We start from the raw sequence: 71494 nt of genomic DNA on the forward strand, positions 1-71494 counted from the left end.
CTATAATAATTGTTGCGTATTTTAAGAAATAAGTTCGATTATTAAGAAAAAGAACAAGATATAATAATCTCCAATTCCCAATGCCAAAGCATTTATTTTTAATCACCTTTTAAAAATTCCAAAATTTGAGCTGAAACAGATTCAAACTTCTATCCTTTTAAATTGATTTTATTTAATTTGAAATCTAGAAACCATATTTAAATCATTTTAGGGTGTACCCTGAGCATTCCTATATATATATATATATTTTAGTTAATGTTATATTATTAACATGTGTCTCACTGATATATATTTTAGCATTCCTATATTTTAGATTGAATTTTTTTTTAATATAAAAATGATAGCTAGGCATTGCTAACAAGGTTTTTAAAAAATAAAAAAAGAAAGAATTTAAGTCATATAGGAGTTAATTCATTATAATACAGTTAATTTTATGAATAAAAAAACAATCTATATGATAAATAAAAATATATAATTTTACTTAAAAAATTAAAATGATACATTGTTTTAAAAATTAAGATAACAACTTAGTGGATTGATCCGGGTTAACCTAAGTTAGTATGTCAAATTTATTAGCCGGATCATTTGACCGAGATAACCATATAAAAAGTAAATTGAATCAAATTAGTATGTTAGATCTATTACCCGGATCATGAGATCGAAATAGCCCTATAAAAAATAAATCGAATCAAATTATAAATTTCAATTCTAAATTAAACTAATATTAAATGATAATTTTTTTAAAAAAATCAATTAAAAAAAAATTTGAATTAACTTCAATTAACTAGCTAAATATATAACTGGTATGATTAGACTAAAATACCTTCAACTCGTTTAAGCTTTGTTATTTTCCCCCTATTTTCCTTAATTAAAAGAAGGAAAATTATCTTTAATCAAAATAGAATAACCGAAAGCACAACATGATGTGACAATTATATTAGTTAACTTGTTTATTGATTCGTTAATTAACTAAACCATATGTTTATTTTCACAATGTTAAATAATATGGCTTCCATTTTCAGGAAAAAGGGGCTAATGTGACTTATTTTATACCACAAGATAAATATGTGCATGTGTAAAACAAGTGGGTTTTCAGAAGGAACAAAATCATTCAATATGAGAAATTTTATTGTCTTTTGAGCTTTTGACAAAATGGCAATGGGATGTATTAAAAATTGGTTTTATTTTCAAAGTTAGGTTATACCTTTTTCTTTTTCTTTTTCTTTTTTCTCCTTTTCCTTCATGTTTATCTTTCCTTGAAAATAAAACAAGATAAAGTAAGTGATGATTAATTTTGACCCATCATGGAAAAGTCAATGATTAATTTTGACCAAAAACTCATAATTATGTTTCTCAAAACACAGAAATTAAATTTAAATCCCATAATGATCTCTCTAGCCTTTAAACTTGGAAATATCGTATTCTTTACAAATGCTGGACTTGAAAATATAGGATGACAATGGGATCGGGATTTAATGAATATTCGTTTTATTCGATTATTATTATTATTATTATTTATTAATGTAAGTATTCGGGTCAGTTTGCGCGCACTTTGACTAATCCTATGAGCCCTGAAATTAATGAATATGTAAGTCTCCAGTGACCTTAAGATTTGTGAGACTCGAACTAGTGACCTCTAGAGAGTAAACTTAGAGTCTGACCAGTAAGCTACACACTTATAGTTTATTATAGTTTATTATTATTATTATTATTATTATTATTGAGTCGAGTATATGACTGTGGTTGTATTATTAGCCGAAATCATAGATGCTCACTGCTATCTCTGCTTGAAAGGTATTGCAGACAGACGATCCACGGAGTAGATGTTACATGGGACTTTTTACAGCTTAGGTTGTCGTATGGTTAGATTTGGTAGTTACCGGAACAAAAGAGTCATGCTACCGGGACAAGAACATACCCTTTCTAACACGAGTAGGTTACTTGCGTTTTATCGCGGGCCGAGCTGACTTTTCTATAATGTAGAAAATGATGTTCGAGTGCTACGGGGGAAAACTCCATGTACATTCAATTATATAATAGAAAAGGTAACGACATTAAATAAACTAAATCTTAAAAGAAAAGGTGATAACAATAATAGAAAGAAAAAAAGTGCTTGTCAAAAAAATAAATCATAAAGAATAAAATTAAAAATAAAATAAAAATTAATAAAACAAAGGGCCTCGAGTTAGCACGTAGAACTCGTAACTTAGGTTATGAGGCCAGGCTAATGTTATAAAAAGCAAATTAAAAAAAAAGAGCGATGGCCAATCCCCAAAAATCCAAATGTAAAAGGCTGAAATTGAATAAAAAAAATCAACAAAAAGAAGCCCAAAAAAATAAAACACTTGCAAACTCTAGGTAAGGCTGCTAAACCTCGCGAGCTGGATTATGTGAACGAGATAGCCTAATAGAAGGAAAATAACAAAGCTTAATTATTTTTTTTTAAAAAAAACCCAATTTTGAATGACCAAACCAAAAAAATAATAAAAAAACACAACCCCAAAAATGGTCGGGTTAATCGACTAAACCTGTCGCCCAGGTTACAAGATTCAGATAACCTGATTTAAAGGAAACTAAAGAAAACCATAAAGCTCATTTTTCAAAATAAACAATGTTGAAAGATAAAATTGAAAAAAAAAAATGAAGAAACAAAATATCAACCCGTGTTAACTTATCAAATTCATGACCCAAGTCAATAAGCCGAAAGCACCGAATCTAAAAAAACCAAGAAGCCCAATTCTCAATAAATCAAAAGTCAAAAGAAGAAATTGAAAAAAAATCTATTATACAAAATGACTCAAAACAAAAATTAGCAATTAAGAGAATAAAAATCAAATGTGAAATAAAAATAAATAAGATGATAACTTATAATTTTGTATTGAAGAATGAAATTGAAAATAAAAAAAAATTCAAAAAAAAATTAATTAAGAGAATAAGGACTAAATATAAAATAAAATAAATGAGATGACAACTTTAAAATTTTGAACAAAAGGGTGAAATTGAAAAGAAAAATCAAATTCACAAAACAATCCAAAAAAAATTAAAAGAATGAGGATTAAATTTGAAAAAATTAACAAATCACAATTATGGACTTAAGGATGAAATCGAAAACAATTAAAATATGATAAAAAAAGGCCAAGAACACAAATTAGAAATAAAACAAATGAGGACCAAAGTTGAAATATCAATGAATGAGAGGAAAACTCTAAAATCTTGAAGGGCCGACGTGAATTTCAAGGGGAGGGAGAAAAAAAAAAGAAGAAGAAAAAAGAGATTGTCATTGACAAATCATCGTCTCAACCGCCACACGCGCTGCCTTATATGAAAGGAGGCGTCGCGATGCTTACAACGCCATCATAGAAGATGGCATTCCACCATTGTCACGAAAGAAAGCGTTCCATCGTTGTCACGGGAGACAACGTTCCATCGTTGGACGACGTCTTATACACCATTCGAAAAACATGGAGACGCTTCATGCGAACGCATGCGCTAGCTAGTTTTTTTTATTAATACTGTTATATATTTATCAAAATACTAAAATACCCTTAAGCTAACTTGATTCTAACCCAAAAACATAGATGAAATGACCAAAAAGCCCTGAAAGCAAGATTAATAATTTTTTTCTTCTAAAGGTATTGAAGTCATTTTACTACACTAAAAAGGAAAGTATGAAAATGTCTCTGAATGTAAGTTTAATATTTTTTACTTTTAAGCATAATTAAATCATTTTATTATATTAAAATAATGAGAAAACTGTTTAATCCCTAATTAATAATGACAAATGAACTTTTAAAAAAAATCATTATATATACCTCCAAGACCAAGATTACTTAGTTTTGTTGACAACGGAAAAATAATAGTTTTACTATTCCAATGCATTGTAACTTGAGTCTTTGTGTATAATGAGACCCTAATTCATTCTTTTGTTTTTTTTTTTTTTAATTTTTCTATAGGCCCTTTTTATAATCAAAATAAGGGATTAATTTGTTGGAGATATAGTTGTAAATCCCGACTCTCCCGGTCATAGTTAGGATGGTTGACTCAAATTTTTCTTTTCAAAATCAAAACAATGTTGTTTTGAATAAAAAAATCTTTTTTTTTAAAAAAAAGGAATCAAAGTAGAGGGTAAAGCTTTGACATAACCAATAAGTTAACCTGAATTTTTAATTGGATCAATCAAGTTTTTTTATTATTTTTATTTTTTTAACTTAAACCGGTGGTCACTCAAATCCTACATCAACACGGGGATCCATCTAGGTTTTACTACAATGACGAGAGATTATTAATTGTACATGATCTATAGGACATGATAGGACATGATGTATAGTTATCAATGGCGGATGGGGGAAGTGCTATGGCTATCAAATTGAAAGCACTTCTCACTTCACCTATGAGGAAGGGTGCCCTCTCTGTCTGTCTTACATGCAAATTCGATGATCATATAGTATATGCGTCAATATCTATACATACAGGACTGATGCAAGTTTCAAGCAACGAGGTGATTTTAGCTGATACTTGTCAACTTTCTTCTTTCTTCTTTTTAACTTTCCAGCGTAGAGATGGGATAGATCACCGGAGAGATCAATGTGGATTCGATCCCTACAAAAAGAGAGAAAGGTGGAAAGAAAAGATTTGAAGCTGATTTTGCTAAGAACATCGACAAGTGGTCATGGCATGTGCATGAAAGCAACACGATGCCCCCTCTAGGCTCTAGCTATATTTATTAAGCAAGAGAGATCAAGCAAACAAGGGACAAAAAAGAGGATGCATGGCACTGCCGTTCATTATGACTTATAAGGTTGCTCCTGTGCCTTGCCGTGCCTTTTCCTTAACGTTGGAGCGTTTGAGATTGCGACAATGAAAGTGTTTTTCATTTTATTTTTAATATTATTATATTAAAGTAATTTGAAAATGTATAAAAAAATTAATTTAAAACTAAAAAAAATTCAAAAATCTTAAGAAATCAGTGTCAATGAGACGACGACTAAGGAGTTTATGCCCCCAAGTGGAAGAAAATGCGTCCATCATTAATAAATTATTTATACAAGTTGTCACAAAAACGACAACATCAACTGACTTAGCAAGAATTTATGATCAAGTACACGTGTTATGATTCATGGATATATTATTAAAAAAAAAAAGGAAAAAAAGTTGATTTATATGGAAAGAAGAAAAGGTGTTTCAATAAAAATAATGTATTAAACTGTATTTATTGTAAAAGTACAATTTTTTATATTTCTCATCATCTGCCTACAATCTAGCAGTAACAGCTACTAAAGATTGTGGAGTGATGTTATGAAACCCTACTGGTCACAATTAATACCGAGGAACAGATTATTTTTTTTAAAAAAATATAACAAAAACACACTTGGGTGTAGAGAATTATTTAATATTATTATTAAATTCAATTCAATATTTTAATTTGAAAATTTTTGGCTTCATTCTTGACCTATTTCTATTTAAAAATTAAATTTTATAAAAATTATTTTAATATAATCAGTTTAAAAACAAACTGGTAATTAAAAAATATCTAAAAATAAAATTAGAAAAGAAATAAAATTTATAGGAAAAAACCTCTCAACCCAACATTTTAACTAACTCAAGTTTAAAATTAAATCGTATGAAAGTTGTCTCGATGTGATTTAATTGACTTAAATGGTCAAAAGGTAATCTGAATGACAATTAAAAAAAATAAAATCTGAAGATAACATTTTAAAAAAAAGAGATGCAATTGACTTAAAAAACCTCTCGACTTGACTTCTTACTTAGTATGAGTTTAAAACTAAATCGTGTGGAAGTTATTTTAATATAATTTATTTAATTTGATTAGTTCAAAGATAACCTGAATGATTATTAAAAAAATTTAAGGATGAGATTGAAAAAAAAAAGAGATGAAAATTAAAAAACAAATTCCAAAATTTTTAATATAGCAGGGTAATATGGTTATGAAGTATTTGCTTATATGATTTAATTAGCTTTTCAAATTATTATATTTAAAATAATATTAAATTGTTGTTTTTTATATATATATTTTAATAATTTTGATATTGTGATATAAAAATAAAAAATTTTAAAAAGTATTATTTTAATATATTAAAAAAACCATTTTAAAAAAATAGTATTCACCAAGTTACGTTAAATCATTGTACTTTGTTTTGACGCAGCTTCTAAAGGGGCGGAAAAGACGGGGCAGAGCATGAAAAAAGGTATATTATAAGTTAGTCCCTATGTTTCAAGAAAGAAATTGTTTAGTATTTTTAATTTGAAAAATTATATAAATATTCTTTACATATTTAAATTTATTAATATTGTAATATTAAATCATAAAAAAAGCCTTTGTCTCTTCTTTCCTTCTCTTTACCTTCACTTCTCCCTACTCAGCTACCATATCGATCATCACTTCTCTGCCGCCTCCTCCTCTTGGCCTTTTTATCCTTTCTTCTCTTCCCTCTCCTTATCTCTTCTCCCCTTTTCCCTCTGTAAATTTGACTAGTCTTTTAAATATTTAACGATTTAGGATTAATTAATTAACTTTTAGAACTAAATAAACTATTTAACTCAATTTATAAAACCGCAAGGACAAAACTAAGCAAGCAAGAGGAAGAGCAGAAGCAGAAACAAAAACCAAAACAAAACAAAAACCACTCTTTGGTCGGGCAGAGCTCACCCACTACCTTCGCCTCTCCCACGCCTTCCTTTCTCGGCCTCCATCGAACCAGCCAAAAAAATAGAAGAAAAAAAAAGTATGAGCAGATAATAAGAATCCAAAACCACATTTCCTTTCTTGTCGTCTGTTCTTCTTCATACAGCAAAAGCATACCGTAAGGATTTTGGATCTCCTTGACTGGTACGCCCTCAAGTCTCAGTATTTTCTTGGTTAGGGTTTTGATGTGATAATGGAGACGACGAGAATGAAAAAGTACAACAGGCAACTGAGTCCAGAGAGAGCAAAAGTGTGGACAGAGAGGTCACCAAAGTATCAACAACAGAACCGTAAAGTTGCTGTTGTTTATTACCTCTGTAGAAATCGCCAGCTGGAGCACCCTCATTTCATTGAAGTCCCTCTTGCTTCACCTGATGGTCTCTACCTTAGAGGTATTTTTTGGTGATTTCTTTTTTGGGTTTTGGTTTCGAGAATGAATGTAATTTGATGTGTTGCTGCAGATGTGATTGAGAGGCTTGATGTTTTGAGAGGGAGAGGGATGGCTTCCTTGTATTCTTGGTCTTCAAAGAGGTCAAAGTTACTTTCTTTCTCCTGTTTTTAGTTTCTTGGACTGTTTTGATTTGAAAATCCTGAAAGAATTGAAAAATCTTTGGTAAAGATTCTTTCTTTTTTGCTGAAAAAACTGGGGGTTACTTTTAGTTTATTCTGCTTGTGTTTATTTGTTCTTTTTTGTTTGTGTTATGTATCGCAGAAGCTATAAGAATGGATTTGTATGGCATGATCTCTGTGAGGATGATTTAATTCTTCCTGCTCATGGAAATGAATATGTTCTCAAAGGTTCTGAACTCTTTGAAGAATCTAATTCAGGTGGGCTATGGATGAAATTCAGCTTGATTCATGGTTTACTTGTTGTTTTGTGACATGGATAGGTTTAAGGCCTGACAGCTTTTTAATCTCTACAGATCATTTCGCTCCTGTTGGAACCATAAAAATGCAAAATCTGAAACTATTGCCACAACCAGCTTCTTCTAGAAGTCAAGATGACTCCTCGTCAGCTTCAAGTTTGAATGGAAAGGAAGCAAAGCATTCTCAGGAAGATGAAATCTCCCCTAGACTGCAACATCCTGGCTCCTCTGGCGTGTCTCCAGAGTCTACTGTTGGAAAGAATTCTACGTGGAATGGCTCTCTTAGCTTGACAGAATACAAGGTTTACAAGAGTGATGGATTCGCAAATGCTTCGACTCAGACCGAGGAAAATGGAAGCAGACCTAAATCCCGAGAAACTTGTACAAGGGGCGTCTCGACTGATGATGCTTCTCTGGAACAGGAATGCAAAGAGGATTGTCAAAATCGGCTTCCATGCGTGAAGGAAAATTCTGAGATATGTGAGAATTCAGTTTCCCCTCCCCCGTCTTCCTCTAGCCCATCATCATCGGGCGGGAAGACTGAAACTTTGGAGTCTCTTATTAGAGCTGATGTTAATAAAATCAACAGTTTTAGAATTATTGAAGAGGAAGACATTCGAATGCCAAACAATGCAAGACTCAAGGCCAGTAATATGTTGATGCAATTGATCTCCTGTGGGTCAATTTCAGTGAAAGATCACAGTTTTGGACTGGTTCCAACCTACAGGCCGAGATTTTCTCATTCAAAATTTCCCTCACCGTTGTACTCTACTTCAGTAATGTTAGGAGAGCTTGATTGCTTGTCAGAGAATCCAAGGGTGACGGGTCTCAGATTGGAAGAAAAGGAGTATTTCAGTGGGAGCCTGATCGAGATGAAAATGCTAGAGGGAGGAAACGGGCTTGCTTGTCTGAAGCGTTCTTCTTCGTACAATGCAGACAGGTTAACATTGCTTCAACCCTTGCTTCTCTTTTGTGTTAAATCCTTCGCATATCATTTAAATGTGCTAGCTTCTTCACCTCCCTCAAGGATCTATGGATGCAAGCTGGTTGTTGTAGTACTAAAACCTAATAAGCTAATACATGACGTTTCTACATATTTTGCAATAAGAGCATGCACAATCTAAGGGTTGGCTTGTTGAATGATGACTTGAATTGGGTTATTTAAATTAACAACTAGGCTTGTTAACCAGTTTGCTGATAGTTGGCAATTTACCAGATAGGTGTTCTGAAGAATAGTTACACTTTAGACTTTTTGCCACCACTGGAGACAGGCTAAATTGACAACTTTCATGACCGGTTATTTGAATGTTTTATTAGGTTAATTCACTTGACTGGTTTAGGCTCTGAACCAGGTATTCTTGAGGCATCATCCAAGAATCAACCTTGAGTTTTCAGTTTGGCCATTTGGCTTGGTAAAGAGAATCCACAACGTCAACCAGTGGATTTCCTTACTATTGTTTCAGTTTAATGTGGTTTGGAGGGATCCCATAATGTTGGTAAGGACATAACATGATGGTGTTTACTTGTTGGAGCTTAAATGTTTTCCCTTAAGTGAGACTTGTAACCCCACCCTCTTTAACCTTACTGCTTTCCCTGCACTTTAGTTGTTAATAATGAGGTCACATGCGATGTCCCATCGTATTTAAGTCATCCTAGAGTGCTGGTATTCAAAAGCTCAAAGCTTTTACTGAGCAAAGCACATAGAAAATTTTATAGGCTATAATTGGTCTGCACAACAAAAGGTCATGCCACAAATTGAGTCATTATGGTTGGGTTTTGGAATGATGCACAGGACGGGAGGAACAAGAAAGCAGATAGTATGAGACGAGACACCAGGAACAAGACTAATTTGTGTTTGGTTTGGTAGACAAGATACAATTTTCTGTCCCTGTCTGTCTGATTGATACTATAGGAATAAAATAACATGAAAAAATTATATTTATTTTGAAATCTGATAGTATTGGAGTAAAATTTATAAAAATACATAAAAAATTCTACAATGTTTTATTATGGGCGAAGGTATTATTCAAAGAGGAAGTAGTTCTACATTCTTTCCTTGTTATTTATCAATCCACCTTAATTACAAACATAAATTAAATTTCAGGATGTGTAAACAACCAGATTCAGTTGAAGACAATGGCGAGTCAACCTCTGGACACTCAAAATGCATCTCACAATCAATAAAAGCCTCCCTAAGCAAGCAGCCGCACGGCATATCTTTGCGATCACCTGTTTCTGATAAACCTAGAAACTCCTCTGACGGGGTTGATGGCTCTCAAGTAATACATTATAGCTTATCAAATGGTGGCAGTCAAAGAATCACAGAGCCAGTTCCAGGTAAGAAACAATCAAAGAAGCTCGATTCTTTCAGAGAGGAGGAGAGGGTGATCAAGATCGAAGAAAGTTAAGTGTTGACTCCAATCTGCTTTAAAAGTTGCTGCTAAATTTTATCCTTTTGTTGTCGCATTTTGACATTATTCTGATCTCCTCTCAACAGGCTTGCTTCAGGAGCTCGGGTTATAATCCACTCCAAAGCCCCATGTAACCCTGCTGTTTGCCGCTCGTAGGGCGAAATTTGGAGGCCGATCAATGCTAACAAACAGTCGGTTCCATTTGAAGAGGCTTGTTGATTGTATAAAACTACTAGTTTTCAAATTTGGTTTAAATGTCAACCAATGATCAAAATTATTTGGCGGGTCCATGGAATGATTCTGTAAATAAAAAGAGTTCAAAAAAGTTTAGAGAGGAAAAAGGGAAATGACCCATTTGCAAGGGTGCAAGTTCAGGCAGTGTCCACTGGGTGTCAGCTTTTTTTTTTTTGAAAAAAAATTGAATCGTACCTTTTCGTGTAAACTGTAGTTGCAAAACCATCCTTGGGCAGTAATGCTTTTGCTACAGTAAACTGTCACAGCAACTGCGACCATGTACTATTTTTCATTAACCTTTTTTGGCCTGCGCTATCTTTATCAACAGTAATCACCCGTATATATTGCTAGGGTCCCTCTTCCTTTCCGACAAATTAAAGCCATGCTACTGGAATGGCATTCATCGTCATGGGCTGACGAGAAAAGTTTATGATATTCACGTGCGAAGAGCTTTTTCCCCTGGAATGGTGATTGAGGTTTACCTTTCTCTTGCTCGGTTGCTTGAATCGATAGTAAAGGCATTTTTCAGTCTACAAACAACCAAAGCAACCCACTTGGATTGTCTTCTCCTTTTTTTCCCTTTCCTTGGAGACATCGACCGCGAAGGTAACTCCACGAGAGAGGAAGAGAGGAAAAGCCATTGTTTTATTACTGTGTTTGACATTTTGATAATTTTTAAATTATGATACAGGTTCACTAAACAGTTTTAAATATGCGAGTCGAGATAAAATTCAGACTGTACAACATAAATAAAATCTTCTTGCTCTTGAATGTGTGAGCTACTTACTACTCTGTCCCATTCTTATGACATATACAGCGAATTTGAGGCGTCTCTGCTGTATACTCTAGGGTTATGTGCTCTGCACTATGCACTGCAGGCTTGGCTGGAAGAAAAAACTCACGTGGCATTGTCATTATTTATTAGCTTCTGTGCAGTTGATCAATTTGTATCCACCAAGCAGAAACCAGACAGTCCACCAACCATTGTGGCTTTCGTGTAGGCTGGTGGATAAAACAATACATTGCGAGAGGAGAGAGGTCAAGAGTTTCGAATTCCATGAGTCACTTGTATTTTTCATTTTCTTTTTATTAGATATTTTGTCAACTTTGGTTAGTTGATTAACTTTATTTTAGATGTAAATTACAAGTGTATGTGTGTGGGCCTGTTAATTTTTTCTTTTTTTAACCTTTAGTTTCTTAAAAAAATAATAAATGATGTTTCTTGCTATATGACAGATAATATATTATCCGCCGGGTTGTAGCCCAGATTCCAGTCCTAAAAAGCAATTCATTATTGAACAATTGCATTGAAATGAAGCTTATCATTCCAAGTAGCAGAAAACCAGTTCCAACCAGCGCCACAAACAAATGAAAAAAACTTGATACATTTGAAATTTCTCCATTGTTTTTTCAAGGACTCGCTCTGCAATGATATCCTGTGTGTGCTGTTTGCCTTTTCAATGTCCAATTGGGCCTTTGGATAGAATTTTAGCCATAGTTGCATTCTTAGTTATTATTTTGAGATAAATAAAATGAAGACAATTGAGACAAGAAGAATATATATTTACTTGTTTTTTTTATTTTGAAAAAACATAAATCCATTCTGAAATTATACTTGTTTATGTCTCTGTCTCCTCCTTAATCAAACATAACCGACTTCTTTTTCTCTCGGACGAGTCTGTTTAACTCGGAGGGTTTTCCTGTGCCGAATCCAAGGATTCGAGCATTCTCCTTATTTCTGGATCAATTTTACTTTCAACGTCGAGATTAACGATGTAGACATGTTTCTCTACCCCTTCAAGCATCTCGACCACTCCTTTTGGATCAACTTTACTTTCAATTGATATCGAGCCTTCTTCTTTGTTAATGGACTTGACGGTCACTTCTATCAAAAGATATATAAAATGAAAAAAATAGTCACATCTCCTCTTCACAAAAGAAAAAAAGAGGGCAAGAGTTGAACATTAATGTTGTTGCAAATGGTAAAAAGAAGTAAGATGGATATGTTTGGAAACGAAACCTCTTGAGCTCCTCAATGTTTCTTCAATTTTAGACCAATCTGGAGAGCTAGATGCCACTGCTAGAGTCGCCTACCAGCAAAAATGAACAGGAATGAATTTTGCGAACAAAAATTGAAAATGAACAATGGAAGCCGAGGGTAATTATAGAGCTAGAGAATCGTCTTGGATCAATGGCTTTTGCAAAGTCATGCAGCTTCCATATTTATGTTAATGCTACCTAGCAGTATTGTAAACGATATAAAACTTGGTGGTGAATTAATCTGGATTAATTTAAAACATATATATATATATATATATATATATATATATATATATATATATATATAATAACATCATTTTAATTATTTTTTTAAAAAAATCAAACTAGATTTTGACGCTGACCGGGTCGCTGTTAATTATAGAATCGACTAGGTCAATTTTAGTTTGATATTTTTAATTTATTAAATCTAGTCTACATTAAAAGTCAAGTTGGTAGGTCATTAAGTTAACCCGTTAAACTGAATCAAGTTTAATAGCATCGATGAATAAAAAAAACATTATTTTTTTTAAAAGATAAGATGTTAATTTTATTTTTGCTACCATAATTGTAGATCAATCTAAGAAATTATTGAATTTATTGAATGGTCCAAATTAAATATAATCCATGCCAACGAGAGGATTATTGACAAAATAACTAGCTAATAATTACATATTTAGAAATAACATCTAACCATCCTAAGAAAAGCTAGTTCACCTTGAATTTCTCCACAGTTGTATATTTTTTTGTTGGAGAGCCCAATGTTTCATCGGAGATCCCACAAATTTCCTTTATTTTATTTTCCATCGTGACAACGTCCGTTTTGTCTGAATTATCTTCAACCTCCATATTAACAAAATAAACATCTTTCTCTACTTTTTGAAGCATTGCAACAACTTTGTCTGGGTCAATTCTACCTTCAATTGATATAAAACCTGTTTCTCGATTAATAGACTTGACGGTCAAATCTAGCAAAAAAAAAAAAAAAAAATATAAATCAGGCCATTAATTTCTCTTTTATACGATTAAAAAGAAGGATAAATGTAAATGATAAAAATAGGAAGATGGAATTGTTTTTTTTTTAAAAAAATAAATAAATAAAACCTCTGCTACTCCTCAATGTTTCTTCAATTCCTGACCAGTTTGCAGACTCAGCTAGCACTAGTAGAGTCACCTACAAGCAAACAACAAACATTAATGAGAAAACATGAATTTTCTGAACGAAAGATGAACAATAGAACATGTATTTACCTTGGACTTGAATATTTTCGCATCCATTGGCAAATCCATTTTCACAAGAGAAGGAGAAATCTAGCTCTGATAACACAATTGCTTTGCTAAATGTAAGTAATTTTGTTTGGATCAATATCCTTATTTATAAGGGGGTAAGTTATAATAACCCCCAAAAGTATGATGAAATTACAAAAACCAATTAAGAGTTTAAAGATTTAAGATAACCTCCCTATTGTATCCAAATTAAATGCCCTAATTAATACTTATAAAAAGACATTAGCCAAATTAAGAAATTTAAAAAATTAGAGAAATTAAGAACATCAAAAGAGAAACTAATTAAGAATATTAATATTATTTAAAACGATGCCCTATTTTCTAATATCCTCTCTATTTTTTTAAAGTTCATAGTTTAACTATCTTATTTATTTAGTAATTAAGGACATTCTGGGTATAAAGGAGTTTTTATAATATATTTTTTAATGTAAAAAATTTCATAACTCCTCGATAATTATTGTAATTTATCTCTTATAAATTCTTACAACCTTTATAAATATTTGAATAAAATTAGTATTTACATGAAGTCTTGAAATGATAGGAATGAATATAATTAGTATATATCACCATAAAGTCTTGAAGTAATTAGTAACACGTACTGAAATCTTTTATAGAAATAGTTTTGGATTCCCACAATCTATGCAAGATTGTCTAATTGAAAATGAGGCGAAAATGTGTTTAATACCTTTTGATTGGCAAATGCACACATATTATTACATAGGAATAATGAGGATAATTATTATATATCATGGAATTTTAATATCATTAACATATTAACTATTTTTATTTTATTGTAAATCAATTTCATTAAAGAATTCTAATGGACTTTTATGGTGTTGATATATCATGGAATTTGAATATAAGGAGAATAAAAATAAAGAGGATTAGTTTTGTAACTATGGAACTATGGAATGAAAATAGCGTCATCCAATAAAAATTACCATTCAAGAATATCATAAGAATTTATGAAATAAATAAATTTAAGATTATTAAAGAGATCATTATATATTTGATGCGAAGACTTTTAGATTTTTAAATTAACAAAAAGTAAAGCTTGTGGTTTTTTTTCACTGTACATGAAATCAATGTTTATTTTCTCATAAATCACTGTAAATTGGAGCAGTGATTTTTTTTTTTAAAAATTCAATTTGATCCTTGAACTTTTTTTTTGTACAATATCGATGACCAAAATCCCATTGGTAATTTACAACAAACTTTACCGATATAATAGTTTCTCATTATGTCCCTTGGTAAATTCATTGGTAATATTTAAGTTATGACCTAGCGAGCGACTCCCCCTCTCATTGGTAGATTCATTGGTAACAATCAGCTAAGTTTAAAGTAATATAGATCTGATAAATACACCAGACCCTAAGAACTTGAGTTTTATTGTCAGTCAAGCCTAAAATAACTTGAGTCTGACAAACATGTCAGCCCCAAAATACTTTGGTTTGGCAATCAGCCAAGCTCAAGATGACGTGAGTCTGGCAAATAAGTCAGGCTTAAAGTACCTGAGTTTGACAATTAGCTAAGACTAAGGTAACATGAATCTAGCAAGCATGTTAGACCCAGAGCATTTGAATTCAACCATTACTAGGTTTTAATGTTATATGTTTGATCCTAGAAAATCCCTAAATTAAAAGTATTGTAGGCATGATAAACTGTCATGCCTCTCCATTTAGAACAATTATATAAGTCATTCATATCCGATGTAATGATTTCTCTATACTCATAGGTGTCCAAAAAATCTTTTAAGAGACTTACCTTATTTATTATCTCATTAATGATATGTAAGAGATATTTATCTTCCATTAATGTCATCAAAAGCAAGGGACATTCCAGTCTTTTCCTTTTCTGAAAACGACAAGGTTTAGGGGGTATAAATATCCCCTGAACTTTCCAGGTAAAAGTTTAGAACTTTTCATCTCTTAAAATAAAACTTATATAGATTTCATACCATTAACCATCTTAAAATTCAAGAACATCTTTGTTATTTGAATTTAAGGTCCTTTTAAATTATTTATTGTTTTTCTCGTAAAGATACTGACTTTATCATCAGAGGGTTTTTAAGTCCCCTTAATTGAAATTATTTTTACAGGTACTCAAGTTTCTACTATTAGTTTGAAGTTTCTTAATCTAAAAAGAAGAAATTCAATTATCTAAATATATTGATTAACATCTCAAATACTAAATATCCTACTATTTATATATCGTGGATTTTAGATCATCAATAATAAGAGTACCACCAAATTAAAAATCCAGTGTGATATTGATACCTATTTGATAATGAAATAGTAGAATTCATTCTATACTTTAAGAATAGGCCTCCACACACACACACACACACATATATATATATATAAACACATATGAAAATCGTATTGTATTAAGTCCTTTCAATTCCACTTCAGCTTCTGTTAAGGCTCTTCAATCGGTTAAGTTCCTTCATATTCCTAGAGAAACAAACTCAGTTGCAGATCAGCCAGCGAAAGACAGTTTGTGAAGGTATCCTGAATTCTTATCTTGGCTTTAATCTTCCATATCCTTTTTTTCTTTTGCTAAGAACGGAGATTTTTTTTGTTTTTTTTTTCCAGCCACCCACTTGCTGATTAAGAAAAAAATACCACATTGATATCTGAACTAGTGATTATAATGGAGTGTGCTCAAACAAGCTGATATATATATTTAACGCCAAGAACTCAAACGCTGCTCAGAGTTTAATATATATAGTGCCAGAAGTAACCTTGTCAATAAGAGTTTCCCTTGGCATTGCTTATTTGTTAGCAATTACGAATAGCTAAGTAGCTAATTAAGTTATGGGACATCAGGACGCAGAGAAACATGATCATGAACAAGGAAAAACAATGGAAGAAATAGCTGGGTAGTTTAGGGGCCGGTGCATGGCCCTAGCTAGTCTGCAAGTATTGCTGGCTTCCTGCAATTCAACAACACATTATTTATCACAATCTGCTATCAACTACCTTTCTACCCTTGTTTGACTTGGATATTTTATCTACCAAAAGGCTAAGAAAACGATAAAAGCAAGGTAGTTAAATCTTTGGCATAAGACCATAAGAACTCATGTCCATAAAATAAATCATACAATAATAGTGATTAAGGAGATAATCAACACAACAATACCTCATACGCTCGACCAGCAAACCAACTTACAAAGGCAAATTGAAGTGCTCGTAATTAACAACGAATCCAACGTAGTCCAAACAAAACAGAACTAAAAATTAAGAAGAAATTAAATATAGATTATAAATTAATAGTGGATGCAACGATTTATTTGTAATTTCCCTCTAAAACTCTCCACCGGGCAGGGGCTCATGAGTACTGTGGCTCATGAAGATAAGCTCGTAAACAATCCCGGCAAGCCCGCCTCCGATCAAAGGTCCAGCCCAGTAAACCCAGTGGTGGTACCAGTTCCAGCTCACCAAAGCCGGTCCAAAAGGCACGGCGGGGTTCAAAGCTGCTCCTTCAAATGCTCCACCAACCAAAATGTTAGCTCCAAGTACAAAGCCAATGGCTAGAGGTGCAATGACTCCCACGTCACCTTTCTTTGGATCAATGGCTGTTGCATATACGGTGTAAACTAGGGCAAAAGTCATTACAATCTCGAAGACAAATGCGTTCCATACAGTCACCCCAGGGGACAAAGTGAATACTGAGACTGTCTGCACAAGATTTTGTTTCCAATATTGTTAACTAGAAAAATATGCTGTTAAATTAGTTTATATTTATGACATTTTTGGATCGTAAGGTTACTTTTCTTAGTTTTATATCTAGCTAGTAGCTACTCACCATATGATGAGTGGTATACTTAAGAAGCAAGCAAGCGACGGTGGAGCCAAGGAGTTGAGCAATCCAATACAGAATGCCACGGAGGAGTGAGATGTTGCCACCAATGAAGGCACCAAAGGTGACGGCCGGATTGACATGGCCTCCCGAGATGTTGGCACTGACAGCAACTCCCACAAATAGGCCAAACGCGTGTGCCAATGCCACGGCAATCAGCCCAGCTGGGGATGTTGGTGCATTAGATGTGAGTTTGTTATAGGCCATAGTTGACCCTTGTCCAGCAAACACAAAAATTAAGGTACTGATGAACTCAGCCAATGCAGCCTTGAATGCATTAGAATGAAAGTCATCCTCCACCCTTCCGATCGTTATCCGTTCGATGATAATAAAATTACGCATGGTGCTCAATTCTAAGGATCAAAATGGATGGAGAAAAATATAAATGTTATTGTGAGCTGGTAGTATCACTAGGAAGAAGTGACACTCCCGGGATGTACCTAATTTTGCTAGATGTGAAATCTATGTTCCATTATGGTGCTTGTGAGCCCTTTATATTGAACTTTCAAAGCAATTGGAACCCTGCTATATCCGGTATCCGATGACCTCTACAATGCTGGGACCATCTATCTTTCTACACCTGTACATGCACAGCGAAGCATTCACCTTCAAAGAGTATGTGTGATAGCCAGGTAGGAATACAAGATAAGACTTAAGAGCTACATCCTGTGATTGCACTGAAGTGGTTATGTGATGTAGTGGGGTCTGTGATAATAAATGATTTTGAATGGTTAGAAATGAGTATTTCATGGCGACTAGATGAGAATTTATCTTAGATATATTATGTGAAGGATCTAGTAGATATATTATGTGAAGGATCTAGATATATCTTAGATATATTATGCACTATTAGGATAGATATAGGTTTAAGAGAAAATCTGGTCACGTCATATCAGAATAATGGTTAAAAGGATCATAACTTTTTATTTGATTGTTGAATCATGCTTAAATTTTTACAAGAGTTTTTGGAATTTGTTATCCTTTAACTAGTCATGGAATCACTACTCTGATAGTTGGATCTTTAGATTTTGAAAATCTCACCCCAGGACTTTGGTGTTAGCAGTTTTTATGATTTTTCTTATTATTTTTGGATTTCATGCTTCATTCCTTTGTGATTTTGAATTTTTATTTTCTTTCCTAGTTAAGGTAGGATTTATGGTCTATTTAAGGCTTTGTAAACCTTCTAAAAAGAGGGGGACTGAGGATTGTTATTCTAAAGAAAATAAAACCTGCGAACTTGGGATTCACATCTACAACCTCTTTCGCTTATTAAAATTCATGTGTATTTTCTTTATTTGTTATTGTCTTTAGCTTTCGCCTACATCAATTTCTCTTAATTTAATTAAATTGAATCAATGGAGCAATGTTATGGGTATACTATGTTATGCTATGCTATGCATGCAATAATTTTTGCATGTCGAAGTCCTAATGATGAATGATTACATAAGCCTAAAGATATGGGAAAATCACTCTACATATACCCCGTGATTTATTATGGATTATAACAATAAAATTATAGTTTTTCCCTTAACAAAAAAAAAATCATTTGAACTTGACTTTATAGATAAAAAGGTCTTTTTACAAGGTTAATTTGTTATTTTTATTTATTCAGGGGCAACATTTTCTTTTTGAATTTTTTATAACAATTAAATTATTGTATTATCTTTACAAGTTAAAAAAAATTGACCTTAGATCTAGAGGTTTTATAGGAATTTTATTTTATTATAAACAGTGTAATTACTCAATTTCCCTTACAATCAATTTTTTTTAACCTTGGCTTCAAGAGATTATTAGTAATTTCATAATGTTTTTTTTGTAATTATTATTTATTTAGTCCTAGGGGTATTTTTATTTTTAGAAAAAAAGAACAAAGTTGTTGACGCGTGCAACGTGTCAGCCGCTTTCAGGCAGCGCTTGCGAATAACTCTGATGGTCATGTTTTCATTGCATCATTTGATTTGTCTCGGCATCCTTCTCATACCTAGGTGGCGCAAGCTTGGTGATTCCATCCAGTTTCATGCTGGTTCACTTTTTTCCCATTCTTTTCTCTCTCCTCCACATTGATTTGCAAGTTACCCCTTGAAAAATCACACCAGCCCTTCACTTTCTTTCCCCTTCAAATTTATTCCCTCTTTTCTTAATTATAATTTTTTTATTTGAAAAAATTAATTCATTTTGAAAATTAATTCCAATTTCATCATTCTTCAATCTTTTCATCTCTCATATTGGGTCCCTATTATTTTGATTGCTATTTTTTTTATTTGAGGTGATTTATAAAAGTGATGTCTTTTTACGATTTCAACCTTCTTTATTTTTTTTCAATTAGGTCTGATCCTAATTTTTTTTATTGCTGTTTTTCTAAATTGACAAGCTTTTTAGATTTTATTTTATCCTTCAATATTAAATTGGTTGTGAATTGACCTTTATGATTAAGCTTGTGTCTAATATTTCACGAGTTATGATTTTGAAATACTAACTCGGGTTTAGGATATTCACCCGAGTTTGCTTTGTTTTTCATGTTGTTAAATTATGGTTTCATGTTATATAATAGTAAATTAATATAATTTATCTTTTGCTTCTTTAAAAATCCTAGCGTCGTCTTAACATTTTTCTTCTTATGTCTAGAGAAATTTGCCCTTGCTTGCGGCGTTGCATCCACTGTTGATTTAGGTTTACTCGAGTCATTTTTTTATCCTTTTTTAATTTTATTTTTTTCGCTTTCAACCTTCAATATTTGGTTTATTATAATTGAGTTTTCTAATTTGTTTTGGTATGGGTTCCATGGTTTTATCACGATCTTATATCTCAGATTGCGGGTTTTGCAGGTTAATCATAGTTGGCTTGGATCTATCTATTATGTTACCGTCTCAATATTTTTTTAGAAAAATATCATCCAACATGTCATCATTTAAGTATTTTCAAAGTGTTTCGACCATCATGCATTGAATTTTTCACTTCCTAATGTCTTTATATTTTTTTAAGGTTGAAAAAAATATTTGATTTGCTACGTAGCGAGGGTAAGAAAACTATTATTATATGAATTACTTTGAAAATGTAAGTAATCACCCTTTACATAGGCATGCGCTACAACAAAGGAGAGAGGGAATTTGTTGCACAATCCTAGTTGTAAGAATGTTTTAGCATTAAAGAATAATATAAGATTATTATTAAAATTTTATCTAATAATTTAAGTTTTTAAGTTGAAATTTTTTTATTTAATATTTCATCCGAAGTTTACCACTAAGAAATAGGAAAAAGCCAATAGAATATTTTGTTGTCGTTAAGGAAAACCTTATGTCAGCAATTACTATACCAATGAAATAGACAACAAACATATATATTCTTACCTGGATTATAAAGACAATGTATAATCATAGATAAGAATATGAATTCTAACTTTATACACATCCATAAGGGTAAGTTGTAAGTGATTAGTATGACCGGTCAACAAAAATAAGATGCAGTAAAGGATTGAAATGGGTTAAATTCATTTGTACATAAGTCAAGACATATGTTTCGTGGTTTCAATGAAAACTGAGAATGCACGATACTAAACTACTTCCAAGCTTCACTATTGGGACGATTCAACATGGCTTCATCCACCTCATTATATGAATGATATCATGTCACATGCTCAATAATCTTTAGAAATATAAATAATCTTTGTAGTCTAAGGGTGATTGGAAAGTTTCTCAACTTTTTATATGCGATAAGTATCCTTTCTCTACCACGATCGGGTTTATACCAAGCATGCTGACAGGTTTTGCACCCGATAAAATTTTCATATTCATTGTGGTACAACAAGAAAAAGTTTGGACACATATCAATTCTTTGGTATCCTAGGCTAAGAGGTTTCATCATGAATTTTGCACGCATCCAAAAACGATCATCCATTACTTATGAAATATATATAGAATATTAATGACATCATTTATTAATAATGTAACTATCAATTACAAATTCAAATTTTTATTCACAATCTAATAACAAATTATCATTTCTATAAAAAAAATTAATTTTGTGTCAAAATGTGAACTAAACAATAAAATTAACAACAAATAATTGTATCCAACTAATTATTCATTTTTTGTAAAGTTCAATTCAGACTTCTTCAACTAAATTAATGTCTTTTAATTATTATCAATTCCATAAAAAATCAATTTCCATAAATTTTTTAAAATTTTTAACTTGACAATAAAATTGATAAAATGTACTTGGTACCTATTGAATAACCCATCATTTCTTCAATTATAACACACCTAAATTACAAAATCAAATTCAATTTTATCAAATGACAATTGAAAACAATTCCCCCCCAGGTCCAAAACAAACCTTATCATACAAATTATACATTAATACAAGAAAATTCTCTAGGAAAAAGCTGTAAAATACTTAAATATACAAACAAACCACAAATAGTATAAAAAAATCAATAAATTAACTTAAAAACAAATGGGTTACAAAACAAAAATGATAGGTTTACTTACTTGATATAGCAAAGTTTCACAAGAAATTGAACCAAGAGAGGGATGCTGAACTATTGATAGATTTACGTTGATGCCGACAGTTTGAGGTTGCCGGATTTATGAGGATGGTGGTTGGATTTGTGAGAAAAAAAGGGAGGGGGCTGCTTGTTTTTGGACAGGAAGAAGAAGAAGAAAATAGGGGAAAGAGAGAACTATCGAGTTTTATTTCATTTAATTTTCCGATGAAATTTAATTTTTCGATGAAATGTCTGTAAAAAGTTCTCTCATAAAATATTGGTGTCATCTTTCCAATTAATGAAATTTCTGATATAATTTTTATTTTTTTTATTTTTTCTATTCAATCAGAATTTATTAACGGAAAATATTATGTTATAATTAATTATCGACATTACTTTCATGTTGCTATTTATATCAAAAATTACAATGGAATATTTTTTATTGGTGTTTTTATTGCTATTTGTTAATTTTCTAGTCTCATAGCCCGACCCCGGATCATGTACTGATTAATATATACTATGTGTAGCATTTTAAGAATTTTAATTTGCTTGATTAATTAGTTGTGATCCCATTATTATTTTTTGAAAGACTTAACTAGATAATTGAGAGCCTCTCTGGTCCGGTTAATTATAGCTGTAAAGTTAAGTAATATATTGGGACAAACTTAAGTCGGCACTGCGGTCATGGGGCTCAATTTGTTCAGCTTACAGGCCAAAAAATTCATGAAGAAAATGAAACCCTAATTTCACTGAATGTATATTTAGTAGTATGGTAGTTTTTATGAATATAATTTTTTTTTTAAAAAAAACTATAAATTGTAATATTTTTAGCCAAGATTTCAAGATATTTTTCAATGAATTCATACAAAATTGCGAAATAATTTAAAATATATAGATGAAACAAAACACAGACTGCACAAAGAGAGTACAATAGAAATAAATGAAGCATGAGTTAAATTAAACAATATTATTGTTGAAGGGTGGATTCAAACCCACATCTTCAGCGTAAGGTTCAAATCTCTTGATCTAGTCGGCTAGATGGTTTCGAATTCCTACTTTTCAACTACCGGTCCTGTGCATCACCAGTCATTCTATGTGGAAAGGAGATTTACTTTCCTTTTTTTTTTTTTTTTTGTCAATAGATTATTCAATTTATTTATTAGCATACTACTTTCTCATCTCTCGAATTTAATTTTTTTTTGTTTGTTTTTTATCAAACTGGAGAACTTTAAAGAGGAAAGATGGCTGAGATACAAGTTTATTAAATTTATATAATTATAAATTGTGGGTTTGCTTTATAGAGGGATTTAGTGGGTTTGCAGGTATTGAGATTGCTGTTGTGGTTGTGATTTTAAAAAAATTGTTTTATAAAAAGTACTTTTAGTTGAGGTTGGTTTGGAAAAATATATGTTTGTTAAAACTGTGGTTGAAATTGAGGTTGAACAAAAAGTAGTTTAATGTGTTTGGTTAAAAAAATGTTTTTCAAATTGAGGTTATAAAATAATTAAAATATATATATATATATATATTAATATTAATGATTTTTAATTTAAATATTGTAGATTTAACTATTGTTATTACATCATGAAATAAATAATATTGATATCAAATATTTTTTATTATTCTATTAAACTATGTGCAATGTCATCACATACGAAATTTAATAACAAAAAATTTAGTTTCGATATATATATATATATATATATATATATATATATATATATATATATATATATATATATATATATATATAAACTGGTTTAAAGTTATTTTTCACTATTGTTAATGAAGAAAAATTTGACAAAAAAAATGTTTTGTAACATTTATAAAAACTTGGTTGAACAGAATAGGATTGTGGTTAAAAAAAAAATGATAAAATGAGTCTAATTTCGGGCATTCTTCTTTATATATATTAATCACAAAATTACAATTTGCAATACTATATTTTTTTGACAGTGGATGAGGCCGTTTGAATTGATTTGCTGGGAGAGGAGTAATTAATTATCCAACAGGTTTTTTTTTTAGGAGTTAAAATTTGTTGACAGTGTTGGTGAATGACAAAAGTTGAGGTTGCTGCAAGTTAAAAGCAGGTATTGCCAGCTTTTTGCTAACCACAGGTTCGGCCACTATAATAATGGATCCCACCAATTTCAACCTACGTTTTAAACATAACAAAACAGATATATATTACAATTTAACTGCAACTCAGTTCCTGCCGCATTACCAAACAGCCGAAACCTTAGACGAGCGACTATGCTTAAACGGGTATGCTCCTTTGCCATGGGTTGATTTCAGCTGCTCTTTTGAAATAGAGTCTAGCTTGCTTCAGAGTCTAGCTTGCTTCCTGAGCTGTTGGCGATAAGACAAGGTCTCCTGGTAGGCATGGGATAGGGTAGAATCCATCGTACTTGCAGAGAAGCTAATGCGTGTGCAGACTACATCGGAGTTTACGCTCTGGGATCAACCTCTTCCAGGAATGGGCGATCCTCTCCTGTCTGATTCTATGGGTCTTTTTCATAGTTTTGAAACCCGGTTTGATCTTGCGGGTCAATCTGAAACCCAATCGATTTGAGATTGAAACTAGGCTGGGTTGAAAAAAAATAGGAGAAGAAAAAATTCGGTGTGACCTAGCAAAACCTGGTTAAAAATCTGGTTACAACTCGTTGATTTTTGTTTTTTTTTTACTAAAATGATATTGTTTTGATTTTTTTAAAAAAATTAACCTGAATAACTCGATAACTCCATCAAAACTTAGTGACCTAATCAAAATTCAGAATTGGATCTTGAACAGGGTCAGCCACAGGGACTATAGTCTTTTCTATTGTAGAAGCTTAGTTTTTCTTTTCTTTTCCACTGCACCAAAAAAAAAAACAAAAAAAAAACGTTAAAATTGTGATATTTCACTCTTTTCAAAAAGACTTCCACAGTTAATTTAATTCTCTTTCCTATTAAGCAACAGTAATTAGTTTAAAACTCTGATGCATCATCTATGTGCACCAACTTCTCATATAAAATATCAAATTCCTGATTATAAAAATAGAAAAATTTATACATATCCTATGCAACATAGTTTTCAAAGTAACTCTTTTAAATTTTTCGAGGTAACTCTTCTAAATTTTAAATTGAAATTACTCGTAAAATATCATGAATAATATTAATGATATCCAATAAACTCGGGAAAAACTTGTATAATAAAACTCGTTATCACCGTATGTCTATCTAATATAATATATAACTAAGCTCGTTTTCCAATTACATATCGACAAAACAAATTCAAAAATCAACTTTAATCACGGTTCGTCTCTTCTTCAATAATAAAACATAATGAATAAACTTCATTATTTTTATCATAAGTAATTGCAACCAACAATTTAGCCTTATACATACCATAAAAATGAATGTCAATAATGAAACCTATTAATTGAAGCCCTAAATGCTCAAAATGTTCTTCTAAATATTGCTTTATTGACATTAACTATTTTATGATCTCAAATGATAATTGTTTCTAGATATGAATCTCTGATATCTAGTAGAATTCTAGGTGGGTTTTGAAATTACTCTTTGTGTGTACCAAATATTATATCCAATATTTTTTATTTGGTCATCCACATCTTCTAATAAGAGATTCCATGTTCATAATCTCTCTACATAGTACCCTGAATCGTTACAACAGTCATACATAATTTTCTTTTTATAATTGTCAATATCACCTAAAATTATTAATTATTTAACAAAATAACATAATTATATCTTATTGACAACTTAATTTAACAAAATAATATAATTGTATCTAATTAACAACTTAAATTACATCTAATTAACTTAATTCCTAATTCAAAACCGTAACCTTCAATAAAATCAAATCAAATCAAATTAACATTAATATATGTTAGTTTTCTAATTATTTTTCAATTGTTTTACTTTACCTTTGTACTGTGTTTTTTTAAAAAAACCTCCAGTATTTCCATTTGCATTCCCTTCTGCACAAGTACACTGACATGAAATAGCAGAATAAAAACAAGATCAATAACTGCTTTTACTCTGGTAGCTGGAGCAATTTTTTCTTAATAAATGTCGGCCAGTCATCCTCGTATTTCCATTTTTGGAAGAGCAAAACCACCAGCTGCTGTCTGCAATGTCTTTCACATAATTGTTTCTCCTCTCAGTTTTGCCATCTTAGCCTTAGCATGTCAAAATGAAATCCAACTCCCACAGACAGAATCATTTTTGAGCTAGAGTCCGCTAGAGGTCATGCCACAGATCTATATTTGGGTGTCCACATGAGCAGGAACCTTGCCTCCATGTTGCAGCAATACTTAACAGAGTTCACAACTGAAAAGGCCAAGGAAAAAAGATAAAATTTATTAAATAAATAAACTTGAAAGAGAATGCAACTTTCTATTTGACTGGTTTAAGCATCCTAAATATTTTCCAAGGACAGCTGAGAACCCAATTCGGCCCATGGGGGATCGAGGCTTTTATGAGACACATACAGAAAATTATTGATTGCACTGACAATAACTTGAATTATCAGGATTTGTTAATTTCTCAAGTGCTTATCAATAGAGAGTAACGAGGGTCATGAAACAAGGAAGAAAATGCAGAAAAATTAAACCAACCAGTCTAAGTCTCACTAAAGAACATCATTCTAAGCTGTTTATCTAGTTGCGTTTGAAAATTTGGTATAAGAAACACTGGCATGCGCCCGTGCGCAAAGAGGCATACCATAGCTACAAGAATGACTTCTTGGCAGCACCAGCCAGCTTCAGTTCTAAATTCTGCATAAATAAAAAGTACCCCGGTGAATAACAAAAATAAAATAAAAAATGAGAGAATGTTTTAGAGCGAGGCTAAAGCAAAATACATTGCAATGATTAAATGCTGTCAACTCATCGGTTTTCAGGTTGGAGCTCACCAATCACCCCATACAGCTTCAAAAGTTATTCAAATCCTTGCACTGCAAATGCATCTCCAAGTCAAGTTTCTAGTTTAACTTGGCATAGAGCTTCAACTTCATTGAGGAAAGTCATAATCCTAGCCATACGGGTGCAGCTACAAAAACTTCTTGTGTCTCTCAGTTCCAATAATGGTCATATCAGCTGTAACTCCAAACTCTTCTGTCTCTCAGCTCCAATAATGGTCATATCCCTAGGGGCATTTTTCCCTGTTAACTAGGGGCTAAGACCACATTGGTATAGGTAAGAAATTTAATATAAGAAGTTTCAGAAAAGAAAAGAAAAAAAATTCCAAATAAATAAACAAAAGATAACAACCAACTCCTGAATGTATTTAGCAAAAATTAAAACATAAACACAAAAATTCAGAGAATTATATAAATTGCTAAAAGCGCACCTTGGTATAGGTAAAGCAGATCGATCAATCTGCTTCCATTAACTCACTAAAGCCATAGGTCAATGTGCTGTCCAAATTACAAGGTTCAGAAATTCTGACTATGTTGGTGTTCCTCACCGAGTTTACTTGCCTTGGTAACAACTTGCAGAGTTGTGCCCTTCATGATCCAGGCTGTCATTTCTGGTTGACTTTCAAAAGCATTAAGAGGAACTGGATTTCCATCCTCTAGTTGCACACCACACACAAAATGGAAGTCAAGAGTAAGGAAACTCTGGTGGTAGAACCACTTGACATCCAAGGCTGAATTGCAACTTTTGCTCACGGTCTGCAACTAATGGTGGGAGGCACGATGCCTGAAACAACACATTGCTAAAACATGAATAATACCAAACTAACACACACACACACACACACACACAAGCTCACCAACATCATCCCATGACAAAATGAACAGTACTAACAATAAATACTTAATATTTGCAATAAAAGAAAAGGAGTTGTCAAGCAAATAAACAATGAAAACCACGATAGTATTCCAAGACCACACTGGTGAAGTCCAGTTGATGAAGGTAAAGAACTCCCAGCGCATGCTGAATGCACTTCTATAGATGTATAAATACCATGTTGATGTATATACTCTAAAGAGAAAGGCTGGTATACCGCAAATTGTATAACTGGGCATGTGGCCAACACAACTGGAGATGGAGGTGTTACCTGCAAGCAGATTCTAAACATTAGGTTTTTTACAAGTGAAGACAATATTATATCTTTCACTGTTGCAAAAAAAAAAAAAAAAAATTGTTGGTGGATATGATATATTTCTGTCCTTCAACATTTAAAACACCAAAGCAGTCCTCTGAAAACAGGAAGCATCCAAATCATGTTCTCAATCACACGGCAGTAAATTTTTCCTTTTACTGCAACAGAATGAGACGAAAATGCTATAGAAAATCAAAACATTTTTCGTAACAAAAAACCTTTTTCTGACTATGTATTGGTTATCTGAGAACAAAAGTCCCACTGGTGTAGCTGAAGGATAACAATTTAATAATCTCAGAAAACATTAAGATCACTGATGGTTTTAATTTTTCCATTACTAAAAATTGTGATATTATTTGAATCAATACAGTAGGTTCTTAATGCAGGAAAATAAGTTAATTGCCAACCATATTTTCTTGCATAACAGTGGACTTCTTTAAACTCAAGTAACCAAAGACATAAACCTTTAGAACCACACCACATGATAAATATGTCATAGTCTCATATTCTAAAAAACTAGCACTGATAATTTGATGAAATATGAATCAAATTTGTTAAGGTACATATAAGCAACTGTATTATATTCTCAACTCCCACTGTCTTTTTGTCAGCAATGATCCCACAGAGCTTGCTTTCCAAATTATCATGGGCCTCAACAGGTATCAAAACATACCACCAGTACTATTTATGATATAGGGGCAAGCTGTCGTTAGCAATATCAATGAACATACGGATCACAACAAATTTCAGCATGAAGATGCCATAGAATTAGTAAACTAACTGTTGGTGGGAGAAACCACTGGTGGTGGCTTTGAAACACTCGGAGGGGATAAAACACACTGTTTTATTACAAGAACAAAAGCTTACAATTAATTAACACAAAAAGCTTAACACAATACACGCCCTCTCTCTTTCTCTCTAGTGTTTCTCTCTACTCTCTCCACACAGAATAGCATAAGCTCAGCTTGCTATTTATACACGAATTCAAAACAAGAAAATTCAACCTTCAAGTGTGAAGGCGGCTGGCGGCTGTGGCGGCAAACAGCTGGTGGCTGGCGGCTGGCCGGTTGGTGGCTGGGCGGTGACAGCTGGTGGCTGCCTTCCTTGACCTTCTGGATGGATTGAGTTTAATACAACAAATCTCCCCTTTAAACTCAATCGAGGGATGTCATGCCAAGCATGAACTTTAATCGGATAAATACTTCTCCTTTTAATGGCTTTGTGAAGATGTCAGCAACTTGATCATTTGTGTTGCAAGATATCAGTTGGACTTCTTCATTCTTCACATGTTCCCGGATAAAGTGATGACGTGTATCAATGTGTTTGCTCCTCTCATGATACACTGGGTTCTTTGCCAATGCGATTGCTGATCGATTGTCAATATAAATCTCCGTAGGATTTTCTTGAGGAAATCCCAAAAACTTCAGCATATTCCTTAACCATATTGAGTGGCATACGGCTGAGTTGGCAGCAACATACTCAGCTTCACAGCTTGATAATGTTACAATCGATTGCTTCTTGGATGACCATGTGAAAGATGTGTCTCCCATGAAAAAGACAAACCCTGTTGTGCTTTTCCTTTCATCCAAATCTCTACCCCAATCACTATCCGAGTAGCCTACAAGATTAAAGTCTTTACTTGAGGTATAAAACATACCTTCATTCATTGTGCCTTTGATGTAGCGAAGAATTCTCTTGGCTGCATTCAAATGAGACTGGTCTGGCGTCTCCATGTATCTGCTGACGAGTCCGACTCCGTAGAGTATATCCGGTCTGGTACATGTCAAGTACCTTAAGCTTCCTACTAAGCTTTTGAAGTAAGTTGGATCAACATTTCCAACCTTACTCTTCCTCAATTCCACTCCATTCTCAACTGGAGTTGATACCGGATTGCAGCTTTCCATCTTGAACCTTTCAAGAATATCTTTGGCGTAACCGCTTTGGGATACAAAAATCCCTTCTTCTTTCTGCGTTACTTCCAAGCCAAGAAAATGTGACATTAGACCAATGTCAGTCATCTCAAACTCATGTACCATGTTTTGTTTGAAGTCGTCAAACATGGTAGGGTTGTTGCCGGTGAATATCAAATCATCAACATACAGGCACGCAAATAAGATGCTGCCATTTGCTCCTTTCTTCACATATATGGCGTGTTCATATGGACATTTCTCAAATCCATTATCTTGAAAATACCTGTCAATTCTGGTATTCCAAGCACGCGGAGCTTGCTTCAAACCGTAGAGAGCTTTCTTCAACTTGTATACTTTGCCTTTATTTTCAGCTTCAATGTATCCAAGTGGTTGTTCAACATAGATCTCTTCTTCTAGGAAGCCATTCAGAAATGCTGACTTCACATCGAGTTGATAGATCTTCCATCTATGTTGTGCAGCTAGTGAGATCATCAGTCTGATTGTCTCTAACCGGGCTACTGGAGCAAATACTTCTCCATAGTCAATGCCTTCTCTCTGTTTGTAGCCTTTAGCCACTAATCTGGCTTTGTATCTTTGCACTTCTCCTTTTGCATTTTTCTTTGTCTTGTAAATCCATTTGACACCTATTGCTTTCTTGCTTTCTGGTGGATAAGTCAGCTTCCAGGTATCATTCTTCTCAATGGCATGCATTTCTTCATCCATTGCTTCTATCTTCTCTTTTGTGATAGCTTTGTTGAAGCTAAGTGGATCATTATCTGCAAAGAAACAAAATAGAGTTGTATCTTCGATGACTTGCGTGGCATCGTACAACTCGTCAAGATTTCTCATCCTTCTTGGTCCTTCTGACGAGGATGCTGCTGCTGGTGTTGATGATGATGCTCCTGGTGTGTTCCTCCTGTTGAATACAGGGAATCTGTGTACCGGACTTTGTGGTTCAGCTGCTGGTATAATCACCGGACTTTGTGGTTCAGCTGTTGGCACAATCGGTTCTTCGACAAGTACTGTTGGTACTTCTTCACCTTCAAGGATCAAATCAATGTTGATCCATTTGGCTGCTTCTTTATCATCAGTCCATTCCCAAGATTTATCTTCTTCAAAGATAACATCTCTACTCATAATCACCTTCTTCGTGATGGGATTATACAGCTTGTATCCCATCCTTCTCTCACCATATCCCACAAAGATGCATCTCTCGCTTTTATCATCGAGTTTTCTCCTTCTTGCATCTGGGATCTTTGCATATGCCACACAACCAAAGACTCGTAGATGAGTAACACTTGGTTTGTGACCACTCCATGCTTCTTCTGGAATGACTCCTTGCAAACTTCTGGTTGGGCAGCGATTCAGTAGATACACTGCACATGATACAGCTTCAGCCCAGTATTGCTTGGGCAACTTCTTTGCTTTGAGCAGACTTCTTGCCATGTCAAGAATCGTGCGATTCTTTCTTTCAGCTACACCATTCAGCTGTGGTGTATAAGCTGGTGTTGTCTGATGTCTGATGCCTTGTTGTGTACAATAGGCTTCAAAGTCATTTGCTGTATATTCTCCACCTTGATCAGATCTCACTATTCTGATCATGTAGCCACTTTGCTTCTCCACAATTGCTTTAAAATCTTTAAAACAATTGAATACTTCTGACTTCCTCTTCAGAAAGTATATCCACGTCTTTCTACTAAAATCATCAATAAAAGTGAGGAAGTACCTATTCTGTCCAGTCGACATAGGCGTTATTGGGCCACACACATCTGTGTGTACTAACTCCAGTGGCCTCTTTGCTTTCCAGTTGACTTCTTTGGCAAAACTGGATCTGTGATGTTTGCTGAGGACACAACTTTCACAGACTTCATCTGGATGATCAATGTGAGGCATACCTTTGACCATCTTCTTGCTTGCTAGCATCTTCAAGCTCGTGAAATTCAGATGTCCAAGCCTCAGGTGCCAAAGCCATTCTTCACTGTTGGTGATGGCACTCAAACACCTTGCTGCATCATACTGGATGTTCAAAGGAAACATCCTATTCTTGGACATTTTCACATAAGCCATTAATCTCCAATTGTTGTCTCTAATTGTCAGATGACAATTCTTCGAGTAAAAAGTATATCCTCTCTCCAAAAGTTGACCTAAGCTGATCAGGTTCTGCTTTATGGCTGGGACATAATAGACATTGGCGATGTAGCTGGAATCGCCGTTCTTCAACTTGATTGGGATGCTGCCTTTACCTTTGAACGGAACCTTTGTGGTATCTCCAAAAGTAACTAGACCTTGCTTGGTCTCATCTAGATCACTAAATAACTCTCGGTAGCCACACATGTGATTGCTGGCTCCAGTATCTAGATACCATATATTTTCCTGTTTCTCGCCAAGTTCTTGTTGGACAAGAAATGCAGCTTCTATGTCATCCTTCTCTGCATAGTTGGCTTGCTCACGTATCTCCAACGGAGCTTTCCTTCTGCATTCAGTGCTATAGTGCCCAAATTGATTGCAACTATAACATTGGATATTCCTCTTGTCACGGTTATTGTAACCGCCTCCTCTTCCTCTAGGAGTGAATGCTTGCTGTCCTCTACCTCCTCTGGTGGTGTTTCTACCACCTCTTCCTCTAAAGCTTGTATTCCAAGAACCTCTTCCTTGGAATCTCTGGAATCCTCCTCTGGATTGTTGACTTCCTGTTTGAGTGGTATATCCACTTGTTGAAGTCTCCCCTTGCTCATATCTGTCCTTGAGTGACAGCTTTGCTTGTAAGGCATGCTCGATGGCCTTATCTCCATTTCGCTTTACAATCTTCTGCTCATGAGCTTGCAAAGAACTCATAAGTTCATCCACTGTCAACTTGTCCACTTCCTTGGACTCTTCAATAGCGACAACAACAAAATCAAATTTTGGATCTAGGGATCTCAAAATTTTCTCAGTAATTCGAGAATCGATGATGGCTTCTCCATTTCTCCTCATCTGATTGACTATCACCATAATTCTTGTGTGATAATCAGAAATAGACTCCGAGGACTTCATTTGCAATAACTCAAATTCACCTCGCAAAGATTGAAGACGAATCTTCTTGATTCTGTCAGCACCTTTGTATTTTTGTTGGAGAGCCTCCCATATATCATGTGATGTTTCAGCGGAAGCTATGATCTCGAATGTATCTTCATCAAGACCTTGGTAGATGATGGTCTTTGCTTTGTTGTCTTTCTTTCTGTTGACTTTCAAGGCTTGCTTCTGTGCCTCTTGTAAAGCATCTTCTTCTTCTTTGGACTCTGGTTCATCATAACCATAGTGTACAATCTCCAAACACTCTTGTGAACCAAGAAATGCCTTTAATCTGATGCACCAACTATCATAGTTGTCTTTGGTCAGCTTCGGGATGAGTGTTTGTGTACTTTCTGTAGTCATTTTGCTCTTTTAATGACTATATCTCCTTCTGGGAGTTGAATTTGGCAAAACCGACACTGTAGATCGATCCGGAATGGTCGAAATAGTCGGGAACCGGTCTGACTGTGTAGCAATCAGGTCCGAAAATGGGTGAACCGGTCACAACACCAAATCTGGGCGTCGGGCGGTTCGCTAGGTTGAACCGGGAATATTCTGCGGAATATTCTATCGGCTCGGCTTAGGCTAATAGCGGCTCGGCTTAGCGGCTAGGCTTGAAAAGGGAATATTCTTGGGAATATTCTTCGGCGCGGCTGGAGGCTTGGCTTGATGATCGGCTCGGCTCGGCTTAACGGCTCAATATATGGCGCGCGTGGACGTCACTCGTCTTCAACCTCTGGAGCGCGTGGCTGCGACTGGGCAAACAGTGCAGAATCTTCAGGTGGCGCGTGTGGTCTACCTACGTCTCCGATCAATCTTATTCTTGCGCCAGTGAGTTTGTATGGATGATCTCTACACGATGGAATGATCAAAACTCGTTTTTGACAACTTTGAAAATTCGGATATCTCCCAAAACACTTCTGTTTTCTGACGAACGGGGCTCTGATACCAATTGTTGGTGGGAGAAACCACTGGTGGTGGCTTTGAAACACTCGGAGGGGATAAAACACACTGTTTTATTACAAGAACAAAAGCTTACAATTAATTAACACAAAAAGCTTAACACAATACACGCCCTCTCTCTTTCTCTCTAGTGTTTCTCTCTACTCTCTCCACACAGAATAGCATAAGCTCAGCTTGCTATTTATACACGAATTCAAAACAAGAAAATTCAACCTTCAAGTGTGAAGGCGGCTGGCGGCTGTGGCGGCAAACAGCTGGTGGCTGGCGGCTGGCCGGTTGGTGGTTGGGCGGTGACAGCTGGTGGCTGCCTTCCTTGACCTTCTGGATAGATTGAGTTTAATACAACACTAACAACATAGAAATCAGGAAAATGTATGAAAAGACTAGCAAAATTATGTACCAGAAAAATTCTCTGCAACTGTGATACTGTGCCAGCAAACTTGACTTCTGGTGGATCCTTCTTGTTCTTGGATAGCTGGCAGTATGGGCAATTCATATACATTGGTAAATTTCTATTCAACATGGAGAAAACACTTCCACCGTCATCAAGGCTTATAAAAACTAAGCCCGCATCAAGACATTTCATAAAATTGGTGTGTTGAAACATTGAGAGATGTAAGTTTCTGTTCCTTCCCTGACCCAGAGAACTTTGTCAGCCCATTAACAGATAGATTACCATTTACCCCCATCTCCTTTGACTTGTCTGTATTTCTCAGTTCATTTGCAGTAGCAACAGCCTTGTCCTTTGAACTTCGATGACCTTTACCAGTGCTACTGTTTCTACCCAAGTTTGAAGGATCAGCTAGACTATTGTCAGAAGTTTCCATAGAAGGTACATGAGACTCTTCAGGCAAAGGATACAAAGATCCTAGTTCATTGAGATGATCTAGACTTAATAAGAAACGGTGGCCATGGGGGCACTCGTGCTCAAAACCAACATAAACTATTGCATGCTTAGAAGATTTCACCACTTCACCGCCAATAGTATTCATTGGGACTTCATTACTTCCTATTTGTAGGGAAGAATCACCATCTAGGCCACCATTAGAAGCCTTTCCATGTAAAATTTCTTGGACAGATGAAATTTCTTCAGATTTGTGAGATGCTTGACCAACATTAGGACAGCCCCGATCACTAATATATATCTCTCTCCCAGTTTTTCTTGGAACCTTTCTCAGAAATTGACGGGTGCTGTTTCCTGTGCTGTAGGGGAGGGAATCCTGAATCTGCAGCTGACAATCCAGCTACAACCTCAGAAAAAGGCTTTCTCATTGTAAAATTTGGAATAATTCTACCAAAACTGATTTCTTTTTCATATAATTTGCTATTTACTGACAATTTTCTTTGATTTTCCACCCCTGTATCCATATCTCCTGAGAAAAATACAGTTTTCTTTCTATCTACGTCACCATTAAAGTCAACCTGGGGATCTGTACTTGACCTAATTGCAGAACCTTGCTGCACATTTGTAGCTGGTAGACCATTTAGGTTTGTTGGTTTCTCGAGAAATAATGTGCATTTTGAAAGAAATTTGTGTAGAAGAGAACCCACTTTGCAACAGGCCCTTGGAAGATTCATAGTACCTTGCACCCGCGACACGAATCAAACTCCATGAAGATGACTGAATCGGTCCTATATTGCTTCCCTCTGGTAATTGGATAGCAGGAAGGAGTTTGTCACAATCTGTGAAGCAATTGGAAGATATATTTGCTTATTCAAAATCAAAAGGGCAGATAGTAGTTGACGTGAACGACCACAGGCACAGGCATGAAGGAAAAAATATCCACTTGAATGAGGCTTGACTGGAGCTCCTGTAAGCGCCACACCATTATCAACACTGTGTCGCTGGTGCATGCATTGTTTCCCTGTCAAACTAACAGCATCACATAGTTGCCTCCCGGATTTCCAGATGGATTAGCATTCATCCTCCAACTTTTTAGCAAACCGCAGAACTGCAGGTCCCCTGACCATTGACAGGAAAACACGCATTGCTTTTTCTAAATTGGCCTCGTGCTGTGCAGTGGGATAACAAACAGGCAAACCCTTCAAATACTCATCCTTGGCAGTTGGAAGTGCTTTCTCGCACCACATAGTCGAAACTTTTCTGTTAAGTCCTCTGCTATTTTCCATCAAAGATACTGCAATGTCTAGAGGATCCATAACTCTTGAAGCTCGTTCAACTTGAGTTGAACCAGTGTTTCGTTGACGAGGTTTCCTTTTACCAACTTTTGTTTCATCAATAATCACACGTTTCGCAGAAAAAACTCCTTTGCTTTTTTATAAAAGTTTTTATTTAAGGATATTTGTAATAAAAATAAAATACCTTACACCATATGTAATTGTTTTAATAACTTAATTAGTTCAAAATCCTGAATGTTAAAAATGTTAAAAAAACAAATTCAAAAAAATATATATTTCTTAAAAAATAGTGATACGGTAGTAGATTGATTCAGATCAACTTGAAATAAATATTTGTTAAATTCACGACCTGGATTATAAAACCGAAATAACATTGTAGAAAGTAAATTGAATCAAATTATAAACCACAATTCTCAATCAATCTAATATTAAATGATGAAATTTTAAAAAAACTCGAGTTAATTGGATTAATCAATCAAACCCGTGACTCGGATCATGATATTAGGATAATTTGATAAAAAAATTAAAATAAATTATTAAACTCAATACCTAATAAATCAGATTTTAAAAGATATAACTAGAAATTAAAAAAAAAATTATTATTTCAGGAAATAGTGACATGTAAAAAGGAAATCCCCTCCTCAGTTAGTTGTTGTTGATAAGTGTTAAAAAATAAAATTAAAAAAAAAAAAAAATAACAAATCACTGTTTCAGTTTAAGTGAACATTGATACATGAGGAAATGAACAATGATTTCTCATTTTATATTAACTCTTATTAATTTCAATAATAAATTAGAAATTATAATTATAATAAAAAACTAAATAAATGATCTCCTATGATTAGGCATAAATCTTTAATTTTCAAACCTAAAAAGAAGAAGAAAGAATTCGAATAAACTCAACCATCTTCACAACTATGTCCACGTAACATCAGAATTCTTAATCTAGTTGTCAAGTGATTTTGTTTCTCATGTTATCATTAAGTTTTAATTACTAGGGAAGGCTGAAAAATATAATTTTATGTGAATGCATCAATTTGGATGCAAGCAGCAAAGTTTAAAAACTTGGATTGTTTTAGCGGGTTAACTTGGAAATCGACTAATTTAGAATATGAACTAATTTTACTGAATTTTTTTTATTTAAGTCAATAAAAAAAATTAGATTAATTTAATAATTCAGCAAAAATCAAGCCATTAACTTATTATTTTTATTTTTTTAGTTTAAATAATATTTGTTTTATTTTTTTTCTTGAGATCAATTAGAATTAACTCAAATTAACTTTTTGATTCGTAATTTAGATTAACTTTTTGATCCATAATTTATATCTTATCCTTGTTGATTAAGAATTGAGTTTTAAATAATTATTTAGTAGGTGGTTCAGTGGTAAAAGTTTGGGATTTAGAGGTTTGCTTTCCCTGTGGTCTCAAGTTTGAGTAATGTGGTTGCTAATATGATGGTTACTAGAAGTTTATATAATCATTAACTTTAAGTTTCGTGAGATTAGTTGAGATTTGTGCAAGCTGATTTGAATAAAAATATTAATAATAAAAAAATAAGTTGAATTTTAAAATTACAGGAGGCAGTCTGCTCAAGGAAAAAAAAAATGAAAAGCCGAAAGCCCATCTCCATATAGCAACAAAGAGACCGACACTGGCCTTATATGGTTCTACAGGGTACAGACTCCACCCACCAGAAGAAGCTCGTCGCACATTATCATTTTATCTAAAAAGAAGAGAAATGCAAGCAGCTGCAATGGCAGCCCACGCAATCCTCACAGCCACTCCACCAACTCGTTACCCTCTTCTCTCCCCACTTCCCCCAAATCATTCCTCATTCCATGGCGTCTCCCTTAAGCTCCCGCGTCAATCTTTTTCCTTCTCTCTGGCTGCCAAGAAGCAGCAACCTCCTTTTGTTGTTGCTGCTACCAAGAAAGCTGTTGCTGTCCTTAAAGGCACTTCCAGTGTTGAAGGCGTCGTCACTTTGTCCCAGGAAGACGATGGTTTGTCACTCTTCTCTCTCTTTAAGGTTTTGTTGTGAATGTCTTTGTTGGTTGAGGTTGGCCTTTTCATTCTTTGTTGGATGATGAAGAATTAGAGAAAAGAGTATTGTTGTTTTTTTTTGGGAGATGGGTTTTCTTTTTTGACCGAGAAAGAATCTTTTTTGGATCAATTGAATTTGTTTCTTGATGGGTGTGCTAACCGCATGGTGATTTTATCCTTGTTGAGTTTATATTTATTTTGCCTGTCTTTTGGAAAATTCAGATTGTAACTGAAGTTGTTGACTTTGAAATTAGTTAGCAAGTAGAGAAAATGAGGTTGGAACTAGATAATCAGTGTTCTTGTACTTGTTTCAGACTGGTTGATATTTGATTTCTCATGTTTAAAATATAAAATTTGAAAAAAAAAATTTCAGGATATTTGTATGGGAATGATTTCAAGTACTTTTCTTTTTGTTTTTCACAAACTTTCTGATTGATGGTTTGATTTTGATTACCTGTCTTGAGGTTTAGTTTTTGATTCTTTGGTTTTTTCGAAAGGTAGTTTCCAAAAGGAATACTGTCTTGTGGAAATTTTTGAATTTCAAATCTAGAATTAGGAGATGGAAGCATTCCTGAGACTTGAATTAGCTGATATGGTTTTTGTTCTTTCCATCACTGAGAAGCTTGAATAGTCAACCATCCCAAGTCATATGACCATAATGGTTTCAGTTCAGTGGAGGTTAATGTCAAGAGTCTTAAACATTGGAGTTGTGATGGTCATATACATATTATTTGCATTTTGCTTTCGATAGGTCCTACAACAGTGAGTGTTCGTATTACTGGGCTTACCCCAGGGCCTCATGGGTTCCACCTGGTTAGTATTCTTGGCTTTAGTTTTTATCATCTTTGGACTTAATATAGTTTACTTTCGAAATAGTAATTCTTTTCCTTTTCAAATCATGGCTTTTTGTAGCATGAATTTGGTGACACAACAAATGGATGCATGTCAACAGGTAGGGCATGAAAGCTTGTCAACAAACTGTTTTAGCTTTGGTTCTTATATTTTTTTCAATTAATGCAGAGATGATTTTGATGCTTGACTGGTGTATTTATAATTTCTTTTTTCAAATTCAAATAACAGGACCGCATTTTAATCCTAAAAAATTGACACATGGTGCTCCTGAGGATGAAATCCGTCATGCGGGTGACCTGGGAAACATAGTTGCTAATGCCGATGGTAATGTCTTTCTGGATTTTCATTTAGTTTTTATGGGCTTCTCTGTACCAATGAACTTATTCCTGTAATTTTGATAGTACAGGAGTGGCAGAGGCAACAATAGTGGATAGCCAGGTAATGTTTATAACTGAAACGTAATGTTTTATTTTTTATTTTTCAACAGCCATGAAGTGTAATTTGTTTCTTTGCTTGGCTGGAATTGTGGGTTGATACGTGGTTTATGTTCTTATCTCAGACTTTTCTCCTTTATTTATATGCATTTACTCAGTTTTGGAGTTTTGATCAAAATAATAATAGTAATAATTATACTAATAATATAAATAAATTGTGCAGATACCACTGAGTGGTCCAAATGCAGTGATTGGAAGAGCACTTGTGGTCCATGAGCTAGAAGATGACCTTGGAAAGGGTAGGTTCTTATTCAGGTTATTTTACTATCCATTGTGGTACACCTGTGGTTGATACTCATTGTACTGTGGAGGCATCCTGGTTACAAACCTTTGCAACATCAACTTTGTTACCTGTCAAACTTAGCTTCCAATTATAAATTATTACTCGTGCTTGTTTAAAAACTTTTTTTAATACCTTTATGTTCACTGCAACCATGAGAAACAATCTGTCTCTTGTGTGAGGAGGGAGGGATACAGGAGACAGGGGATGAAACTTAACTTTATAATGCTTGAAACTTGTGTTTTGCTGTTTTGTGTTTTATAATCTTTCTCTTGTGTTTTAATACCTTTATGTTCACTGCAACCATGAGAAACAATCTGTCTCTTGTGTGAGGAGGGAGGGACACAGGAAACAGGGGATGAAACTAACTTTATAATGCTTGAAACTTGTGCTTTGCTATTTTGTTAGTGTTACGAGGCTATGAATATAAAGTAGGAACTGCTTTAGGAATGAAGGCACAAAATGGTGTTCCAGTCTCATTTAGTAGGAAATTATGGTTGCAACTTAGTGTGAACCACTTGCTTTGATGAACTTTGCTTTTTTGATGTTCTTTACATTTTTGCAACTTAGTGTGAATCACTTACTTTGATGAACTTTGTGTTTTTGATGTTCTTAACATTTCTTCTCCATCCCGTTTGTTTTTTGCGTCTATAGGTGGGCATGAACTAAGCTCAACCACTGGGAATGCAGGCGGTAGATTGGCATGTGGTATGTATGAATATTTTTTTTCTCTCCAGCTGTTGCATTTATCTAGTAGCTAGATGGTCATGACTTGGCTGATCCATTCCTTGATCAAATTTGGAAAGCAACAAGCATTTGATAAATTGCTAGTTAAAATTTTGAAAATTATGGCTATTGATTTCTATTGAAGAAGACCTAAAAACTTCCAATGAATTCTTAACTCTATGGATGTGCATATCTTCACAGCCGTGTATATGCTTGCGCACACATGTGTAATGTGTAACCTCCTTATTGTTTGCTTGTGTTGTATATGATTGTGTGATAAGGTTTGCCCGTGCTGTATATGATTGTGTGATAAGGTTATTATTGATAATGTGCATTTGATACCTCGGTACTTCTGGCAATGATTTGACTGTAGAAATCACATGGTACAGTAGTAGTTTGTACAGTAGTAGTAAAGCATTATGTGTTTGTGATCATGTTGGAGTGCCAGATGTAAAAACAACTAGCTTGAAAGCATAAAGCAAGGCATCTATCCCACCATCCAACAACTTCTAAGTTTTGCAGTCTTTGTGAGGGTTCAATTTAATATTAATTTTGGTACTAGGATTTTACTGCATGCAGGAGCTAGATTCCTTTTGACCGACTCTATAGAAGAAAATTCATTTTTGACTAAATTTCTTGATGGAATTCCTGTATTGAGGGAATATTCATGTCACCAACATGATTACTTGCAAGCTCACAATTACTATGCCGTGCATATTCATGTCACCAACTAGGGAAGGCATATCACCTAAGACACAGGGAGGAATACGTTCCTGATTTCTTGCATTTTCCTTTCATGGTTGCATGAGTGGCAAATTTTTTTAACATCAGCTTTATGATACATTTTCATGGAGTCTTGTTAGGATGAGTGTTTTTGATGCGTACACTTCCCAAAATACACTAAAATTAGATTTCAATGGTTCGCAACTTGACCCAACAAGAACCTGTCTTGAAGAACCAAAGTTATTCGCAATAATCACCCTCACCTTATGCCTATAAGAGACGCGAACGAGTAGTATAAAAACACAACAAAGTTAATCAATCCTTTAAAAAGTTTGCAAGTTCAATCAAGAACCTGATACGAGAATCACTTAACTACACAAAAGGTAACAAAAATGCTGGTTTTTTTTTTTATTATTATTAAATATAGTCTTCCCTCAAAAAGTCTCTACAAAAGAATATTTACACCAGAAATAATCCTAAGTCTAATAGAATATCCCTAATGAATATGAATAAATCTAAAAAAATAATAATCCAATGAGCCCATGTTTAAATAAATACCCTAATATCTTTAAAATACCTAATAACAACTAAAAGATAAATAAAACAATAGCCCAACTAATTTAAATAAGACTAAAGTTGTTTTCATAATTTGCTGACATAATTGAAGCCTATCTTCAAATGCACGGTTCTCTCACCTCTTAATGAATTAGAAGACATGCCATTTATCATTGGAAAGCTATAGATGTTTACTTTTCAATGTAATTGGAATCACATTAAAATTTCTTTTATAGCTCCAATTATGACCAAAACAATAACAAAAGGTCAAAATTGACATATTTAAATCTTCTTATTCCAATCTTTTTGTAATGTATGAATGTTCACCTGTACGTCTTTCTTGAGCATGAATTAAATTAATCAAGGCTTGTACATCATTATTTAATATGTTTTTGAAGTCCATCGTAGCCCATGTGTCTTGAAGAAGTCCATTGAAAGCCTTTTTGAATCTCTTAGCTCTAAGTCTTGTCACCGGACCAATTAGAACTTTAACGAATTTATTGGTGTTGCTTGGATAGCACCAGTTGTTCACTCTATGAATTTGCAGAAATCATTAGACCATGCATTCCTGGCTTTATGAGTATTGTTATGTCACTGAAATCCTGTGAACACACTCCTAGTGATATACATTAGGGAGTCTCATATGCAGCAAGCACCAATTAATTGACTGATAACTCTTGTGCAATGAGCAGAACACACTTCCGTGTAGGGTACTGAACATTTTCAATTTTTTCTTCCTTATTATTTGGGGCCTTATCTTCCAAATTCTTATGTAATTATTGATATTAAAGCATGCAGTTCATCTCTGTAAAATTTTCATTAAATACTTGAATTCTTATTTGCCTCCCTTTGTGCCATGTATGTGCAGGAGTTGTTGGTTTGACTCCAATATAATGGCAGCTGCTGTTCAAATTCAGTCTGGTGTCACCATTTGCTGCTTGCTTTCACCTCGTTCTCATATAGAGCCTAATGTTAATGTTAATTTTCCCATGTGTAACGTAAAATTGTGACAGCAAGCATCAAGTCATGATCTTAGACAGTTTTCCTACCTGAATAAACCTTGGTGCAATGCATGCCTTGTCAATGCCAGAATTTGATATGTCAGCTGTTGATTTCACCAAATTTGGATTGGTAATTTCTTTATATTCCTCAAGAACTACAAAATGTTTCTGTGATGTGTGTAGATTTTTCCTGGAAAACTTTTTGAATTGGTATTCATATGGTTGTAAAGAAGTGCATGCAGGGTATTTTATGAACTCCATGTTTAAACCTAGATACCTAGATGTCATGTCATCATCTGCATCATAGTTCTAGTCTAGTGGAGTTTGCATTTGAGCTTCTCTGGTATTTGAGGTCGTATTTTGTTAGTTGCTCAGGAGGGTTTAATCAACTCTTTTAACGATCGATGTTGCTGCAAAGAATTTGGTTGACAAATTTAGGTTCTATGTATGATATCATGTAATTATACAAACTCCATAAAATTTTATTTGCATGGAAAGGTATTACAGTGCCTTGTTCTTGTATATATAAAAACCTCACTGGTCACACTTGGCAATGCTTGGCCTCATCATTAACCACCCAATGGTAAGCCTGCAATCTAAGGATGGTCAATAGATTAAGAATTACCATGAAAGTATTTCTAGTAGGTTTGGCAACCTAATCAGGTTAACCCCAAGATAAAACAACAAATTGGCTTAGATGTGGATGACTAACAGGCTATCAGAAAAAGGTTTAGTCTCTATATATCGACATATAAGGGTTGATCCAAGAGCATATTTATTGTTAAGATCTAAAAATGAAAATTCATTCGTCGGTCACTCAGTGTCCATGTACCTTGAAATTGACTAGCCAAAGTAATGAAATGTTGGCCCTGGCTAAAGAAAAGAGATGTTTTTCTAAATCTGGTGCCTAATCAAATTGACATGGTCCTAAGCACAGGACATCAGGGAAGCTCATGCCATCATTCTAAGCAACAAGGTAATCTACTTATGCCAAGTGCAAATCAAATTTCCAAGTATTGGTGCCTAATCAACCTGTTGCTTCTGCGAGCAATCTAATCAGGTGAACGATCTGTTCTTATGCCCTTCAGTACATTAAAGAAAAGCAACAAGTCTTTGTGTTGCTCATCGCCAGGTGTGCAACACAAAAGGGATCAAAATAGTAAAGAAGTAGAGTGAACAATAAGGGCATCAACACGAGACGAGCCGAGCCGAGCCAAGAAAAGAAAAGAAAAGAGAAATGGCCACCCTTTTCTCTCAATGAAATGCCATCTCTACATATCTCTAGAAAAAAGCCAAAAGCATGGAGGAGATAGATATGGTTATTGGCCATCGGTTTTTTCATCTCTTGTCTCTTGCTTTCCCTCTTCAACAGCACAAATGGGTTATTAAAGTAGTATTTACCATTGGAGTTTTCTTTACATGTTGGGTAAACAGTTCATTCACAAGCCAAGCGTGAGAGAGTGCAAAGGCTGGTATTTTTAGGGCTGGACTTGGCATAGAGTCGCTGTCAACATGGGAAGGTGGGGGTTGGATGGCCACCTCAATTTTCTACTCTGTGGTTAGTTGCAACTTCCAAAGTGGCTCTCCAACACTTATAGTATACAAACCTGCAGGAAAGCGCGACCACTTGACCTAATAGTTTTATCTATTTTTGGTTGACAATTTAGCAAGAAGATTTTAGTTTTAACTTCCCTACAATTTTGTCCCTCTTGCTCACTTTGTGGTTTTCATTCTATATAATATCTTGTATACTTTTCCAAAATACATGAATGATTTACGAACAAAAAAAAAAAACACGCAAAACAAAAATATACGCATTATTATATTGGCAATTCTATCGGTGAATATGACATATCACCGATATAAAATATCATTTATAATTTCATCAATGATTTAATTTATATTATTGAAGAAATTAATTTGTTGATAATTTACATATTGTTAGATGCATTTCTTGTAATTTTTTTGAATTCTCTGAAACTTTTCGAGAGACTTAATTCGTCGATAACTTTATTTGTAATTGTTAGTGACAAAGTCCTGTAATTTTGTTCTCTAACTCTCCAAAACATTCTGATGGGTTTAGTCCGTTGGTAATTCTGTCATTATTTTTTTTAATATTGTTATTTTTTAAATCTAAAATAAACAAAATAGAAAATAATTAAAAGAAATATAACTAAATAAAAAACTAAATATTTGTTACTAATTTAAAAATTATCAATTAAAATACAAATTATTCAGAGAAAAAAAGTTGAAGGAGGAGGAGGAGGTAGAGACAGAGGCAGATCTTCACTGAGACTGGGTGAGCAAGGTGGACCACATGTACCACCAAGATTTGACAATAGCTCCATGTATAATCGCCTAATTTTATCCATCTCAGCATTAAGCCGGTTCATCTCAATAGTAAGTCAGGTCATCTGAGCTTCAATTTGTTCTTGTATAAAATCATTTGGACGATCGGAGATTGGGAGCTCGAACCTAAATGTGAGGAACCATCGGTTAATATACTATGACATGTCTGTATATTCCCGGTCGTAGTGTTTGAGATATTGTAAACCTGATTTCTATCGTGTCCACCGGACAATCCAGTCTTCAATCACAAATCTTGATCGAGTTCTGGATGAATGGAATGATTATCCATGTATCTCTCCTACAATTAGGTGGCATATGTCTCCTAAAAAAAACCAGCCAGCTAATTTAAAAAAAATAACTTAAGAAAAAAATTGTTGAAACCTAACTTACCAGGAACTTCTGAACTCGACTATCCATAAGTTGTTGCATCTCTTTTCAACGATCATCATTTCGCATATGAGTTTCTACAAAAAGCTCCCTCAATCATGGTTTGCGTCTAAGAACCATAGCCTACAAAAGAAAGCTATTGTTAGTCTAAGTATTTTCAACAACAAATAAATTTTGTTCGCATGAGAAATAAATATGTAATAATATTTTTTTTTTTATCATTTGCTTCGCATGAGAAACAAACAGAATGGTTCTGCCAGTATACATGGTTATTGAACCATGAGTCCTTTTGTTCTGGTTCTCTGCACCAGACCGTGACCGCTGCACAAAATGCTTCGACGTCATGTGTTGAATATAACTTTCTAGATAGCCTCCAAGACGTGTGGAGGTCTGAAATCTCTCCACACGGCCACCTCATCCCTGTCTAAAAGACCTCTTTCTTATGCTTTTTTTTTTCTTTTGTGTCTCATATATAAAATCACGTAACCTACATGGTAGAAATAAATTATAGTTTAAGATAATGAAAAATAAAATTTGATAGTTTAAATTAAAAATATAATATTTTGAATTTAATCTTACCTAGTTGAATTGTGATTCTCCCAAATCCTCATGGCAACAACATTGTCAGCCCCACTTAGTGAAATTTTTCCTTGCACGTCAATTTTATAAAATAATTAGTTTATTAAAATTAAAAGACTAAGCAAATTAAAATAATAATAAATACTAATTTTTTATGCGTATTCCAACTAGAAACCATCATATACACTTAAAAGTCCACATCAAAGCTGCTTTCATCTGAAAATTCTACTTTTTTAAAACATCATACATCAAGATTTCAAATAACCATAATTACTTCAACTCATCAATCAATTTTTAGAATTATCATATATGCTATGATTAGATGGGTTATATTTTAAGCATATTGTGATACATCATCTGCCAATTACAATAAAAAAGCCGAAAGATACCATAATTGTGAGCACAAGATAAACAATACCTGCCATGTCCTACAAATGTAAAGAAAACAATGCCTGCTAATCAGCAAAGCTTCTCCTTTTGAGTAGCTCCCATCTTGATATGGCATATTTGGTTTTTGACTAAGCTGAAAGAACTCTTGGACTTGTGGAATGGAACAGAAAGCTCGGAGTCGACAGGTATCTTTCCACACTTGCTTTCACAATTTCTTAGGCAGGAAATAATATATATGGTTTAACATAAAACAAATCATACATTAATATAACAAATTTTTTTAGAAAAAAAACTATAAAACACTTAAAAATATACAAATAAACTAAAAATATTACAAAAAATCTCAATAAATTAACCTAAAATATAAATGAATTACAAAAAATAAATATCTTTGCTTATTTTATGTATTGAAGCAACATAAAAAAAAAAACTCAATGAAAATTCCTAACACTAAAGATAGATATAGATTGACGTCGCCAACGGATTTGGGTGACCAGTTTTGTAAGAAAATAAAAGGGGGCTGTTGTTATTACTTGGCAGGAGAAAAGGAGAAAGGAGAAAGAAGAAAAAGAATTGGGGAGGGAATTGTCGGTAATAACTTACATTTTGCTGACAAAATTATTATGTCAGAAATTCTATAGGTAAATAATGACTTGTGAACTTTATGATGGAATTACCGACACAATTTTTATTTTTTTATTTTTTACTCTATAAAAAATTACCAACAAAATGTAATTCACTGTTATTTCTGTTGGAAATTTTCCGTCGCTCAATCTATCTGAAATTAATAATGAATTATTATATGTTATATTTTTATTCTTATTTGCTAATTTTCTAGTTTAAAGGTGAGAATAGAGCATATGACATGAATCAAAGTGAACAAGAAACTGTGCATTTTCAGCATAATATATACATCTCGAAGAAAATCCGCAACCCCTTTTCGTGGCGGCAATCGAAATCCTAATGACTCGAAGAACTCCAACACTTCTGCTCGAGGGCCTTGATACATCACATATAATCTTCTGATAATAGCACCAAATCATCAAGCAGGTCAAAGGTCTCAGGAGCAGGAGCAGGCTGAAGAAGAGCCATTAATACAGTTGCTTCCATTAGATGAACAAAATTTCCTATACACTTCACAATTTGGCATGTTGTGGAGCTATGAAGTCCAGTAGATATTTCATCCACAAATAAAAATTTTCTTGGCCCAAACAATCATTTCTCCTGCACAAAATATATTAACCCATTATCATTTGACAGACAAAATCACAAAATATTTCAACCTTGTAATTCACAATCAAACACAATATGGAAAGCTCTTCGTGTCTCTACCTGCTTGCTAGTTGCTACGATGGATTCATTTTTATGTACTCGTGTAGGAAAGTATCTATAACATGCAACTCGTTTTTTCATCGAAAGCAGAAAAGAGTAAAGTTCCCTTTATATAATGTGAAGATTCTTTTGCAAGTATAAACTGATTGTATCAGACACAATTTTATGGTCACGGACAGTGTCAAAAAGTATGAAGCCTTGCAAAAAAGGCCTGATTTTTAATAACAATTCCACCAGGAAAGGGGCACTGTGTACCAAAAGTTCATTAACTTGTAGGTGTCATGAACTGCATACATGAAAAAGATTTTAACTTAATTTTCTTTTTCATTTTTCACAGAAGAAGATTATAGCTTGTTATGGAAGATTATATGTGGAAGACAAAGGGACGAAAATAGTTGTAGATAAAAAATTATAAATGTCCTCCCTTTAATTCTACAGCGAATTAATATTACCAGAGTTTCATTAATTTCAGACAAAACCTCTAAATTTATCCTTTTATTTGTGTAAAATATTTATTTCTACCTTGATGTTTTTAATTTGATCAATCAAACCTTGTGTGTTTTCAATCTATTTAATTAACCTTTATTCAAATAATTCAATAACTAATTTCAATCAAGTTTCAATGTTAACTATGCATGCAAATATTACATTATTAAATACATTTCATTCATTCATGAGAGGATATTTTACATTTATATAGGAGCTATATCACCAAATATATTATCTTAAAAAATATATTAAAAATAGATAAAATGTGCTAGTTGTCATGACTAATTCATATTAAAAGCTAAATAATCATAAAATAATAATAAAAAGTTACTTCCTTGAAGTGTAATTAGTTTGGTAATGCTTACGGTGCATGATATTTTATAAAAATATTTTTTTAATTAAAAATATATTAAAAACATAGAGATCAATTCATTTAAAAAAAAATACAGAAAGATCAATCAATTAAACGAAATTCAAAGAACACAAGTTAACATATCAAATATTAAAAGTATATATAAAGGTAAAAATGAATAGTAGTTGATAAAAGTATATATAGCTAGGGATAAATTTAATATATTTTACTCCATGTTTTTTTTCTTTTTTGGTAGTGAGTGGTGACCAAACCTTCATAGCTGGGTTCCTAAATGAACAAATTGGATATATCCAAATTTCGCTTTCAAAGACAACTAGTTCACTGACAACCAAGAAAAATAAACGAGACTAGTAGTGCTAGGTTATGGTAGATCGATCAATTCCAACCAAGAAAAACAAGAAAAACAAAACGAGTGGTTTGCTTGCTAGACGTTATTTTATTACGTGAGGTGCTTTGTTGCAACTAACATGCTCTCATGACTTTTCGTGGCCCATGAAGTCGTTTTGTTTTTAGCAACTGTGTGAAGTGGAGTGAGTACTAAGTTCACTACTTCAGTGTTGTGTAGTGTTCGAGCAAGCAATATTACTCGTCTTGTAGTGCGATGACTGGGGCTTGGAGACCTTGCTTGTCGAGCAAACTTCCCATCCCAAGTTGGTGACCAAAATCATCTGTGTAATGGAATTTGATGGGTTAACTAAGCCTCGTTAGAAAAACCTAGAAATAACCGAAAGCCTCTAAAGGTTTTATAAAGCACTAGTGCATGCTTTGTGTCCCTTTCTCTTGGGATACATGCGATTCCATGCTTTTACAAAATTACATCTATGTTTGGTAAAATGGTGTGTCCTTGACTCGGATCAACTTCCAATATTGAATTTAATAACTATGATTAGAAGAGACTAAAATAATATATACTTTATGGCAAGTGTTTTGTTTTACCCCCACTTTTTACCCACATGCCGACTCGTCTTTATTTGAGCCACAAGAGATCTGAAACGAAATAATTATTAATTAGACTAATTAATGGAAACAATTATTTTCAATTGATCAATAGAAATCCCTTTAAGTTAATTTTAATTTAATATTTAAATTTCAAAATGATGTTATTTTAGTCATTAAAAAAAAATTTACATCAACTCACTTAATCAGTAACTTGAACTTTAACTCAGATCAACTTTCAATATCGGATTTAATTACTATGATTAGAAGAGATTAAAAGAATATATATCCTTCCCCTCCCCTTTTTACCCTATCCTTTCCACATGCCGACTCTTCTTTATTTGAGCCACAAGAGATCTGAAACGAAATAATTATTAATTAGACTAATGGAAACAATTATTTTAAATTGATCAATAGAAAGACACGAGGGAGCGAGATCAACGAGGAAGGTAAATACTTTACTTTCGTAATCCATCAATTAGTACCTAGCTTGAAACAAAAGCAGCACAACAGCAAGAGCATAGCGGCATCCCACCATCTCCTTACGTGCCTCTCACAACTGACTAAACCAAATCAATTTTCTACGCTAAGAATCTTCCCTATCCCTTGCAATGCTGACCCATCTGACATTATTTGATAACAACTAATTGCCTGCGAATTTAAACATTCATGGCTGCCCTCCCATCTCCTCTCCTGTACCCCCTTGTCTCCCCTAAAATAATGCATACACTCTGTTGAGTTAGTATAAACTGTTCTTGGTGTTGTTTTTAAGGTGATATCTTCATCAATAATTCATGTGCTGTACTTTAAATCTCGAGTTCACATTGTATCTCAACTATATATTATAACGATATGACCCTTTCAATTGTTTTATAATCAAGCAATTAAGAGTTTGGTTAATTTGATGCGTGACAGATTTTATGATCATGGGCAATCAAACACTTAGTTGATCCACTTAATCCGTCATCCATTATTGCAAGCAGGAATATGTAACAGCCACCTTAATTAATAAGTGAAAAGATTCTTATAGCACATAGTAGTCACAGGGCCAACATGATGAAGAGCAACTTCAATAATTTTGTTGACTTGCATGCATGGTTTTGAGTACATGGCCTCCTCCGATAATTGGGTCCTCTCCATATTTTCCCTTCCCTATAATGGCGCCTCTAATTATTGAGTGAACAAGCTCAATATAGTTTTATGTGTAATCCACAACGTATCATTGTTAAGGTGTATGATCTTTATTTGACCTTCACTTTACAGCTAATGGTTTGATGATTGGTGTTCTTTATATATATATATATATATATATATAATTTAAACACTGTAATTTCACTGATATAGATTAAGTTACTATCTTTAATTACTTTATTTAAATAAATAAATAAAAACAAATTGAAACTTGTAGTTATAAGAAAATAGATTCGGAAAAATATATACTTCACAGCAATGGTGAATCACAATCTTTCCAATAATTAATATTTGGTTTTTTAATGGACGAGAAATATAGTTTTCTGAAGTATTATTAGTTCTAACAAGATTTACTAAAACAAAACTTTTCTTTCAAATTAAATCATGCATGTAAACGTGTCTCAGATCATTGTGGAATGCGAAGTATTTTCATACTCAATAGAAGATCTTAACTGGATGCCAATCATTTCCAAATAACAAGATTAAATCATGAATATCATAGAAAATAAATAAAATGATATATATATATATATATATATATATATATATATATATATCAATATCAATTGTACTTTTACTAGATACTTACAATGGCTGCTTCACAACCATGACGTTAGAGATTCAAATATCTCTAACAAATGCTACCCCACGAGCAAGAATTCCTTGCATCTGTAAGTAAATATGATGCCATGTTGCATCCACTGCATCTAACCACGAAACTGTGGTTTATCTATTTGAGGAGGATCAAATTAACGAGGTCAACGTTAATGATACATGAACCACTGGGTTGTCGAATCCTTTTATAATTGTCCAGACCAATCCCTCTTCATTTGATTTTACCGTAGATTAAACGAGCATCATCAGGACTACGTCAAATTAATTTGTCATACTAAGTGCTTCAATTAAATATTCATAAGAACCATTGATGCCCTGACAGACATGAAGTCGAGCAGCTGATCAAGACTCCAACAAAACATATACCTGTCACATACTTGTAAGGTAAACATACCCTTCCTATACCAGTAAGCCAACTTGACACATGGTCACTAATAATAATGTCCCTTTCTTTTCTTGCTGGCTTGGGCACTTGGTGCCCCTTACTCCATGCCCTATTCCCACAAGCTTCACATGAGAGACAGAATAACTCAAGTTGATGAAGGGAGGGGGGGAAAAGTGAGAGTAATGGGTTTGCTTAAAAGGTAGCCGAATCTCTCAAATATACTCAAACAGTGGTGGCGATGGTACCTTACTTTAGCAAGACATGGAGTCTAATAAGCTAGCTCCCATGCTTTTGACGTGAAATACTGCCCTTTGCTTTTGATGGGTTCGAGTTTATTCGTGACTTCGTTCACATACTGTGAAAGACTGGCCTCTTGATGTTAACACTAACCAACCCTTCTTGAACTCTGCTAACTCTGTCATGTTTTTGCTCTTTCTAATTTCTCTCTAATATCTAACCAAACTCTTACTTAAAATTCCCTTTTCCTTTTAAAACAGTTCTTGTAATTGCTTAAAGATGCATGTATGTGTGGATCTTTTTAAATTATTACATTTAGTATGACCTTAATTTTTTAAATAATATTTATGTTTGGTTTCGGAGTTTAATTTAATGATATTTTAATTAATTGATAAATTAATTTTTATTGTCTCAGATATAATAATTTATAAAAATTTAACTATAATTGTTAATTTGTTTAATTAAAATCAAATTTCACATAGGATGCGCCTTCGTCTAATTAATTAATTCACCTGAAATCATATTAATTTCAAGCCTTTCTAATAAAAGAACAAAAACTTAAAATCTCCCTAGTTCCCAAAAAGATAACAACAAATTAATTTAATAAGCAAATTAAAAACACTTGATCATGGAAGCTTCATTGTTTTTTGTTTCTTCTTACTTGCATCGTGCAATCAATTTCTAAATCTGTACAGTTTTATTCAATGAATTAAAACTAAGAGCTTATAATTTTAATTGAAGCATTAAAGAAATACATTTATACCGCATGAAAAGTGAAAACTTTCCTTGTTAGTAACACTTCGAAGGTTGGAAACGCAAGAAAAGATTTTGGTTCCTTGTGTGTGGGTTGCTGTAGACTAAAATTTGTGGCAACTCTATACAGCTTTGTAAACATCTTTTCTTTCACTACAGTCTCTCTCTCTCTCTCTCTCTCTCTCTCTCTCTCTCTCTCTATATATATATATATATATATATATACCAAGCAACAAATTAACACCATGTTACCCTTCACTATTGTATATATATAACAAACCCCACCTTAACTTCCCTCATTACTCTCTATCTCAGTACTCTTTTCTTTTTGGTTTTTTCTTCTTTCACTCTCTACAAGCCCTTCTTAATTTGTTAGGTCACTTGGGCATATCGCATCTCTCATACTGTATTTCACATAAGGTCTTTGGGGATGGATATGGAAGCTCAAGATGATTTCGTGGGGTCTAATGATCTTACTCAGATCATTAAAGGCAAACGCACCAAGCGCCAAAGGTCATCGTCCCCGTATATGGTGATGACCTCTAGCTCATCAAGTGGTTATGGTGGCGGTGATGGCGGAGGAGAGAGAGGAGTGCTTATAGAGGAGCATGGTTCAATTTCCTCCCCTACAACTTCTAGTGAGGTTACTGAGAGGACAGAAGAAGAAGAAGATATGGCTAATTGCTTGATTCTACTAGCACAAGGTGACCGTCCAAAGCAAATTCATGAAAACAAAAGCGGTAAAGTGGAGAAATTTAGAGCTCGAAAATCATCAGACATGTCCACACCAACTATTAACAAGGCAGGTTTCTTGGTATACGAATGCAAAACTTGTAACCGGAGTTTCCCATCTTTCCAAGCATTAGGCGGGCACAGAGCCAGTCACAAAAGGCCTAAAGCCACAGCGGAAGAGAAAAAAGGTCTTGTGGTGGCATCAATGGAGGATCTTGGCGTTTGTCAATTGATTAAAAGGAGTAATCTTGATCCTTCTCTTTCTCTCCAAATAGGCCACAACAATAACGTCAACAAGGGTTTTCAGGGTAACAAGGCTAAGACTCATGAGTGCTCAATTTGTGGCTCGGAGTTCATGTCTGGCCAAGCTCTTGGCGGTCACATGAGAAGGCACAGGGCTAACACAGGCAACCAGGCGGGCATGATCACTACTGATTCATCCAGTGCCACCGCTGAGTCTAATATTCATGGTGATCATCATCAGATCAAGCCAAAAAATATTTTGGCCTTGGATCTTAATCTACCAGCTCCCGAGGATGATCATCACCTTCGTGAATCCAATTTCCAATTCACGTCAACCCGGCAAGCACTAGTGTTCTCCGCCACAGCCTTGGTGGATTGCCATTACTAGAAAAATACTAAAAAGATCCACAGGGATCAACCATGTGAATTATTTTATTTTTACCATTCCTATATACTTTACTATAATTCATTACTATCCAAATTCTTTCAATTCTTTCCTGTTTAGCTTCAATTGTTAGCATTAACTAAGTTTAATTTTTAAGAATGAATACTTTGAGTGAGTAAGCGGTTAGTGTTCATGGTTGCCTTTCATTCACGAAAAGTGAGTGATGGGAGGCATCTTTATCATCTTTATCCTCTCTTTTTTTTTCCTTTTTGTTTACAATCTTTAAAATTAAATTTTTGGGTTGTTTCCAAGTGGGATAGCTATGTGCAGCACTCAAGAGAGAGAGACATGGATGGACATGGCTACGGTTCGGCATACCACCAATACCACAACCATAGCTCGTGGATTAGGTTCTCCGAATACGTGCATTTCTTTAAAGAAAAATTGTTGCAATAAAGCAAAAGAAATGAGAGGAATTGTTGGTTGTAGTTTGGTTTTATGATTTTAATTACTCTTTATTGAATGTATAAATTAAAATAAAAGACGTTGAATGGATCACTTACCATAAAACTCAACTATCAAATTTAATATGATATTGTAGCCTCGAAGAGCTCTAACAACTCGATGAAGATTTTAAAGCCCAAGCCAACTCAATCAACTCAATTAGGTAAGGATACAATTAATTAATGCATGTGATCAATCACAAAAGCAACAAACACTCTAATTCTCTAGCTAGGTGGTCATTAATTAAACTTATAGGAGACTATCATGGAATAATTGCAATCTAGAACGGCTACTCAGTGCCAACCATCCCGCCATCACCACTCAAAGACTACCCTATCCAACCAACACTACTTACTTAACATGTTGCCTAATGATAAGGCTCAAAGGAGCCGAGCCACTCGTAAGTAGCTTGAAGCTCCACTCTCTAAGAGCTTGATTCAAACTTATTTGTTAACAAATGATGAGCTTATGTTATATAAATAGATCGAATTTGAGCTCAGCTATACTTGGCTCATTAAAGTTTATGAGCAGACTCAATTAGGCTTCTTAAGGTTCATGAGTCGGCTTAAACTTATAAGCAAATTCGTTTAAAAGCTAGTAAAGAAGATTTTATAAACTTGTGAAAATTTAAAAGGATAAATAGTTGATATAAGATTTCATAAAATAAATTAATTTAATATATAATCAAAAACATTCTTTTTATAAAATAATAAATTCATTTTCAACCCCCTTTTAAACTAAAAACACCTAATAAGTATCTTAGAGACCAAGATCAATCTTTTTATTGTTGGAATTTAGCCGATTAATAACTTTCTCTGTCCATTATTGTTTTCTAGTGACTTTCTCTTGTCTCTCTCAAACTCAACAACTATAACGTGAAAAAAATAAAGTTTTTTTTTTTTTTATCAAAACATAAAAATCTAAAAAAAATAAGATCAAAATCATGGGCTGAATTATCACAATCAACAACTTAAGGACCAAATCTTGAATGGGATACCTACTGCAGGACCATGTCGATAAAGAAAAAGAAAATTATGGATTCATGAAGAAGGAAGGATAGATAATGGAGAGATTGAATGAAATGAGATTGATTAACACTAGTGGGTTTTGACCAGGTTTTACTTCAAGTCGACCGGATCCTGGGTTTTTATCTAGACTAGGCTTAGTCAAATTTTTTTAATCTTATTTTTTCTTTAACCTGGACCAATCAAGACCTTAAATCAACCATTTTAAACAGTGATAAACATACTGCAAAATAATAGAAAGCGCATGATCAAAGTGTTTAAAAGAAACTTACTACACTATTATCATATATAGTTATGTTGTACATTGTACTACTGTACAATCATGTCTATACTCGAATCCACTACCTTCTTACTGTATATAATTATGTATAATAAGTGTATTTACTTTTTATTTTTTATGGCCCGTAGTAACTAGGAGAGGTGTTATTGAATTCTTAGTAATTAACCAACGCAACTCATTATTTTCAATATTTTAAGTGAAGTTGCGATAAATAAAGTGAAAATGTTATGTTTATATATTAAAATATTATCAGAGTTGTAAAACCTAGATAGATTTTTCTTAGTAATTAACCAACATAACTCATTATTTTGATTATATTAAGTGAAGTTACGAGAAATAAAGTTAAAATGATAAAAATATTACCAGAGTTGTAAAACCTATATAGATCTAACGGGTTGATCTAGCATTTGCCTAACCTAAAATATGAATTGATCTGAGTTAAAAAGAATAAAAAAATAAAAAACTTGACTAAGCCAATTAAGAATCTAGGTTGGTCCATTGACCATGTCGACCTGACTTAGTCATAACTTTACTCTTAATTATTTGATTTTAAAAAAATATTAATTAAAATAATATTATTTTCATCATTAAAAAAAAAAAACATCCTAGCTCTAGAACCGGTCAACCCGTTGGGCTTTACAAGAATATTACCGAGAGAATTCGCATACGTCTGATTGTAGCTGTACACTTTGTTCTTCTTCTTCTTTCTCTTTTTTTTTTTTTTTTTTTTTTTTGTCAGAAGCTCTTACCCTTATTTTCTCGTAACTAATAAAGTATTTATAATAACTTGAAGTGGTCGCCAAAACATGCATCCACCACCAGTCAGTCAACTACAATTTGATCGCTGGAATAGAGGGACAGCATTAATGTCTTTTTTACACATCTTTATATATGTATCGACTCCTCAATAAATAAATTATTTGACCTCACTTACAAAAAATAAAAAAATTCCTTTTATATATATATTTATTAGTTTTATAGAAAAATTGCCTTTTTCTTTTTGTTTTAATTTAAAACATGATGTTATTGTATACGTTACGTCAGCTAGCTAGTATTCAGCTGTAATACTTGGTTTATATATTGAGAATCCGTCTCTATCAGTGTGTTCATGGGTAGGGTTTTTCACAAACTTTTATTTCTCAATTATTTCGAATGAAGATGAATATGCTTTCGATGCATTATCCAACCATTTTATGGTACAGAATATTAATTTAATGTTTAATAGATTTTTTCAATTGTTATAAATGAATAAATATGAATTTTTATTAAATTATATATTTTTTTAATTTCAAGATATAAATAATTTTAAATCAAATTTGATGATTTATAACAAATTTAATTTTTAAAACATACAAATTAACTAACTTTAATTGTTATAAAATTAAAAAGAAAAGAAAAGAAAATTATAATTGAATTATCTTTCAATACTTTTATTAGTTAGTATATCACTTGACAACACATAGCATATTTTTGCTAATAATCTTGTAGTAGAATACAGATTCCTTGTGGGAGCTGCAGGCTGCCTCTGACTTGTCCTGTCGGTATTTCCAATGACTAAAACTGGCATTGTTTTGTTAGTCTTCCATAGTAGGAGTATTGATTAGTGCTTAAGAGTTATAAAATAGGCGTTTAATCCACTCATTGAGCAAGCAAATCAGGCTGGATCACACATGATCTTGCTATAATTTATTGAGCAGATGTAGCTAACTAAGCTTGCTCGTATATATACTTTTTCAATAGTGGGTGGGGTCGTTCCTTCTTGGTGAAAAACACAGGACATGTAATATTATTATATTTAAGAGATTGGACTTAGCTTTTTTTTTTTTTTAGTTTAATGTGGGTATCCGGGCCAGCTTGCGTGCACCTTAGTTAGATAGGTGGTACGTACTTTGCCGCTAACAGGGTAGAGTTCTCTATAATGTAAAAATCCGATGCTTGGGCGCTGCAAGCATGTTTTAAAGAAGAAACAAATCCATGTTCATTCAATTATGTAATAGATAAAGCAACGACAATAAATAAACCGAATCTTAAAAGAAAAGATAATAACGATAACCAGAAGAAAAAGATCATTTGTCAAATGAAAAAAAAAATCACGAAGTTGAATTCCAAGATAACCTAAAATTAAAAGATAAAATTGAAATCAAAATTTAAATGGCAGAATAAAGCGTCTCACATCAACTTGAGCTAGCATGACAAACTCACAATTCAAATTCTTGAGGTCGAGCAAACATTATAGAAAGCAAATTAAAAAATAATAATAATAATAGTTCATCCCCAACAATTCAAATGTAGAAGGCTGGAATTGAAAAAAATAAGTCAACAAAAAGAAGTAAAAAAACACCTGCAAACCTGGTTAAGTTCGTCAAAGCTTGTAAGTCGGATCATACGAACGAGATAACCTAATAGAAGACAAAATAGAAAAAATGACAAAGCTTAACTCAACTTTGAAGGACAAAACCAAGAAAATATATAGAAAAATACCTTAAAAAAATGGTCGAGTTAACCGATCAAACTTGTTGTCCATATCATGAGATAGAAATAACCTGATTGAAAGAAAGCTGAAGAAAATCATAAAGCCTGTTTTTCAAAATAAACAACGTTAAATGAAAAAAATGATGTAAAATCATGTTAACTTTTCAAACTCATGACCTAAGTCACTAAACCAAAAGCATCCTATTTGAAAAAAATTACGAAGCCTAAATTCTAACAAATCAAATGTTGAAAGATGAAATTAAAAAGAAAAAACTCAATTATACAAAAGGATAAAAAAAAATAGCAATTAAGAGAATGAAGACCAAATGTGAAATAAGAAATAAATGGGAGGAAAAATTAAAATTTTGAATTTAAAGGGGAAATTGAAAAGAAAAATTAAATTCATAGAAGAATAAAAATAAAAAAAATAAAAAAATAAATATCAAATTTGAAAAAAAAATAATCACAATTGTGTATCCAAGGATGAAATTGAAATTTGATAAAAGGGTCAAGAGCAAAAATTAAAAATCAAAACAACGATGATCAAAGTTGAAATAGCAATAAATGAGAAGACAAGTCTAAAATTTTAAACAGTCAGTGCGAATTTCGAGTGAAGAAAAGGGAAAAGAAAAAAAAATTATCATCACCTAAACCACTACACACATTGATGCCCTTGGAAGAAAGTGTTGTGATGCTTTCAATATCCTCGCTAAAGTTAGTGTTTAGCCACCAAATTACATCTCATGCACAACATGAAAGGTGTGAGCGTTCCCATACATTAGTTTTTTTTTATTATATTTAATATTTGTTAAAATACAAAATTGTGCCTCAATTAAGTATTTTATAATAAAAAAAAATTAAGATGAAAATAAAAAAATCTCAAGATGCTCGTTAAAGAAATTTCGAATGATCATGGTGGTTTTTTTTTTGTTTTAAATATAACGCAATGATCATGGTGGTTGTACAACGCCAAGCACGTGTCTTCACACGTCACACCACAAAATATATATGGGTACTCTTGTTATACAAATTATACATGGCTCTTCTTGTTACACGTGGAAAGAAATGTGTGGCTAATTACTTGAAAATAAAATCGTTTACTTGAACTGTATTTCTTCTACCTGCTTGCTGCTTCTCTGAGGAAGAGGCGCAAAGCAAATTCTAACGGCACAAAAAAAGGGAGGAAATAGAAGAAACAAAAAGAAAAGAAAAGAAAAGTAGCTTTGCGTGCCCCACCCCACTCCTCAAATGTTGCCAGGATACACGTGTCTTTGCCAGCACAGCATAACCAAGATGCTACATATGTGGTTGTGTTTAATCTATGCGTGAAAAAATAACTTCTTCTCATTATCAGAAAGGAACTTCCGTTTTGGTTCTCAATTACGGTTTGATGTTACGTTCTAGATATATATTTCCCGTGATTTTCCGCAGGCTACGAAATTCTTTTAAATTTAAAAAGGTAATAGGTTAAAAAAATCAAATATTAATTCATTAGTTCAAGTGACAATTTAAATAATAAAAAAAATTAATAAAAAATAAAACAAAATAAAAAAATCATTCATAAGTCTATTTGAAATGGAACGAGTTATATTGGTTATTCTGAGCAAAATAAAACGAACTTGATAGCCCTTTATGAACACGGTCATGAATTTAAAAGGTTAGCTCTGGATGATTTTGATTTTTTTTATATATTTTTTTTTAAATTGATTTTTTTTTAAATTTCATCTTTCAACATTCAGTGGTTGGGGATTAGACTTTATAATTTTGTTTTGCTTTTTTTTTTCTAGAATATTATCTCAGTCATATATTTTGGGTTATGTGTTTGATGGGATGACACAGGTCAAGCTTTTTTTTAATAATTTTTTTTTAATTGACTTGGGGTTGAGTTTTGAATATTTTTTTTTATTTTGCATTCTATGAGGTTATCTTGTTCTCATGATCTGGATCGTGTGTTTGGTGATTTAACCTAATTCTTTTCTTTCTTTTTTTTTTATTTTTTAATCCATCATCAATCATGTGAATATACATTATAATATTTTATTGATCATTCATAACAAAAATTATCATAATATGCAATAGAATAATAAAATAAAATAAAATCCCTAATTAAAATATAGGGTTGATAAACAATAATCTTTAAATAGAAAACCATGAGTCCCTAAACATAATGTTTTGATACCACATATAAGCAATTCTCTAACTATAAACCTGAAAAATCAAATAAAAATTGTAATACTAATGATCTTAGAACTCCATAATTTTCACATTCAAATAAATATTTAAAGAAAACATATCTTGAATTAATTTGATAAGAAAAAAGCATACACTAATGAGGTAAAGAGAGGACAAGTTTTATAAATAGACTCTTTATATTACATATTCATCAAGAGTGTAGTTATTAACTACCAATAAGGTTTTAGCATTAATAATTATTAAACCATTTAATAAATAATTATCTCATTCATGTGGATCACATCTTACACCTTCCTTAAAGAGATCTATGAATAAGATTTATTATCCATTGAATTCAATATAATTCCAATAAAACAAAATGGGAAGGGGATATTGAAATTGACGTGATGGAGATAGCGTTTGATTATTGAATTAAAGGATAAAAACAAAGATAAATACGACAATAAAACATATTCCCTTATTCTTTATATTTTAGAATAATAAAAAATTATTTTAAATTTTTATATCTTTGTTTTTATTCTCCCAGCCAAATATACTTCTATCATTTTTATATTTGTCTCTATATCAAGAATCATTAACCATAACCATATGCGACCATAGGAAGTGCCTATCCATGGGCCCATAGTGAAACGCCCACAATATTTCCCATGTCCTCTACAAGACTTTTGTTTTGATAAATTATACATCGAATATGATTATTCAGGTTGCTGTGGTGTAGTGGTTATCACGTTAGTCTTACACACTAAAGGTCCCCAGTTCGATCCTGGGCAGCAACATTGACTCTACAATTATATATGTATCGATCTTTTTGAAGTTAAATTTTTCTCCCTCCCTTGTTTTCGATCGTGGATTCATAGGGTATTGGGTAACTTTAGTTACAATATTTCAGGTTTTAATTGTAAGCACCAAGCACATACCATTTCATCTCATTAAATTTTTTTTTTTTCCCATAGAAAAAGAATTCCATCATTTTGCTTTTGTTCCTTCCATTCAATTCCGTTGTCTTTGAATAATTCTAGAAAACGACACAGAAATTGCAAGCTATGCTTACCAAAGCCATAAATACCGAAACCAAATTAGCAAACACTATTAAATCTGCATGCATCTCACCTGAATACAAGCCCCTAGGAAACGCAGGGCTTGATAAACAACACAAGAGCAAGTGATTAAGATGCACGTCCAAGTAGAATCCCTCATGCAAGGAGCAGCACATACGGCTTATGGAACATCCGCCCATATATATATATATATATACATGCACACATATCATACATGTATGATTGTGCATTTCTCAGAAACAAAACTTGTATCAAATCGCATGGTGTACAACTGCATACATAGGATCCCCACGCATTGGCGTTCATGGATGGAGAAACTAATACCTTGAAATAAAATAAAAGCATTCCAAAAGTATGAACTTGAAATTCCCAGAATGTAATGTTAAAGTGAAAAGATTTAACATTAGAGAACTTCCCAAGAGAAAGCTACATGTGAAAAAAAAAAAAAGAATGAACATGAAACAACAAAAGCATGGCTGCAACGTAAAATGAGAACTAATCATCTCTACGACTAATTTGCACTTTCCAATGCTCCTGCGATATAAAAAATTTAGCAAATTCATTAATTTCATAGACAGACAGCATATATATAAATTGTCGAAAGCCTCAACAAATGATATCCAATGGTTTCTTTTTTAACCATCCTGTAGTAGTATAGAATAAGTCAATTTAACTTAAGGAGAGTGGAATCTTGGTATCCTATTTTATAAGGCTCCGTGTCAGTAATTAGGAAAAAATATATGTCAGGCTATCCTCAAATATTTGTTATATGAGTATTTTACCAAGCAATTCTGCATCCTGGTCACTGAATCTGAATGGCAAAGAATTGTTTTCACCATAGAATTGTAGAGTAGTCTTGATCAGGCTAAATAAGTTTGAAACTCTAAAGGCGGCATAAAGACAGCCTGGCACATTACAATATGCGAGGATCCAGGCTGCTATTTTTTTTTCAACTACTTTTGTCTTACATTTTGGTAATACCTATCTCTTTTCTTCTTGGGCTGCTGAACAATAGAACTGTTATTTATCTAATGACTTGTTTTTCAAAATTACATCTACAAAAAGTAAAATGAAATATAGAGCAACCGAATTCCTCGTCTAAGGTAGAAATTTAAAAGCCTGAATATCTTCTATTTGACATGTGAGCTCGAGTTGAGTCCTAAGAGGCAGGAGATTGAATCGCAAAGGAATCAACAAGTTCACTATACACTTAATAAGAAATTGTGGAATTTAGACACCAAATATTGTTAGGTATTCAGATTGCAGGGATCCATAGCAAGGAGGCTTAAAGATATGGTTATGAAACTATTTCCTCTCTTCGAATGATTTTAACAAGGAGATGATGCTCACATACCTTACTGATGCTAGTTGTTCACATGTATAGTCCCCATTCAAAGAGTGGCTCCAAAAGTTGCTTGCCCTTAGTTAGCATAGACATTCAACCTCACCTGAGCAGTAACTTCTGGGTGAAGCTTAAGTTCAGCAATGTATTCTCCTGTTTCCCTGATATCTGGAAGAGAAACAATCCGCTTGTCCACATCCCTATGGATCAATGAAGAAATCAATAAGCAAAAAACAGGGGCATGGAAGGAAAAGATGTGTATGTGTATACGTGTATGTGTGTGCATGCCATCCCACTGATAAAGACACCTTCATGTACACATATGCCTGGTGCGAACTGAACTGTCATTGGGTTAAGAACACTCTATTTGTATCTTGATAGCTAAAATATTGGCAAAATACTACCAGAGGATTAAAAAAGATACAGATTGCATGCATAACATGAAAAAAATACATCCCATATCTTACACCTCAATACTATTTTGAGCTCATATGTTGTATATTTGAAAGCTCCAATGGAATGGCCAGCAAATTGAAAGTGACCAATAAAGGTATGCAAGGACTGTCTTTCTGGATTACATTTCAAAGTGTTATTTCCTCTAACCCTTGGTTTCAGGACATCATAATTCTTAATAATATCTTCTCTCATAATGGAATCAAACTGAGCATAGTGTGGACTTGTTCACATGTTTGCATTTTCTAAAAGGAAGACAAACATTTAGAATTCAACACTTGAAATAACATGTAAGAAGTTGCTTTTTTTGGCTGAAAGAAGGGCAGTGGCTGTAGTGTCCTCAATTACAAAATAGCACATATAATTATAATCATTATTCTAAGGTTCATGAAAAATTTGCATAACTACAGAACCTATCTTAAGAATTTGACAAAAGAAATGCATATGTTTCCTGAGTTACTAATAAGTTTCCAGGCTCAATTTACAATGTTCATGATAGTGGCAAGTGTCTGCATGGTGGTAAATCTGCATAGAGTGGAAAACAGTACCTCTGAATCTGTGCCTTGATTATATCAACAAGATCTTGAGCAGTTACACTGCCAAAATACATTCATTTAGACACCATATGCAGAAAATGAACCATGCATAACATAAGAAACAAAAGGTTGCTCTGGATTCAACTTACGTCCCAAATATCTGTCTTCCCTTTCCCCCTTTGCGCTTGACCTTGAATGCTCCAACAGTTTCAAATATGAGTGCCAGCTGCTGTGCCTCTTCTTTTACCTGCAGAATGATAGCAATTAAAAGAAAAGGCACACAAGATAGACAATTAATAGTGACAGATACGTGCAGCATTTCATTACCCGTTTTTTCTCAGCCTCAATTCTTTCCTCTTCCATCCGCATTTCCCTGGAAATCAAGAGAGTGCAATCAAATTAATATTGGATCGGAAAATAAAGTCTTAAAACAAACAAAATTTAACATATATACTTGTCATCAGGAAATTTCAATAAACATAAACTTCACGCAAAACTTGAATTCTTATGATGTGCAAGCTGAATCTAAAGCTCTTGCATATAGGCTCAATCTGTAGATTCATCTCCATGGGTAATACTTTTGAACCTCTCAACTACAAACGTTTCCAGAAGGCTCCAATTAAACTTCCAAGGTAATTTACTAGTGGATGCAATCAAAAAAGAAAAAAGATCCAAGCATGACAATGATGCTCATCCACAATGCCTGCTGAATACCCATCGATGCTTATAGGGAAATAAATCACTATTCCTCTAAGAAGTGTTATGAGAAGGGTTAAAAGAAACTAAGTACAGTTCATTTGTGGGAATGGTCATGGTTTTTTTTTTTGCCTGTTTCTCTCCAAAAATGACCATGGAAGAAGATAAAAGGAACCACAAAGCTCAACTTAACTATACTTCGATCCCCATTAATTGAAGTCAGCTACATTGGTCTTCCTCCTCCACCAACTCAATTATGAAAATCACAAATTCTAATGATTTCTCAAAAGTCCACTCAAATTATAGTTTCCATAGTTGAGTTGTGTGTGTGTTTTACCATCCACAGTTGTCATGAGAAGGAGCATCAGTTGGACAAAGTTTGTCGTGCAAGATAATGGATGTTTAGTAGTTAAAGAGATGCTTGTTAGGTCACCGGAGGCTTTTAGCTATCAGATCATCGTTATGGGGAGTCAGGCTAGCCAAAAACAATGTCTCCCTGTCAGGTATAGATGAATGAGGAGTATTACAATGAATATTATAAATTCCATATTTTGAGTAGCACCATCTCATTTTCAGAGGGATATTCCAGCTTAAACATCTGCACAGGCCACCTACTGCATATCACGTTCATGGATTGAATACTTTTAACAGGTATATTTAAGCCACCAAAATCTCATTCGAATTGAGAAAATGTTATTTTCTCCAACAAATGGATGATAAGTTTCTCTCAAGGCACTAATATAATCAACACAAAAATTAAGACATAAGAAAATCAATGTATATTGGTCAAATTAAACCTTACTTGACTAAACCAGGAGTGACAATCTGAGCCTTGCCTGTAGGCAGCAGAAAATTCCTGTAAAAGCCAGCCTTGACATCAACTAGTTGCCCTTTCTTTCCCAAATCTGTCACATCCTCTTTCAATATTATCTAACACAACAACAATAACAACAATGCACAAAACCCCATTAATTAAAAAGACTAAAACCAAAGAGACTCTCTCTTTGGTAGCCATAAAAAACAAACCAAGATTGAATCTTTCTTTCAAGAAAACACAGTGTGAGAGAACATTACAAGAACCCAATTCAGATTGTGCAATTTGATTGTTACCTTTCTTGTCTTTTTGGCTTTCTTCTGAGCTAAAACCAACATAGGTATTCTTTTGTCTGGGAACTTGGAGATTTCATTTGTGGGTCCGACAAAACCGTGAAGCCAAGAAGAAGAAGTGCATGAAAGAGTTGTTGCCGCTGTAAATGGTGATGCCATTTTCCGACACACAAAAAAACCTGCTGTGCTCTTCGTTTCCCTGGTCTTATCCGTTGGGCTCTCGTGCTCAGCTCGTGTACTGTTTTGACACAAAAGAACCTGCTCTCCAAGTTTGTGCCTTTTTTTCGCTGTTTTAGTCCTCTTTGTGTGGATATAAACTACAATGCTACGGATTCCTTCTCCGAATTGCGTTGATGCCCTTGTTTCGTTTTTGTACCGTTCATTCCTCTTGACATTTAGTCAAATTGATCCCTATACATAATTTAGGTTCAAATTGGTCCTTATTCATAATTTTGCGAGAAGTCAAATCATTATAAGGGTAAACTACATATATATTTTTTTTAATTTTAAGATTCAATAATCTTCTCACAAACGCGCGCACACATTCCAAATAAATTAGAATTATATTTTAATAATATAGTTTTGCGTGTGGTCGAATAAAAGAAAATCTTATAATTGTAGTGAAGCATGACTTCGGCAAAGCAACTGCTACGAGCAGTGTAGTTATTCGTTGACTTAATTATTATTATTATTATGACATGTTTTAATTAGGCAATGAAAGAGTCAAGGCAAGGCAGAACTTGAATGGTTCCTATAAATCCTGGAATAATCAAGTCTATCGCATGAACAAAATTAGAAAGATTCAAACACATAGAGCCTGCTCATATAAAGCCTCAAGAGTTCCTCGAGATTAGAAAAGGCAGCATCCTGGTGATGATGGTGGCGGCTACCTGCGTTCTCCTCCAAAATCTCACAGCAACATGATAGCAAAAGAATTATAGTTTTTGTTCGCTGATTTCTTCTTCCCATGATCGATGATAAGGATAAAATTCAAGATTCCACCTTCACATAAGAAATGATGCGAGAGTATCTTTCATGACAGCAGCACCCACGTCCGATATTCTAGTCAAATGTAAGTAGAAAACATTTTTTTTTATGACTTGATCAAAGTTATTATTACCAGGGCGTGGCAATCGAAACAGTTGATTGCTGTAGTAAAATAATCCTTTTGTTCTATACTGGAATTAAAAAAAAAAAAACTTTAAGCTTGTTTTTATTTTTCTACTGGTCTATTGATCATTAAAAGATTATTAAAGAGAATCAAGTTGTTGGACAAGAGTTTTTTTTTTTCATATTATCCATGTAAAATTAAAGTACATATAAGCTTTGCATTTTGTATTTTTTTAATTTCACATGAGTTTTTTTTTTAGTAATTACCAGGGTCATTGGGAATTTTGATATTTTCACATTAAACTTTTATTTTTTTAATAAAAAAAAGTCGTGCAAGCAAATAGATGGTGTCTGTGTCATTCAAGCAATATATGTGACGCCACTTAATGGCTAAACCTGATCTTCCGCCGTCTTTGTTTATATGTTATTGTGTCATCTTCCATATGGTATGACGTGTGGCGGCTTATGGTGGTCAAATTGTCGTTGGTGATTGTTTCTTTTTTCTTTTTTTTCTCTCTTCTACTAGGTAAAGTGCACGATTGTCTTTTTTTTTTCAATTGCAGACTGTATTCTTTTAATTTAATTTGTTATTTCGTTCTTATTCCTCTTATAGAAGTTTTTCTTCAATTTAGTCATTCAATTATAATTTTTTATATGTTTTATTTTTCATTTTAGTCCTTATTCTTTTGATTTCTATTTTTTTTCTTAGTCCTTTTGTTAAAGTATTTTTAGCTTTTAATTTTATCCTTCAATCAAAATTTTTGTTGTTTTGTTTTTTTCAATTTGAGACCCTTATTCTTTTGATTTGTTTTTCCTTTTATTAAAGCTATTTTTCAATTTCATTTAACTCTCCAATTAAAATTTTTTATTTGCCCTCTAATTAATTTTTTATTTATTTTCACCTTTATTTTTTTAGATTATTTTGTGTAATTGATTTTTTTTTCTAATTTCATCTTTCGACATTTGAATTGTAAGGGATTTGGCTTCGCACGATCCTAATATTTTGCATTAGTTTTTTAAAAAATATTGGTTTTGTGATTATCTTTAAATTTTTTTATATGGATTTATCCTGATCTTATGACCTAGGTCACGGGGTTTGCACGTCTTTTTTTAATATAAGATTTTTTTTTAATTGTTTTGTTTGTGTTTGATATTTCAAGATATTATTCTAATTTATCTATATTTTTTTTTGTTTTATACAAATGAACTTTATTTTTTAAAATAAAATAAAAATACTTATTTTTAAATAATATTTTTGATGTGTTTGGCCTTGAGTGATTTTTTTTTTAAGGTGTGAGTTTATCTAGTCAGTTTCATTTGTGTTTATCTTCTAGGTCATGAGTTTTTTAGGATGTGAGTTTATCTTTTATTGATTTAAATAAATAAGTTTAGTAAATATAATCGGGTAAATATTTCATTTTGTGTGATTGAATATCTTGATCTATATTCATCTCTTAATTTTTTTTCAATTTTCCTTTTGGTTATTGTTAACGTCTTTTTTTCATTTATTTACATAAAAGGTTATCGATTTATTTAATTAAATGCTTGTATAGGCTTTTTAATTCACATTTTGAATTTTTTTATGTAAAAAAATAAATTGAAGTAGCCTGCATACTCGGTATGTTTTTGGAAAAAAATTTACAACTCACGATGGAGTGAGGGTTAGATAGTTAATTAACAAAAAAATTATTGCTATTTTTTTTTCTAATTCTATGATTCAAAATTAAATTGATTGGGGATTGTACTTCTTGCTTTAGCCTAAGTCTGGGATTTCACTGGTTGTAATTTTTAAAGATTAACCCTTGTTTAGAAGATTTTGCCGGGTTAATTTTTTTTCATATTATTAAATTGGGGTTGTTTATATATATATATATATATATAACTTATTGAACTCAATCGACTCAATGACCCGGGTCTCGAATTTCTTTTACTTATTTGGAAATCCTAGCATTGCCTTAACTTTTGTCTTTTAAAGGTTGAGAAACTTGTCCCACCCTAAGGCGTTGTGCCGATCACTAGTATATATAGGTTTACTCAAGTAATTTTTTTTTTAAAATCACCTTTTGCCTTCAATATTTGGTTCATTGTAATTGGGCTTTTTTTTTTTTTTTGTGGGTTCCATGGTTTTATCATTATCTTATACCCATGTTGTGGGTTTCATAGGGTAACCATGATTGGTCTGAGTCAATCTAGTGTGTCATTGGCTCAATACCTTTAAAAAAACATATGTCGTGCAGTGTGTCACCATTTAAGTATTTGAAAAATATTTCAACCAATATAAATTAAATTTTTAACTTTCTAGCATAAAAAAAATAAGACAATTTGTGGCGTAACATGAGCCAAAAAACTAGTAAAAAAACTAAAAGAGATAAAGAAATTCTTGTAGCTTGTGAGGCGTTCCACTGTGGATTCAAGCAATAACTCTTGTGATTTATTTTAAGTTCTCACAGTTCTTTTCATGCCTTCTCACAATCATAATTGCTTCATTCATGACATTTGTAGCACTCTTTGGATTTTGATCAATTTATGGTGTTGCGTCTTAGCTTTGACAACTTTGGTGGTCATGGACATGAATTGGTGATTCATTATTGTTGTATAAAAAGCATTTACAAAGTGACTAGGCATGAATGATGGTTTATGGTTGGGTTTTGGCTTGTTTCTAGTTTGGTGAGTGGGTGTGTCATAATTGTACATTAAATGCACAACCAACTTGCCATGACCTTTACCCTAATCAACTTATTAGGAGAGTAAGAGATTTGTTTTAGGATTTGGGTGTGCGGTTAGTTTATAACCGGTTGGTTAGGTTGATTGTTATCTCATATATCTTCTCCCTCTTTTGATTTGATAAGGTTATTGTCAGATAAGTTGCTTCTACTTTTCTGGTTTTGTTATCAAATTTCTCTTTTTGTTTGTCATTTCCAACCTACTCATATTAGTCCTATCTAATATTGATTCGGATGTTTATGGTTGGGGGGGTCTTGCTTACTATTTTTTTTATCTTTTATCTTTTATCTTTTCTCTTGGAATTGGGTTATCTTAGGTTTCTAAGAGGGCATATAAGCTTTTCTTTTTAGGATGGTTTTTGTTACTAAATAGTTGGCTTGCATATTTTTCTCATTTCTTTCTTTGTTATGCAAGCTTTTGTGGGATACTTGGTTTTGTGGTTGCTTCGTCTTCTAGGCTGCTTTTTACATATCTGTAACTCTAAGCTCTTTAACTTATTTTTAAAGGGTTGAGGTTGGATGAGGATATAATATTTGCACACCTCATTTAATTTTTGGGTTCCTGTTTTGTTTCTAGGTTTTTGTTTTTTATCAGTAACTATTGTTGTTTTATCTATGCATTTGGTTTTTTTTCAAGTTTCAATGGTCTATATTGATGTGTTTTGATGACAATATAACATCTCCACTGAATGGTAACCTAAAGATTAGGTTAACAAGGAGGATGTTCCTAATCCTAAAGACAAGAAGCCAGAGGTAACATATTACTATATCTCTAAGATCTTTAACTTATTTTCAACTTCAAGACCCATTTCTCAATGTTCAGGTTCTTTTAATGTCTTTATTGGTAACTTACATATTAGTGAGGTTTTATGTTTAAACTTTTTGAAATTCTATAAGTGTCCATTTGAGTATATTAAAAGTTTTTTTGCTTTTTGTGGTTTGTGTTAGGTGGTGATAAAGAAGTATGGAGGAGGTGTTAGTAATAACCATAAATGATGCTTATAATGTTTATGGTACATTGAATGAACTTGAGATATTCATATATGTTTAGAGTTCAACAAGTAATAGTACTTTTTGTACATTTCACATGCTTCTATAACAAGATCGCAAATGTTAAATCTTAAAATGAATGGGATTTCATATGAGAATTAATATAATGGATCAGCTTGCCATATTACATGAAGATATATTTATTCACACTCTATAAATCTGTCCATGAAATGGCCTATGATGCTCTCAAGGAAAAAGGAATAAATGTTGTTCCTTGAAGAATTTGTGCTTTAATTAATCTTAACTTTTAAATTTAATATGTCTATGTTTGTAAGACTCAATTTATTTTTATGCTCAAAATTTTAATTCCAGACGTGCTAGTAAGAAGATTTATGTATGGGTATTTTCTGCACCGGTAAGAGGCAAAGTGGATATAAACCAATTCTTTTTTTCATGTCTTGTCTATCAAAGTTCTTATTTCATGTCTAGCTTCTTCTTTCCTTGCTCCAATTTCATGCATGTAACATTGAATTGATTTTAGAAAATCACCTCTAGTTATTTCATCCTGAATTCATAGCAAATTGGGGTAAGAAATATTGAAGCTTCCTCGGTTAATGAAAATTGTAGATGACCACTATTAAAAAAAATATTAAAATGACATTGTTTTGAATAAAAAAAATAAAAAAAATATTGTCAAGCTTAGTTTTCACTAGGTCATGGGTTGACTCTTCAGGTCAAACTAGATCAAATTGAATCAGCACCCATTCAGTTTAATTTGAAACTCGGTCTATGATAGGGGCCAGGTCTATGGTTCATCAAGTTGACCCACTAAGTTAAGTCAAATTTAATAACAATAGAGCTAACTTGAATTGGTTGTTCATACAAAAACAAATAAAGAAAGA

General features: G+C 33.1%; 7 protein-coding genes and 1 non-coding gene across 9 annotated transcripts; 4 read left to right on the forward strand and 4 right to left on the reverse strand.

The window, feature by feature from the left end:
• The first annotated feature begins 6392 nt into the window (after positions 1 to 6392).
• On the forward strand, positions 6393 to 10545 carry LOC18098247 (protein SOSEKI 3). 2 transcript variants are annotated; one of them, XM_052452437.1, is made up of 6 exons: positions 6393 to 7095; positions 7165 to 7234; positions 7416 to 7531; positions 7627 to 8509; positions 9674 to 9972; positions 10067 to 10545. In XM_052452437.1, the coding sequence occupies exons 1-6, from the start codon at positions 6897 to 6899 to the stop codon at positions 10090 to 10092; spliced, it is 1593 nt and encodes a 530-aa protein (XP_052308397.1). In that variant the 5' UTR covers positions 6393 to 6896; the 3' UTR covers positions 10093 to 10545. The 2 variants fall into 2 exon arrangements, with proteins under 2 accessions (XP_052308397.1, XP_024454204.2); XM_024598436.2 differs by lacking the exon at positions 10067 to 10545 and having other exon boundaries at positions 9674 to 9977.
• Positions 10546 to 11756: 1211 nt separating this feature from the next.
• On the reverse strand, positions 11757 to 13586 carry LOC18098248 (uncharacterized). Its single transcript, XM_024598940.2, has 5 exons — positions 13503 to 13586; positions 13356 to 13425; positions 12969 to 13219; positions 12235 to 12304; positions 11757 to 12099 (listed from the first exon to the last, which is right to left on the reverse strand). The coding sequence occupies exons 1-5, from the start codon at positions 13539 to 13541 to the stop codon at positions 11897 to 11899; spliced, it is 633 nt and encodes a 210-aa protein (XP_024454708.2). The 5' UTR covers positions 13542 to 13586; the 3' UTR covers positions 11757 to 11896.
• A 2988-nt stretch (positions 13587 to 16574) lies between these two features.
• On the reverse strand, positions 16575 to 17882 carry LOC18098249 (aquaporin TIP1-1). Its single transcript, XM_006384898.3, has 2 exons — positions 17346 to 17882; positions 16575 to 17218 (listed from the first exon to the last, which is right to left on the reverse strand). The coding sequence occupies exons 1-2, from the start codon at positions 17739 to 17741 to the stop codon at positions 16844 to 16846; spliced, it is 771 nt and encodes a 256-aa protein (XP_006384960.1). The 5' UTR covers positions 17742 to 17882; the 3' UTR covers positions 16575 to 16843.
• Positions 17883 to 27319: 9437 nt separating this feature from the next.
• Positions 27320 to 37774, reverse strand: LOC18098250 (uncharacterized). The gene is given in 9 exon segments (XM_052452596.1): positions 27320 to 27503; positions 27505 to 27587; positions 27895 to 27948; positions 34318 to 34510; positions 34512 to 35059; positions 35061 to 35454; positions 35456 to 35648; positions 35651 to 36189; positions 37728 to 37774. Coding segments are annotated over 9 exon segments (2235 nt in total).
• Positions 37715 to 42901, forward strand: LOC18098251 (superoxide dismutase [Cu-Zn], chloroplastic). The gene is made up of 8 exons (XM_006384900.3): positions 37715 to 38056; positions 38848 to 38909; positions 39009 to 39048; positions 39177 to 39272; positions 39355 to 39386; positions 39606 to 39681; positions 40377 to 40430; positions 42595 to 42901. Exons 1-8 carry the CDS (start codon positions 37795 to 37797, stop codon positions 42618 to 42620), a joined length of 648 nt encoding a protein of 215 aa, XP_006384962.3. The 5' UTR covers positions 37715 to 37794; the 3' UTR covers positions 42621 to 42901.
• A 10088-nt stretch (positions 42902 to 52989) lies between these two features.
• On the forward strand, positions 52990 to 54208 carry LOC18098254 (zinc finger protein ZAT5). Its single transcript, XM_006384903.3, has one exon. It carries the CDS (start codon positions 53174 to 53176, stop codon positions 54104 to 54106), a length of 933 nt encoding a protein of 310 aa, XP_006384965.2. The 5' UTR covers positions 52990 to 53173; the 3' UTR covers positions 54107 to 54208.
• Positions 54209 to 61280: 7072 nt separating this feature from the next.
• On the forward strand, positions 61281 to 61353 carry TRNAV-UAC (transfer RNA valine (anticodon UAC)). Its single transcript has one exon. It is a non-coding gene; the product is annotated as a tRNA-Val (tRNA).
• Positions 61354 to 61966: 613 nt separating this feature from the next.
• Positions 61967 to 66049, reverse strand: LOC18098255 (50S ribosomal protein L9, chloroplastic). The gene is made up of 7 exons (XM_006384905.3): positions 65773 to 66049; positions 65465 to 65592; positions 64294 to 64339; positions 64116 to 64213; positions 63979 to 64026; positions 62990 to 63177; positions 61967 to 62169 (listed from the first exon to the last, which is right to left on the reverse strand). The coding sequence occupies exons 1-6, from the start codon at positions 65926 to 65928 to the stop codon at positions 63057 to 63059; spliced, it is 597 nt and encodes a 198-aa protein (XP_006384967.1). The 5' UTR covers positions 65929 to 66049; the 3' UTR covers positions 61967 to 62169; positions 62990 to 63056.
• Between the last annotated feature and the right edge of the window lie 5445 nt (positions 66050 to 71494).

This window comes from Populus trichocarpa, chromosome 4 (genome assembly GCF_000002775.5).
Source record: "Populus trichocarpa isolate Nisqually-1 chromosome 4, P.trichocarpa_v4.1, whole genome shotgun sequence".
Taxonomy (NCBI): domain Eukaryota; kingdom Viridiplantae; phylum Streptophyta; class Magnoliopsida; order Malpighiales; family Salicaceae; genus Populus; species Populus trichocarpa.

What these genes read in the sequence shown, in the direction of transcription:
- LOC18098248 (XM_024598940.2), bottom strand. Translation starts at nt 13,541, where the DNA reads ATGGATTTGCCAATGGATGCGAAAATATTCAAGTCCAAG. An exon ending in AACATTGAGGAGTAGCAGAG is followed by an intron (nt 13,220 to 13,355) that starts GTTTTATTTATT and finishes TTTTTTTGCTAG; the next exon opens with ATTTGACCGTCAAGTCTATT. An exon ending in CAACTGTGGAGAAATTCAAG is followed by an intron (nt 12,305 to 12,968) that starts GTGAACTAGCTT and finishes TTTTGCTGGTAG; the next exon opens with GCGACTCTAGCAGTGGCATC.
- LOC18098249 (XM_006384898.3), bottom strand. Translation starts at nt 17,741, where the DNA reads ATGCGTAATTTTATTATCATCGAACGGATAACGATCGGAAGGGTGGAG. An exon ending in AGTATACCACTCATCATATG is followed by an intron (nt 17,219 to 17,345) that starts GTGAGTAGCTAC and finishes AATCTTGTGCAG; the next exon opens with ACAGTCTCAGTATTCACTTT.
- LOC18098255 (XM_006384905.3), bottom strand. Translation starts at nt 65,928, where the DNA reads ATGGCATCACCATTTACAGCGGCAACAACTCTTTCATGCACTTCTTCT. An exon ending in AAGCCAAAAAGACAAGAAAG is followed by an intron (nt 65,593 to 65,772) that starts GTAACAATCAAA and finishes TTGTTGTGTTAG; the next exon opens with ATAATATTGAAAGAGGATGT. An exon ending in TTGAGGCTGAGAAAAAACGG is followed by an intron (nt 64,214 to 64,293) that starts GTAATGAAATGC and finishes ATCATTCTGCAG; the next exon opens with GTAAAAGAAGAGGCACAGCA.
- LOC18098254 (XM_006384903.3), top strand. Translation starts at nt 53,174, where the DNA reads ATGGATATGGAAGCTCAAGATGATTTCGTGGGGTCTAATGATCTTACT.
- LOC18098251 (XM_006384900.3), top strand. Translation starts at nt 37,795, where the DNA reads ATGCAAGCAGCTGCAATGGCAGCCCACGCAATCCTCACAGCCACTCCA. An exon ending in GGCCTCATGGGTTCCACCTG is followed by an intron (nt 38,910 to 39,008) that starts GTTAGTATTCTT and finishes GGCTTTTTGTAG; the next exon opens with CATGAATTTGGTGACACAAC. An exon ending in CATAGTTGCTAATGCCGATG is followed by an intron (nt 39,273 to 39,354) that starts GTAATGTCTTTC and finishes TTGATAGTACAG; the next exon opens with GAGTGGCAGAGGCAACAATA.
- LOC18098247 (XM_052452437.1), top strand. Translation starts at nt 6,897, where the DNA reads ATGGAGACGACGAGAATGAAAAAGTACAACAGGCAACTGAGTCCAGAG. An exon ending in TGATGGTCTCTACCTTAGAG is followed by an intron (nt 7,096 to 7,164) that starts GTATTTTTTGGT and finishes GTGTTGCTGCAG; the next exon opens with ATGTGATTGAGAGGCTTGAT. An exon ending in CTTTGAAGAATCTAATTCAG is followed by an intron (nt 7,532 to 7,626) that starts GTGGGCTATGGA and finishes TAATCTCTACAG; the next exon opens with ATCATTTCGCTCCTGTTGGA.